The 72,089-nt window shown below is 47.6% G+C and overlaps 3 long non-coding RNA genes across 3 annotated transcripts; 1 reads left to right on the top strand and 2 right to left on the bottom strand.

Moving 5' to 3' along the window:
• Positions 1–18,884: 18,884 nt before the first annotated feature.
• LOC123160532 (uncharacterized) lies at positions 18,885–20,988 on the bottom strand. The gene is made up of 3 exons (XR_006480246.1): positions 20,964–20,988; positions 20,544–20,626; positions 18,885–19,652 (listed from the first exon to the last, which is right to left on the bottom strand). It is a non-coding gene; the product is annotated as an uncharacterized lncRNA (long non-coding RNA).
• A 29,203-nt stretch (positions 20,989–50,191) lies between these two features.
• Positions 50,192–53,405, bottom strand: LOC123160822 (uncharacterized). The gene is made up of 6 exons (XR_006480390.1): positions 52,697–53,405; positions 52,542–52,604; positions 52,084–52,229; positions 51,902–51,998; positions 51,523–51,755; positions 50,192–51,332 (listed from the first exon to the last, which is right to left on the bottom strand). It is a non-coding gene; the product is annotated as an uncharacterized lncRNA (long non-coding RNA).
• Positions 53,406–56,863: 3,458 nt separating this feature from the next.
• Positions 56,864–60,196, top strand: LOC123159792 (uncharacterized). Its single transcript, XR_006479870.1, has 5 exons — positions 56,864–57,334; positions 57,419–57,505; positions 57,932–58,086; positions 58,886–58,946; positions 59,814–60,196. It is a non-coding gene; the product is annotated as an uncharacterized lncRNA (long non-coding RNA).
• Positions 60,197–72,089: the final 11,893 nt, after the last annotated feature.

Below are 72,089 nucleotides of genomic sequence, written 5' to 3'. Positions count from 1 at the left end.
TTCGCCAGTGCGGATTGCCTACACAGTGAGGAACATGATAGCCCTGAGGAATTCAAACCTCAAAATATCCGACCGTTGCTGAGCCGCGCGCTAGCCATTCCAAAATATCAACCACCTAACGGTCATATCATTGAAGGGCATTTATGTCTTATCATGTCGGGCTGCTCCCTAGGCTATAAATAGTCGCCCCCTACAACCACTAGCTGGTTGGCTGCTTCGAGAGAAACTGACATTTGTCATTTGAGAGCATCCCATCCTCCGAGGACTTTGAGCAAAAATCATCAAGTGAGGAAAACCCAAATCCCAAATCCAAACCTACAAACCCCAAAGTGATTGAGCATCACTGAAGAGATTGTTCCTGTGTGGAACTGGCGCTTGTTACCTTTGAGGACTGTGTATCCTCCAGACGGTTAGGCGTCATGGTCTGAGCATCCAAGAGGAATTGTGAATTGCCGAGTGACCTAGTCTGTGAAGGTTTGGAAGTCAGCTGTGAAGACTTAACACTACTGTTGGGCGAGATTTGCGCGATCTTAGCTCAAGGGGAATACGGTGAGGATTGTGTGTCCGGGACTGTGTGTCCTCGAGTTTAAATACTCAGCCGCTCCAACCAGACGTACAACTGTCACATCAGTTGGAACTGGTCGAATAAATCATTGTCTTCACCAAGCCAACTGGTTCTATTTCATCAACCCTTTCATTTCCTCAGTTATGTGTTGATCTGCCTGATCATTACTGCTTGAAGACATTGACTGAAGACTTTCTCTAATTCCTCAATCCAAATTCTTCAGTCTGTTTGTCTTCATCCTGCTTATCATGTGTTTACGCTTTCTGTACTCATTGCTTGTCTTTCATTTCATCATGATGACTATGCTGTTACTCTGTTTTGCTTATACCTGAGTACTTATTCCGCTGCAAGTAGTTCTTTGCTTAGGAATTTCCTCACCTTGAAATTCCTGACTGAAGATTTCTTAAAAAATCGCCTATTCACCCCCCTCTAGTCGACGTAATGCACTTTCAATTGGTATCAGAGCAAGGTACTCCCTTGTTCTGTGTGATTTTGGTTTAACCGCCTCGAGTTTTAGTTATATCGATTGCAGGTATGATCAAGGTCTCGGCTGGGTGTCCTACCTTTGATGGGACGGACTACCCCTACGGGAAGAATAAGATGCATATGCATCTTGAGGCAATTGATAACGATCTATGGTACATTGTGGAAAATGGTGTTCCCTCAGTCTCTCCATCTCTGAACGCTACCGATGTGAAGAGATTCAAGCAACTCGATTCTCAAGCGAAGAATATCATATGTGGACATCTGAGCAAAGGCCAGTATGGCAGAGTGAGTGCATTGGAAACTGCTAAGCTGATTTGGGACAGGCTGTCCAAGGTCAACGAAGGAGTTTCAACTGAACGTGACTCCCGAGTTGATGTTCTTCACAATCTCTTCAACCACTTCAAAAGACTCGACAACGAAAATGTTCAGCAAACCTTCGATCGCCTCACTGACATCTCAAATGAGCTTCAAGCACTTGGTGCCACTGATATCACCGATCATGAGGTGGTGAAGAAATTGCCGAGATCACTTGATACCTCATTTGATACCTCGCACTAATGATTCAAGAACGAGCTGATTACAAGTCACTTGATCCCGCTGATATCCTCGAGAGGCTAAATACTCATGAGTTCTATCTTGCTGAAAAGAGAGATCTCTATGGATAGAGCTACGGAAGATCACGTGCACTGAAGGCCAAGGCAGTATCTGAGTCCGAAGCTGAGGATTCTGGTAGCAGCCTTGGTGATCCTGAAGAACTAAGCCAGGAGCTAGCAATGCTCATGAGGAAATTCCATAAGTTCTCTCGCCGTGGCCGTTTTGGAAGGTCTTCAAGAAATGATGATTCCTCATCCCGTGACTACAAGAAGAGAACTTGCCACAAATGCAGGAAACCTTGTCACTAAATGTCTAATTGTCCTTTGTGGGAAAAGGAATCAAAGAAGAAGAAGTACAAAGATGATGACTCTGATGATTCAAAGAAGAAGAAGAAATCCTCAAAGTCTTCATCATCAAAATCCTCAAAGTCTTCATCTCACAAGAAGAGCAGCTCCAAGAAGGCCCGGGCATTCATTGGCAAGGAAATGGACTCTGAAGCGGAATCTGAGGATAATGTGGAAGAGGAGGAATCTGAGGAATCTGACTCTGGTGTGGCTAGCCTAGCCCTCGCTAATACATACGTCAGCAAGTCCATCTTCAGCGCTGAAGAAAATGACTTCTCCGACTCTGCTGACAAGGGCAACAATGACTATGCTCCCACCTATTGCTTCATGGTAAAAGGTGCCAAGGTACTCAAGCATTCCCCCTCTGACTCTAGTGAGGATGAATCTGATGACAATCTTAAGCCCAGCTACTCAAAACTTGCTAAAATTGATGTTAAACAACAGAAGGCTTTAGAAAAGATTCAAAATCAACTAGACAGAAGCGATGACCTGTTGGGTGAGGAATTGAATTGAACTAAGACTCTGACAGATAATCTTCAGAGACTTCAAACTCGGTTTGACAACCTTCAAAATCATCATAACAATCTCTTAACTGATCATGAGACGCTTTCTTATGAATTTCTTTAGAGAAAACAAGATCTTGAGACGTTAAAAGTGAGTTATGGAGATCTTCAGAAGGAAAACGATTCATTGCTTGCTCAACAGACCAGTTCCACTCAGGAAGAATTTGTTCCACCATGTCTTAAATACATTGAGCGTGAATCTGCTAATTCATCACCTGAATGTTCAAATGCTTCTATTGCTGCAAATTCCTCAACCATCTCTGTGGTTACAAATTCCTCATCTGAGGATACCACATGTATCACTGACGATAATGCAGGGTTGAAGGAATTGTATGTGACAGGCATTTACAAAAGCCTCAAAGGGCATCATACTCTTTGTGATGTGCTCAAAAAGCAGATCTTGAACAAGAACCCTAGGAAAGAGGGTATTGCCTTTGAGAGGAAACTCAATGCTGATGGAACCTACTGGAAACCTGAGCAGTACCCCAAAACCTCATGGGCTGCTACAAAAGGACCTCCTGTAGATCCATGCAATTTATCTGGATTTACCTCTGATTCTTCATATTCCTCTGATGAGTCATTTGACTCCAATTATAAGATGTTCAAAAATCAGAACGGTGAAGTATTTGCTCGATATATTGGTACTAACTGTAGGAACGGTCCCCCTATGAAGAAAAACTGGCTTCCTAAAAGTTGCCTTGAAAATCTTCAGGTGAATGTCATCATGACACCACCCATGAAGAATAGGAACCCCAGATCAAATTCTTCATATGGATCCAAGTCCTCATATCAACCAAATTCTTCACGTGGATCAAATTCCTCACAAGGATCAAAACCCTCATATGAACATCATCGTGCTAACACTTATGTTTCACAGGGAAAGTCTAAGGGTTATGAATATGTGCATTATTCTTCAAACCATTATGTTCATAAGTCCTTGAAGAATTTTTCTGCTTATTCATATGATTATCCTAGCCACTCTTATGTGAAACAAAGTGCACTGGCTTCTATGCCATCATTTTCTTATGGAGCTTGCAAAATTTTGAACTCATTGCCACACCTCCAGATGTGGGTGGTGAAGAAAAAGAATTAATCTCTTATGCAGGGTCAGGTCTCCAGACGAACTTGATCGTCTGAAGAATTTGCTGGAGACCTGAATGTGCTTGAAAGGACGCAAGCTAATCATGAAGAAATGAATCATTCATTTCTCACATCCTCATATTGCTATACTTGTTACTACTGATGAAATTGATATCATATTCTTCACTGATGAAGTATATGGGTTCGTAAGTTGCACTAATTCATATGTACGATGAACAACCCAAAGCTACTGAGTGGGTCCTCGACAGTGGATGTACAAATCACATGACTGGTGACAGAAGCTTGCTGATGGACACTGATTTGTCACCATCTCATCTGAAGCATATCACCTACGCTGACAAAGGAAAAAGCAAGGTATTGGGTCTAGGTAAAGTTGCAATCTCAAAGGATAAAGACATGGACAAAGTCATGCTTGTTGAGTCCTTAGGATTCAATCTTATGTCAGTCTCAATGCTTTGTGATCCTGATATGGTTTTTGTCTTCTGCAAATTTTGATGCCTTGTGCTAATGGAATCTGACAACTCCAAAGTCTTCGAAGGCTTTAGGAAAGGAGACTTGTATATTGTTGATTTCTCTACAGGACCACAGCCTGCCACATGTCTACTCGCAAAAGCTTCAGAATGCTGGTTATGGCATCGACGACTTGGTCATGCTGGGGAGGAACTTGCATACACTCGCGAAGAAGAAGCATTTCATTGGCATTGAGTGTGTAAAATTCCTCAAAGGTCATCTTTGTGGGGCTTGTGAGGCTGGAAAGATCACCAGAGCCAAGCATCCCGTGAAGACTATCATGACCACTTCTCGTCCCTTTGAATTACTTCATATGGATCTATTTGGCCCTACTCATTATGCCATGGTCACTAGTTCTGCATCATTATATGGCTTTGTCATAGTTGATGACTATTCTCGTTACACATGGGTGCATATCACCACTTACAAAAATGAAGTGCAGGAAGTCTTCAGACGGTTTTCCTCAAGGGCTTCCACAAACCTCGGTGTGAAGATCAAGCATATCAGGAGTGATAATGGAACCGAGTTCAAGAACACTAGCCCCGATGAATATCTCAATATGCTTGGTATTACTCATGAATTATCTGCTCCTTATACCCTCAGTAGAATTGCGTCGTGGAGCGCAAAAATAGGACTCTTGTTGAGATGGCTCGCACTATGTTTGATGAATACAAGACAGCTGAGCGCTTCTGGCCTGAAGCAATTGATACTGCATGCCACATCATCAACATGGTATATCTTAACAAATTCTTCAAAAAGACCTCATACGAACTACTCACTAACAAGAAACCCAATGTAAGTTATTTCAAAGTCTTCGGTGCTAAATGCTGGATTATAGATCCTCACCATCACTCTAAATTTGCACTAAAAGCACATGAGGGTTTTATGCTTGGTTACAGAAAGGACTCGAACACCTACAGAGTCTTCAACACCGTTCACCACAAGGTTGTTGAAACCGTAGATGTGCGGTTCAATGAAACTAATGCCTCGCAAAGAGAGCACCTACCTCCTGTGCTAGATGAAATGTCACGTGAGGAATCCATCAAGTTCGAAGCTACTGAGGATGTCATCCCTACCGAAGAATTTCCTGAAGAAATCATTCCTGATCGTGAAGAAAATCATGCTGGTGCTGCTGAAGAAACTGGTCCGGAAGAAACTGCTGGGCCTAAGAAAAGTCGTCAATCCGCACATCCTCGTATTGCAAATGAAGTGCAAGTCGAGAAGGTCATCGATGGCATTCATGCACTAGGTCCCCTCACATGCTCAAAAGCTTCACATTTATCTAACTTTTGTGGGCATTTTGCTTTTGTCTCTATCATAGAGCCCACTAAACTAGATGAAGCATTCATGGAATCTGAGTAGATTCAAGCCATGCAAGATGAATTGCATCAATTCGAGCTCAACAATGTGTGGGAGCTTGTGAAGCAACCAGACCCACGCAAGCACAACATCATCAGTACCAAATGGATCTACTGCAACAAACAAGACAAAAATGGCCTCGTGGTGAGGAATAAGGCTCGTCTTGTAGCTCAAGGCTACACACGGGTTGAAGGAATTGATTTCGATGAAACTTTTGCACCTGTCGCTAGACTTGAGGCTATTCGCATATTGCTTGCTTATGCTAACCATCATAATATCATCTTACAACAAATGGATGTGAAAAGTGCATTCCTCAATGGTAAGCTTGAGGAAGAAGTATATGTTGCTCAACCACCAGATTTTGAGGATCCAAAATTTCCAGATCACGTCTACAGACTCAACAAGGCCCTTTATGGCCTCAAGCAAGCACCTCGGTCATGGTATGACACACTGAAGGAATTCCTCATGAAGAAAGGCTTCAAACCCGGTTCACTTGACCCAACTCTTTTCACCAAATCATATGATGATGAATTATTCGTGTGCCAAATATATGTTAATGATATTATCTTTGGCTGTACTAACCAACGTTACAATGATGAATTTGCCTATATGATGAGTGAAGAATATCAAATGCTATGATGGGAGAATTGAAATTCTTCTTAGGTCTTCAGATTCATCAACAATAAAATGGCATATTCATATCTCAGGAGAAATACCTCAAGGATGTGTTTAGGAAATTCGGCATGCAAGACTGCAAAGGCGTCAAAATTCCTAAGCCCACAAATGGCCATCTCTGCACTGATGAAAATGGTAAAGACTTCGATCAAAAGGTATACCACTCCATGATTGGTTCTTTATTGTACTTATGTGCATCTAGGCCGGATATTATGCTTAGTGTTTGCATGTGTGTCTGAGGGAGTCTTGGATTAGGGGGTCCTCGGACAGCCGGACTATGTACTTGTGCCAGACTGTTGGACTATGAAGATACAAGATTGAAGACTTCGTCCCGTGTCCGGGTGGGACTCTCCTTTGCGTGGAAGGCAAGCTTGGTGATTCGGATATGTAGATTTCCTTCTCTGTAACCGACTCTGTGTAACCCTAGCCCCCTTCTTGTCTATATAAACTGGAGGGTTTAGTCCGTAGGACAACAACACTCATAATCATAGGCTAGCTTCTAGGTTTAGCCTCTACGATCTTGTGGTAGATCAAATCTTGTAGTACTCATATCATCAAGATCAATCAAGCAGGAACTAGGGTATTACCTCCATCGAGAGGGCCCGAACCTGGGTAAATATTGTGTCCCCCGCCTCCTGTTACCATTAGCCTTAGACACACAGTTCGGGACCCCCTACCCGAGGTCCGCCGGTTTTGACACCGACATTGGTGCTTTCATTGAGAGTTCCATTGTGTCGTCATGGTAAGGCTTGATGGCTCGCCTTGTTATCAAGGACAACATCACCTCCGAGGGAGCCTTGGCTATAGGCCATACTCTCCGACTAGGCAGCTTCATCATGACTACCCGTTCGGCCGCCACGCCGATGATGACTTCTCGGGTCATCAAAAACAGCCTCCACGTCAGCTCGGAATTCACCGAGCAGATGGATCCAATGGAGCTCTCCTCCCTGAACAAGCTCTTGGATCGCATCGCCGCCTTGGGAGTCGCTATGGACTATGATCGGATCGGGCTTAAACCCAACCAAAGGGAGATTAACTCTCCGCCGGTCACCCATCAAATAGTGGTGGTGGAGGAGCAATGCAGTGATTCTTCCTCTATTTTGAGGACAAACTATGTCTGGATCCCCAAGCTCTCCGAGCCAGATACCTGTCTACGGGAGGACATGGCCCAAGCTCCAAACCTAGAATCTGACAACGGGCCAGAAAAATTGGGCAACATTCCAGAGCCAGAACTGCCAAGCTCGGAAGCTCCTCTGCCCCTGGGTCTCAGATCGGGTCAGGGTTTGGACTTAAATCTACCCACCCACCCATATACAAGCAATCTTTCCCACATTAGACAAGAGCCCCAAGAGACAGTACATCACTTCTGCGCAAAATTCCTCCTTGCAATGAGCAAGGTCAAGGACTATCGCGAGGAAGACGCAATCTCATTCTTTTGCAAAAATTGCACGGACAAGGAAATCCTCAACGCCATAAGTCACCGTGACATAACACACTTCGCTGACTTGGCGGCCATAGTACAGAAGTATTGTGCGATGGAAAGCGCCTCGAAAACCGAAACAAAATTCTGGGATCCTCCGGCTCTCACTAAACCCCTCGTCCGAACTAAAAGGGTGCACTCTCGCAAGTCACCCGATCCAATTACAAAGAAACCAAATCCCACTACAGGGCGTGGAACCGTATTGGAGGGATGGCTCAATGGGCCATGCAAAATTCACAACACACCAGATACCATACCAACACACAGGCTTAGAGCATGTTGGATACTCCGGCAGGTGGCCAAGACCGGCGAGGATCTCCTCATCAACAATACCGCAGATCATCATCCCGCGGAAAATAACAATACAGTATTGACAGTCTTTGAGACTTTCGCCTCAAATAACAGGCACAAGCGAGCACTCCCCAGCCTCGCCGAAATCTGCCACGTTGCAGCAATAAATCCATGGAATGACACGGCTATAACCTTCAATGCCAGTGACGAACGTCAATTCCGAACAGTCCGAGCACTAGCCGCTTTGGTCCTCAGTCCAATTGTGGATGGCTTCTGGCTCACTAATGTGCTCATGGACGGTAGCAGCGGATTAAACCTCATCTACCAGGAAATGCTCAACAAAATGGAAATAGACAAGAGCCGCATTGTGCAAAGCAGCACGACCTTCAGAGGAATCATCCCCAGTCGGGAGGCACGATGTGCGGGAAAAATCACACTAGATGTGGTATTCGGCATGCCGGAAAATTATAGGTCCGAAGAAATAACAATCCAAGTGGCCCAGTTCAGTACTGGATACCACGCCCTTTTAGGGCGGGATGCATTCACGAGCTTCCAAGCTATACCCCCATTATGGGTACATGAAGCTCAAGATGCCCGGGCTCAATGGAATCATCACTTTAGCTAGTGATCCGGACATAGCACTCCGCGCCGAAAATAAAACCACCGCACTGGCCCTTGAGGCATTATTCGAAGCCCGCGCGGCCGAAGAACTAACTACGTTGCGCTCCACAGTCGACAGGGACGATGTGGTACTCGACAAACGACCCAAGTCCACCTCTTTCAAACCAGCGGACGAAATAGTCAAATTCCATGTCCACCCAACGGACTCTTCAAAAATAGCATCCATCGGGGCACAGCTGAACCTCACAATAGACGCCGCACTGCTAGAGTTCTTACGCGAGAATTGGGACATCTTCGCCTGGCATTCTTCAGACATGCCAAGTATCCCACGCAGGCTGGCCGAGCATAGCCTAAACATAATGAAGGGATACAAGCCAGTCAAGCAGACTCTTCGGCATTTTTCAGAACCTAAGAGACAAGCCATGGGAGAGGAGCTAGCCAAGTTACTCTAGGCCAGATTCATCAGGGAAATAAAACATCCGGACTGGCTAGCAAACCTGGTGATGGTACCAAAGAAGGACAAATCCTGGCACCTACGTGTTGATTTCAAGGACCTCAATAAGGCTTGCCCCAAGGATCCCTTCCCCCTCCCCCGCATCGAACAAATCATCGACGCTACCGCAGGACACGACTCATTGTGCTTCCTCGATGCATACTCTGGATACCATCAAATCAAGATGGCGGAGTCTGATCAAGCCGCAACGGCATTCATAACTCCATACTGTCCCTTCTGCTTTAACACCATGCCTTTCGGGCTCAAAAATGCCGGTGCAACCTATCAACGCATGATTCAGACATGCCTGGAAACACAAATCGGCAAAATAGTTGAGGCATACGTGGACGACGTGGTCATCAAAACTAGACACGTCGAGTCTTTAATAGACGACCTGAGACTTACGTTCGACAATCTCCGATCATATGACATCAAGCTCAATCTGGAAAAATGCGTTTTCGGCGTTGCTGCCGGAAAGCTCCTCGGCTTCATCGTTTCCAATAGAGGAATTGAAGCAAATCCGGCCAAAATTCGAGCTCTGTCATAGTTGGCTACCCCGACAGACCTCAAGCAAATCCAGAAATTAACTGGATGCGCGGCTGCCCTAAGCCGCTTTATATCCCGATTGGGAGAAGAGGCACTACCTCTTTATCACCTTCTTCGATGCACCGAACACTTCGAGTGGACGGATGCGGCTACGACCGGACTGGAAGAAATAAAGGCCCTCTTGGACAGCAATCCAATCCTGGCTGCGCCAAATATCGGCGAACCCATGCTATTATATATAGCTGCAACACACCAGGTTGTAAGCACAGTGCTCGTCGTCGAACGAGAGACGGACGGACATAAGTTCCCGCTTCAAAAGCCGGTATACTACGTATCCACTGTCCTCACTCCATGCAAGTCACGGTACCCACATTATCAAAAGATAGCACACATGGTCTTCATGGCATCTCGGAAACTATGACACTACTTTCAAGAGTGTTCAATCATGGTGGCCTCTGAAGTACCACTCAACGATATAATAAATAACCGCGATGCCACGGGCTGGATTGCTGAGTGGGCTATCGAGCTAATCCCATTAGATATCATATACAAACCACGGCGAGCCATTAAGTTGCAAGTACTGGCTGACTTCATCGCCAAATGGACAAAAGCCGAACTCCCTAAACAGTACGGCGCATACTCCAATTGGATCATGCACTTTGACTGCTCTAAGATGCTGGCTGGTCTGGGAGCAGGCGTCGTCCTGACATCCCCCACCGGAGATACAGTCCAATACGTACTCCAAATATTATACACAGACTCCAACAATGCAGCCGAATACGAGGCTCTGTTGCAGGGTCTTCGGATGGCAGTCTCCATGGGCATTCAATGCCTAGAAGTGCGTGGGGACTCGAACCTCTCAATATCTCAAATAAATGGAGACTTTGACGCCAAGGACCCAAAATTGGTGGCTTACCGCAATGCCATCCTCAAAATGTCAGCTCAGTTCGAGGGGCTCGAATTCCACCATGTGGTTCGAGAAAACAATCAAGCGGCGGATATTCTCGCCCGCATCGGCGCTAAGCCCGACTCCGTCCCACCTAATATCTTCTTGGAAAGGATGTTCAAGCCATCCGTGGTGTGGGAAGGGGAGACATACAATACCAGTCCGGATCCGACCATAACCCCAGATCTCGAACACTCTGACGCAATCGAAGGCTTCGCCACCGAAATAACACCTTCGGCCCACGTGATTATGGCTGTCATCACCCCGTGGACAGAACCCTTCTTAGCCTACCTAAATAGGCAAGAACTCCCTGAGGACCAAAATGAGGCACGCTGCATTGTGCGGCGCTCTAAAGCCTACAAGGTTCACGAGGGAGAGCTTTATAAGAAAAGCACTACCAGAGTACTCCAAAGGTGCATCTCCGAAGAGGAAGGACGGCAGCTTTTGGCCGAAATTCATGCTGGACTCGGCGGCCACCATGCCGCAGCTCGGGCCCTTGTAAGCAAGGCCTTCCGTACAGGTTTCTACTGGCCGACAGCCCGAGCAGACGCACAGGACCTCGTCCAACATTGTGTCGGTTGCCAGCCTTTTGCATATCAAAGCCATATGCCACCTACCGCTCTCCAAACAATCCCCATAACTTGGCCCTTTGCAGTCTGGGGGCTGGACATGGTTGGACCCCTTAAAGGAGGAAGCCATAAGAAAAAAATACTTGTTGGTCATGCTGGATAAATTCACCAAATGGATAGAAGCCAAACCAGTTAAAACGACCGAATCCGGACGAGTGATAGATTTCATATCAGGGGTCATACACGGTTACATTGTCCCCCACAGCATCATTACCGATAATGGCTCCAACTTCACAGCCGACGAGGTGAAAACTTGGTGCAGCAACATGGGCATTAAGCTTGATTATGCCTCCGTCTATCACCCCCAAACAAACGGTCAAGTCGAATGAGCAAATTGTCTTATTATGAGTGGCATCAAACCCAGACTAGTGCGATCCTTGAGGGAATCAGATACGCACTGGGTCGAGGAGCTCGACTCCGTACTATGGGGGCTGCGGACCACACCGAATCGCACTACCGGATACACATCATTTTTATGGTGTACGACGCAGAGGCGGTATTACCCTGCGATATCATTCATGACTCACCTCGAGTGCGCATGTACAAAGAGAGAGAAGTCGAGCTTGATCGGCAGGACACTTTAGATGCCCTGGAGGAGGAGAGTGACGTCGCAAAGGCCCGTTCCGCATTCTATTAGCAATAGGCTCGAAGGTATCAAAGCAGAGAAGTACGGGCCAAAACTTACAATGTTGGAGAACTCGTTCTATGCCTACCGGAGAAGAAAAAGGACAAGCTCAAGCCTAAGTGGGAGGGTCCCTTCATCATCGACAAAGTTCTCACCGGAGGAGCGTACCATCTGCGTGATGCATCAAATAATCGACTCGAGCCGAACCCATGGAACGCGGCCAGACTCCAAGGATTTTACGCCTAGTGCCGAACTCTGTGTTCGTCTCCTTACCTCCGCCTTTGTTTCTTAAGTTATATCCTCTTTCTTTCTATCTTTCTTTCTTCCTTTATAGCCTTAAAAGCTTCAAGTGTGCCTCGACCACACACTCTTGCCACGTGTAACATCCCAAATTCTAAATTTTGGAATGTTATATTAAATAGATAGTTATGATTGATTGTTTGATTGATTGTGTGAAGTTGATTGAAATTTGAAACTTTTGAAAGTTAAATGAGAGGGAATAAAAGGACTTTCCCAAAACTTTCATCTTTGCTTTTCTGATCTCCTTGAATTCAAATTCCTTTCAAATACAAAACCCTAGAGAGATGATGACATGACTTCTTCCATTTAAATAAATGAAAAGGGTTTTGAAAATATTTAAATATCATTTGAAAATATTTCAAATTCAAAAAACTGTAAGCAACTCAATGATTTTCATGAGAGAAGATAAATGACTTCTTCGAAACGTATGAAATATGAGTCGGAAGTTTAAAGGGATCAAATTCAAAGTCCCTTTGAAATTATTTTCAAATTTGGAGTTATTTGGATTTTATTCAAATTATTTTTCTCCAAAAATAAAATATATGGAAAATAGGGTAACATGATTCCCTACATCAAAAAATTGGAGAGAAATAAATTTGAAATCATTTTCGTATTTTTTTAAATGATTTTTATGAGGTTTTATTGCAATAATAGCACTCTTGGCTTTATTTAAATTTGTGTAGAATTTATTTGATGTTATAAAAATGTCCATGTTGTAGAAAATAATTTTCTTAAAATTTTGATATATTATATGCCTAGGTTCTATTTTTATTTTATTTCATTTTTGTTTATTTCCGTGGTGTTTAAAAAAAGGTTCCCCCGCCGCCGAAGTGGGCCAGCCCAACAGGCCGCCAGCCCAGCCCAGCACCCGCGCCGCCTCGCCCGTCGTCCCCGATCGGAACTCCTCCCGAGTCCGGCCGGTGCACGCGATCCGCCGCCGTCGTGGCCGACCCGGCCACCTACGCGCCGCCTTGCCCCCTCCACCACGCCACCGCGCCTCCCCTCCTCCATAAATAGGCGCGCCTCGACCCCCTCTACTCCTCCTCCACCGCAACCGCCACCCTCGCCGGAGCTCCTGCCCTGACGAGATCTGCCGCCGCCGCCGCCGCGCTCCGTTCCGACGCCCTCAAGCGCCGCCGACCCCACCGCTGCATCCGCCTTGACGAACCGCCCCTTCCCCGCTACTCCGCCGTCGCCGGTGAGCCCCGGAGCAGCCGCCCCAATCAAGCCCGACGCCCTGCCGCCGTTGCTCTTCGCCACCGCCGCCACCGCCGCTGCAGTAAGTCGCCGTCGCCGCTTCCTCCGTCCGATCTCGAATCGACGGCCAAGATTAGATCTAGAAGTTTTTTTCTCCGAACCGGTATGCGCTAAGTAGCAGACGTTCGCTTGATTAGCCTCGCAGCGAATGGTCTTCAGCCTGTAGTTTTGTGCCACGTGGCAGGGACCTATCTGTGATTATTATCTTTGCAGATTAGCCCCTGGAATTTTCAGAACAGTCCCTGAACTTCAAAACCCTCCAACTTTTTATCCGTAACTCTGATTTAAGCGATTCTTTTTGCAAAATACTCCTTGTGACATATTTTCGAGATTGAGCAAATCAAATTTATTCAACTTCAAATCTAGTTCAAACCTTCATTCGATTGTAACTTTTGAACCGGAGTTCCGTTTTTGACGAAACCAACGCCCACTTCTTCGTTATGATCTCCTCTATCCAGATAATCAACTTGAACATGTTTTTGCAAATTTAATAGTTGATATTCAAATAGATTTTTATTCAAACTTCTTTTGTTCATAACTCGAGTTTTATAACTCCGATTTGAGTGATTCTTTTTGCAACTCGAAGCTCTTGATCTAAACTTTCTGATAAGGCAAAATTCACATAATTTTGGTACTGTTAGAAATTGTTTTATGTTGCAAGAGTTATTTTCTTGGTTTTGATGTTTTCCGAGTTGTTTTCTTCGTTCTTTTCGATCTTTTGAGTGATTGCTTATGTGTGTTTACCATTGCTTGCTCGCGATAGATCAATCGGAGTGTGACGAGTAGAACTATCAGGAGTTATGAGTGCGATTCATTTTCATCAATAGTACAAGGCAAGTTCATGCTTTGATCATATCTCTTTACTACCCAGTTTTATTGCATTAGATCAATCCTCAAGCAATTGCATGGTTAGGATATGTTTTAACATGTGGGGTTTGGGGAAGTAGTTGAGGTAGTACCTATTACCCGTTTATTATCAAACCCTCGGGAGTTACTTCTACGTTGCTTATATTGCTATGCTATGCTAGTAGACGTGGATTGGGTTTGAGTGACTTCATGACAGATGTGAGATTGTTAATTAATGGTTATCTTAAGGTGGCTACTTAAATACACATCTGGGTGGATTGAGGCACCTGGGGAATCTAGTGATTGCCTGTATTTTTTGGAAATCTCGGGGTACTATGTGATTCTCCTATGGACTGCCACCCAGGCTCAAAGGGATCATAAGATTATTCATGCTAGAAACTTCCGTGTGCAGCCACAAGCTACTATGGGATCTCGTAGGTGTAACTGTCTACCCATCGCAAGGTGCTAACGCTTCTGAAAGACTGCGTCTCGGTCATCCATTTCTCAAACACCATGTAGTGTGAGAACTTCAACGGAGGAGATCGAGTCTTGTGGGGAAAAGTGCGCAAACCTCTGCAGAGCATACAAACTAATCATGATTAGCCGTGTCGCCGATTATGAACGTTTTGAGTATCTGGTTCTTGAATTATCATGTTGATCTCATCACTCTATAATTAAATTGTTGGGTTGTTAATGATTGCTTTTAATTGGGATTGAGACGGGGTTTACCTTCTCAATGTTTTCAACAAACTTTGTAGTTAAATAAAATATATTCGTTTGCAGTAGGGAAAATTTGGCTTTTTGCAAAAACATTATAAACTTAGAGCTTTCCACCAGCCAAATATACATATAGTGTTAGCTATTATTCATCGTTGTCCTATGGTGTGAATTTGCCAGTACATTCAATGTACTGACCTACATGGCTGCCACGTCTCATGTTGCAGGATTTCTTACGACAAGTAAGTGATACGTTAGGGTTACGATTTCTACACTCAACTTTGCCGTTGGTGTTGATGGGAATCCACAACCTTGTTGTTTCTTCCCCTTTATGGATTGAGGTAATAGTATTTACGTTATTTTATACATGTGATTTACCTCTGTTATAAATCCTCGAGTACTGTGTTTGTCAGCATACTGATCCAGGGATGACACTTAAGCACAGAGACTTGACCATCTGAGGTCGGGTCGCTACACCGCGCTATGCGCGCTCAATATACCTGGGGGCTTCTTATACAGAAGCTTAATATAATTATCTTCCGGTCTTCATGCCCACTACATATGGGTCACTTTTCCACATGTACCTTTTATTCGCCATTATATGCATCGATATGACTTAAGTTTTGGCCAAGCTGGGTTGCCTAGCTCCTGTGTTTATGCCCTACGTTCCTGTTAGTTCGGCTAGGGCATAAGGGGAGCACCTCTATGATTGTTATTGCCGGGTCAGCCGGATGTGTACCTCAGACTGGGTGAAGCCGAAATCTAGAGTTCTTAAGGGAATACTAGTTGACCCGTTGCGCCAAATGGCGCAGAGACCTGCTATAGACATGTTGTCGATGAAAATAGTTTCATGCTGCAAGAACCTTCAACTAAAGCCATGTTCACGATGAAAATAGTTTCCTTTACTAAGGACAGGCCATGTATATACAGTCGGTTTAGTTGTGGTTTGCTAAATTCATATGCGCCTTGGACAAACATGGTTTAATTTGCAGAGCCTCACATGTTTCAAGTATGAATAAGAACTATGAATTCTTTTTGTGCGATTCAAATACATTTCCAGAGTTTTTATTTGTTAGTACATGTTGTCTAAAGTAACATTTTCCCAGAGAGAGAGAGAGAGAGAAGCATGCCTCTCTCTCATTATTATTATTATTATTATTAGAAGGTATTAAATTAGAAATAAAAAATTTCATTTACTACACAATGCTCATTTAACCTGTGAAACACAATGCTCATTTAACCTGTGAAGGACAAAAATATTCCACCATCTCTGAATGATGAACTAAACTAAATAAGAAATATATGTAGTAAATTCATTCAAAGTAGAAAAGGGATCTTACATGAAATAAGGCATTACAACAAACATGGTGTTATCTTAGTAAAAGAAATTACATCATTAGAAGAGAAAAGGGAAGAAAACCAAACATGAGATTGAGATTGAGATTAATACATCTAGGAGGAGGTCGTAGACATCACTGTGATCATTTTGCGGCCTGGGGAGCAAGGATCCATGGTTTTTATATGCCTTGTCCGGCGGTTGGAGTAGATGACATAGAAACGTCGTCTCTACCATCTCGATGGCTTAGACCCAGGGAGCCGGATGTTCATCTCGGCCCTCCCCAGCTTCCATCAATGGATTTTTATAGTCAGGGTTAAAGAATGAGAGGCCCTATGCATGTTCAAATATGTGATTAGCATATACAATACAAATCAAGAAAAAGAAAAGAGAAGACCACAAACATTACAAAAACACAATTTTGACAAATTATCTCTATTGTAAATTTGAGGGAGTAACTCATTATTCGAGAGAACTGGTCATACATGAAGCATCAAGAACACACGTTCAAGAATCCAATTCTAACTGGATTTAGCTTTCAGTTGGCATTTCCTCAAACAGTCAAGTGCACCTATTATTATTTGGCTGACAAAAATATGAACACCAAACATGCCATCATCGTTAAGCAATTCAAGGATGTCTATGAATCGGACATGAAATATTTGGAGCATGGAATAAAAAACAACACACTATCTTCTGGCGTAGATGCACAATAGATGCACTCCTTCAAATAGAGATCAATTTTCAGCTGAAACAATAGATGCACTCTTTCAAATATGCATCATAGTAGGTCCTACAAAAATCACGAGAAATTAGAGGATGCAACTTGACTGCCTTCTGTATCATTTGGAGGACAAAAGAAGCTAGAAAAATTGTGATGAACCACCAATCCCTGTTAAAAGTAACTATCATTCCCCTGTGATATATGGATATATCAATCAAGAGAGAGAGGGGGGGGGTTATCCCAGGAAACACTTTGTAAACATAAGCCTTTAAACTGGTAGTCAACTTACTGTCAACATGTAAGGTTGCCTCATTTTTGAAAAACACAAATCCACCCTAAATTTTCACATCAATAAAATGTAGATTTTCTCTTCTATCAAGATATTACATGTCTGGTATCTTCTTGTAGGAACTGCTACCATCATTTGCTTGTTCTCACAAAGAATTCAATCCATAATATGCCAAGAAGCTATGAAAAATTGTAATTTCTTCAAAGAATATAATACATTGCAGAAATAAAATACTCTGTCAGAGAGTTGGCAGGCGAGGTAGTAGGGACAAGAAGAGCATGAACTAACTTTGAGAGGAGATGGGCAGACTCCTGCTCGTGCCCTGGCTGACCCCTACGCTTACGCCATGCCTCCTGTATCCATTCCTCATTCCTCTGTGCTGTGATAGAAATTCAGAATGGCCAATAAAAGTATTCTTAGATTGCAGCCTTAATTTCTTATCCTTTAGTAGATGCACATTTGATTCTATTCTTAGATTGAAGCCTTAATTTCTTATCCTTTAGTAGACGCACATTTGATTCTGAAGGAAGAAGATGGAAAATATGCATATAGCAAGAAATAGTAAAAAGATGTTCTTTCAAACTTGCATGGCTATTTGTTTTTTCCTGTAAACATGCCAATCTACTGCCATCTCACTGGCCTTAATTTCTTACCTTTTCATAGATGCAAATTTGATTTTGAGCAAGTAGAGAAGCAATATATGACAGCATACATCAAGAAAGAGTAGAAGAAAGGAATAGTTATTCCTCACCCCAGCCATCTCCCACAGCCACACCTTTAAAATGTGAGAACACAAAAGCACTTGAGGTAAGATTACATCTAAAGAAGGAACCATTCTCCATTCCGTAAACCAAAAAGGAGCCACGTAATATTACCTTCTGCATGGCAATAATTTACATCATGCACGTGAGAAGCCCTATGGCACATCAAAAAAGCCCTATAAAACATAAATGTTCTTGCTATAATTTTACTATGAGTATGGAAGCGCACCTGACGTTTTTTGTACGATAAGACTACGTTGCTATAAATTGGTCTACGGTGTAATTCCTGTCTGCATTTTCTTCTAAAATGTTTTGCACTACAGTTATAAACGGGATGATCTCATTTTTCTGGCGAGGTCCAGATGACCTTGTTGCTTTAGAACACGCACACACACACACACACAAAATTATTCATGAGGCTTGTTAACTTTACTGTTAGATGAGCAAATTAAATGAATTTTTTTATGGTACGAAATAATCTTGAAAATGCCAGATCCAAAATCTTAAAATGTGTTCCAAAAGTGGGATTTGCCCTACAAAGATAATCACAAAATAATCTTAAATAAAAATAATCTTGAAAAGACCATCCGTTCTTATCTTTGTAGGGCAAAACAGGCACAAGTCCGAAAAAATGGAGGCAAAAGCTTTGTTTCTTCTTGGGAAGTATGTCAGCACAACAACGATGATCACAATCCAAAAGCCCATAACCGATGCTCAGTTCTGATTAAGATGACAACATTAATATCTGAAGAATGGAACATAAAAGGGACATACGTATCATCACGAATACGGTACAATCACCAGCCTCAAGGAACAGATGGTAGCCCGATGGCCGTAAAACAATGCTATGTAATGGAAAAACAATCAACATGTCCCTAGGAATAACAAAGCCGTATAATAAATTGATTCAATGTACAAGACTACTAATGGTTCTGGGAAATGTCTCAAGTAATGAAAACTATCCCTACAAGTACAAAAAAAATTGTTCGAAGATCACTATTTCAAAACTGATCTAATGGTCCGATTACATCAGGTGCAATAGAATCGCATGCCCAACTGCACTACCCTCACACATATTTGAACTTGGTTTTCAAGCAGCTTAACTTGAGGGTGCCCAGAGATTTCCAACAATTTCATATGTTCAACAATCTCTCAAGCGACTGAACTATTCTTATCCATAGCCTGGAAGCAACATAGTATCCTAACAATAGTGCTAAAGCCTTTAGGTTCACCTCTCTTCTCGGCAATCTTGAATTTTGCTACTGATTACTGGCAAGAGCTCTAAATTTGGATCTAGAATTACTTGTACCCACCTTATTTCACTAAAAAATATGCCTGGAGACTGATCCTCCGTTATGCTCAGTTTTTCGTTTTCGTTCGGCCTTGTGTGTTAGCCCTGTGTGGCTTGTATCGAACCCCTTTTTTATTCTCGTTTTGCTACTCTGGTTGTAAACGCTTTAAGGGCTTCATTTCGCTAAAGCCGGGAAAGCGCCTCCTCTCTAAAAAACCATACACTAAAATACGAAGACGTTTTCTAGAAAACTTATTCCTCTCTATCCATCATACATTTGTCATCATCCGCTTGAATGGAGACCTGAAAAAACAGAATGTGTTTAGTTCTCACAAGAACAAACATATAGAGACCACCAACAAACAAGAACATATCAATCACACTAATGAACACAACCAGCGACGCTACACGACTGCTCAGCCCTGTTGCGAATATGTGACAACCCACTGTCATGCAAAAATCAGTAGTAATTATTACACCATCTAGTTGGATAGCATCAGTCATGCACAAGCCTTTTTTTTGGGTGTTATAATAGAGGAAGCCATATTATCTAGCATATTCAGAATCCAGGCCAGCTTTTTCTAAAGTTATCGCTGATTCTAAAGGCTTTTTGTGTTTAGAGTGATAAACATGTGTACATATTTTTTTTGTTTAAGTTTATGTATGCCAGCACTTGAACAAGGAGTGAATCACTGGGAGACAACCTTGATATACAGAAACTGTATATTTGTGGAAACTTACCGCTGTCGAAACTTTACTGGTATTTCCATTCATCAAGTTATGGTGCATGATAGCCGATAAGATAAACAAATACAGAGAGATGCGTGCAGGATTTCAACTACAAATTAATGATTAAGCAGTTGTGGATACAACTATGACATTCTATCCAAACCTTTACAGCAAGTTCTCCAATTCTGTATTGCCCAAAGCCACAAACAATCTAGGGGCTAGAATTCACGTGAGCGAATGTACATCTGTCCTTGGGTTCCTTGCTGATTGCAAAGAAAATGCAAACAAAAAATTGAAGTGGCTGCTAATTTGCATTACTAATTGAGGAAATGATATATGCGCACTGAAAACAGACCGAGTTGGATATTTACTCGGCGACCTGATCATTTTCCCTCAAAATAAATTCAGAAAAACATATTAACTATATATTAACATCAATTAACTTCTTTAAGGTCTAGGCAGTACCTGCATACATTGAGGAGAGCTCTTAGTCATGGATCTCCAGCTGTGAGGACGTCAAGGCAAGCGCTTGGCTGGATATAAGTTATCTGCACATCACATTGGTATTAGGCCCGGGAAATAAATCAAAAAACTGTCTATAAGCAACTTGCCCAAAACAAAACTGTGTATCTAAATTCTAACATGACAAATGAAAGAAGTTACGTAGTGTTCACCGCAATGCATTTCATATTCGAATCAAAGTGTAAAATGCAACAGACTATGAACAAAAACACACGGTAGTCACACATATAAGCAGCACCACAAAAACAAACACACAAACACGACACCTGGAAAAATCAGGAACAGAGGAATTAACACGACAATAAGCAGTAAACAAATAGGGTAGAAAAGTGCAGTGGTTAGAAAAGAATGACAAGGACAGACCTTGACCAAAGGAACAGAGAAAGAGCAACCTTAGTGATTCTAAAGCCTGCAAAATAAAAGGAAAGGAAGGTTAGCCAAACAAGCCAGTCTGTTCAATACCTAACACACAACAAATCAAAGACAACCTAGCTTTACATGGCAGAAATTTCAAGTAAGAGAAAAAAAATATATAATATGATATCTAACTGTGCGAATACATTAGGAAATACCATTTCCAAATTAGAGCGCACCATTCCCCAAAACTCGAGGACTCAATATTCAGAAACTACACATCATGATAGTCATTGTACAGCAGCAAGCTAAATAACACCTAGGTTGTGTATTATCTCATCACACAAAGAATGTAAATCATCACTCCATAAGATCAAGATTTACTATTTATTCTACTTCTGCCCCCAATGCATGAAAATGCAGCTCCATTTGAAATCTGCTCTACAGTCAAGTATTTTCTTAAGCAAATAGGCACATAGCAAAAAAACCAAACCAGACTCCCGCCTCCATATATGCTTCACATATATTTGTTTACCAATTCTAGTTCTGCTTGAAACATCAAGCATAATTGGCAACTGATTCATTTCTAAAATAGAAGTGCACCAAAAAATAACTATTTGAAATTACAAATAAGGATAGGCCAATAGATGACCTCTTAATTCCATAGGAATCGAAAAATCCCAAAAAATCGGTACAATTATCATTTTATAAATGTTTGCACCTTAGCCTCGTACAAAATGTTTTCTAGTAGTGATGATATATGTTATACAACTTTGAAATAATACCATTTGATTCACCTCTTTTCGAATTTCGTTGTCTTGAAATCAAATATGAACTGTGCTGATTCATTTTTATGAAATAATATGGAAAGTGTCGGTGTACTAGAGTAGGGGTACCCTAGTATTCCGAACTTGTGCACGGGCAGTCGCAGCACCCCACGGCAAGGCTTGCCGGTTGACCGCCAAGGTCCTTCGTGTTTCCTTTGGAACCATTCAAGAACAAAGTATTCAAGCCAAGGAGACAAGGCCCCGGCAAGAGGAGCTTGCCGGGATGGCCAACCAAGGCATCTCAAGGAACTTGCCGCGACGCGCCACGCGTCCCGGCAAGGCCCGGCGAGCGACAAGCTTCCGGACGCGACAAGACAACGGCCGCGGCAAGGCGCTTGCCGCGGCAAGCTACCACTCTGTACCCGCGCTCCAGCACATCCACCAACGTGTCGCCCTGGGGCCTTTCCAGGCGCGCGTGGCAGGAGGCTGTGCAGCCAGCGGTGCGCGGTGGCAAGCGACGCTGACAAGACTGCCATCGTGGTGAGCGGTGGCGTCCCTGACGGTCCCTTTCTGCACTATTTGGGCGACGCAGACGGGCATTTAATGCCTTTGTCCCCTGCCATCAGGGTTAGGTAGGATACACTCTACAGGTGGTTGTACCAACCGCAATTCCTTTTCCATTTTTACCCTTATCTACGTTGCCACCTGTTGGTGACCCCTTCAGCATATAAAAGGAGGCCCATGCGCAACGTAGAGGGGGGTTCGGGAGGCAGAAAAACACTCACGTTCGGTCTCGTTAGCAGCTAGTGTGTACTGTAGCACTCAGCGCTCCCGAGCAAGAACTCAATACACTCAGACATGCAGCAGTAGGAGTGTTATCTCTCCGGAGAGCTCCGAAGCTGGGTAAACTGCTCGTGTGCTTCGCCTCGATCCGCTCTTCGTGCGATCTCCGCCCCCCGCCGAACCGAAAGGGGCTCGGTCTGCCGGTCCCATAGGTGTTCGTGGATCAGTTTCCCCGACATCTTTGGCGTGCCAGGTAGGGGGAGTCGAGGTTGTGTGAACCTGATCCGGCATTCACACGAGCTAGATCTTCATATTCTTCATCAACATGCCACCGAAGAAGAAGACTTCGGCGGCAGCTGTTCCGTCCACGTCGATCCCACCACCACCGGAGCAAACGAGTGGTGGGGTAGACGCCGGCGGAAGAACGGGCGTCGACGAGGGAGCTCACGGTGCTGTCAGGTCCAAGGACAAGGCTGCGCAGACCTCGGCGTCAGTACATGCACCGCGCCCGTCTCAGGAGGCGCAGGATCGACAGTGTCATGGTATTCGCAGTGCCATACGTTTGTTGGACCAAGATCGAGCTGGTGGATCTCGGGGTGCTCAAGACCAGCATGCATGCCAACGTGCTGGCACGAGCGAGACACGGTCGCCTAGACGGGATACTGCTCCTTCTAACATAGTTAGAAGTCCGAGCATATCCCGCTCCTCGTACCGTTCGCCACTGCCGCCCACCACTCTAGCAGAAGCTTTGGCGCGAGCTCAACTGCTCCTGGATTACCCTCCAACGGCAGACAAGATCGATGAATGGAGGTCCACCATTCAGAGTCTCATCGGCTTCGCCAACGGCGACACTCCGCGGCAGCCGAGTGCATCGCTGCCATGGCAGGACCGCCAGGCACGAGCCGATGGCGACGAAACCGGTGGGGGTGCGACCACCATGCACTCTCCACCCCGAAGACCAAGATCGCCGACTCGCCGGATCCACCTCGACAGCGACTCCACCGCATCATCAGATCCACGAGCTCGTCGCGATCAGCGCCAAGTTCTTCACGAACGACAGCAAGAAGACGCTCGTACTCGCATCGAGCGCCGAAGAGAAGCGCGGCGTTAATCAGACCAGCGCGCTGGGCCCTCTGTCGACATGCATGCGCCAGGGGAACCAGGCGACTTGCCGTACGCGGTAGGTTGCCCTGCGTTCACTCGTGAGCTGCGGCAAGTCCAGTGGCCCAGCACGAAGAATTTCAAGCCAGACGTGCCAGAGAAGTACGACGGCAAGTCGCATCCGTCGGAGTTCCTCAGCATCTACACCATCGCGGTGCAAGCTGCCGGGGGGCGGGACGACAAGATCCTGGCCAACTACTTCCCGCTGGTGCTCAAGCCCAATGTCAGATCTTGGCTCATGCACTTGCCGGACAACTCCATATCCTCCTAGGTAGACCTATGCCATCAGTTTGTCAGCGCCTTTACAGGCGGCCACAAGCCTCATGGCCAAGAGAGTGACCTTCATCTGCTCGCCCAGAAGGAAGGAGAGCCCCTGCGCAAGTATATTCAGAGATTCAGCCGTGTACAGCACAACATCCCAGATGTCCACCCTGCCGCGGTAATCAGCGCGTTCCATCAGAACGTGCGAAACCGCAGGATGCGGGAGGAGATGGCGATGTGCAAGATCAGAGACGTCAGTGAGCTATATGCCCTGGCCGACAAGTGTGCACGTGCTGAGGAAGGGAGGAAACTCCCCGGAGAGAATATAGGAGCAGGAGGATCTGATAGTGAGGAGACTGCCCCGGCAAAGAAAAACCGGCGGCGGAACAACAGGAAGAAGAAAGGCAAAGATGTGCTAGTCGTTGAGCAGTCCGGCAACGGAGGTGGCGCCAAGAAAGCCAAAGCTGGTAGCTCCGGCGAGGAGGCTGTGGCGGTCGCCGACAAGCAGGACGGCACCAACAAGCAGTACTGCAAGATCCACCGCACCAAGGGCCATGACCTCCAGAGCTGTAAGAAGGTCGAGCAGCTTGTCGAGCAGCAAAAGGCTGAATACGAGCGACGCGACAAGGAGAAGGCCCAGGAAGGTGCTGGAGGAGCCGGCAAGAAACGCCCCGGCCGAGGAGGACGCCGCGGCAAGGCCAAGCAGCGGCAAGGAGACAGACCTCCCCGCGGCCGCGACAAGGATGAAGATGACGACGACGATGAAGATATGGATGATGACGAGGCCGATGAGCAGGAGTTCCAGAAAGCCATAGAGGTCTTGTGCGTTGACGGCGGTGCTTCTCTGCATACTTCACACCGCCAGCTCAAGCAGTGGGTGCCGGAAGTCAATGCAGCAGAACCACCCGTCGAGTCACGCAAGCCTCTGAAATGGTCCAGCACGCCTATCATCTTTGATATTGAGGACCACCCTGATCGCATAACTGCGGTCGGGTGCTTGCCGATGTTGGTTTCACCAACTATCCGCAACCTCAAGGTCACTAAGATGCTAGTTGACGGCGGGGCCGGCTTGAACCTGATCTCCTCCGCGGTACTCCAGAAACTCCAGATCCCTGATGGCGAGCTCGAAGAGACCGGCACATTCCAAGGCATCAATCCGGGAAGGAGCAAGCCGAAGGGAAAGCTCACATTACCGGTGACATTTGGCAGCGAGTTGAACTTCAGGACTGAGAGGGTCACTTTCGACGTTGTTGACTTTCCATTGCCTTACAATGCGATACTCGGCCGTCCAGCACTCGCCAAGTTCATGGCAGCCTCTCACTATGCATACAACATGCTGAAGATGCCAGGCCCGATAAGTGTCATCTCTGTCCCTGGCGACAAAAAGGATGCTCTTATCTGCGCCGACAAGATCTACCGGGAAGCAGTAGCCGCAACAGATCGCAAGTCACTTGCCGTTGAAGCTCCCGGGGCGAAGAAGAAGACCAAGTCCGGCAAGAGTTCTGATGCCCACTCCGGCAAGCGCACCTCTTCGGAGTGCTGCGCTACCGTCGAGGACGCACCATCAAGCTCCACCGGCAAGTGTAAGAAAACAATGGTAGCTCCACCAGAGACCAAGAAGGTGTCCGCCAAGGAGGATGGCACTGGTGGTACCTTCACCATCAGTGCCACTCTCGACCCTAAATAGGAAAGCGCGCTCGTTGCTTTCCTGTGGGCGAATGTCGACGTATTTGCATGGCAACCGTCTGACATCCCCGGTGTTCCCAGGAAAGTAATCGAGCACCATCTTGCCATCTGTCCTCATGCGCGGCCCGTCAAGCAGAAAGTCAGGAAACAGGCAGTGGAGCGCCAAGAATTCATCGCAGAAGAAATCAAGAAATTGGAAGCAGCAGGCCTCGTTAGAGGAGTGCTCCATCCTACGTGGTTGGCCAACCCTGTAGTTGTGCGCAAGGCAAACGGGAAATGGAGGCTTTGTATCGACTTTACCGATGTCAATAAAGCTTGTCCCAAAGACCCATTTCCCTTGCCGCGCATCGACCAGATTGTTGACTCCACGGCCTGATGTGACTTGCTTTCATTTCTTGATGCATACTCAGGATACCATCAGATCTTCATGGCAGAAGAGGATGAAGAGAAGACCGCATTCATCACCCCATGTGGCACATACTGTTTCGTACGGATGCCTTTCGGTTTAAAAAATGCTGGTTCAACATTTGCAAGGGTAGTCCATGACGCTTTTGAACCACAAATACACAGAAATGTGGAAGCCTACATGGATGACATAGTGGTCAAGAGCAAGGACAAGGCGACTCTGATTCAAGACTTAGACGAAACCTTTGCAAATCTGCGCAAGATCAACCTCAAGCTTAACCCCGAGAAGTGTGTGTTTGGAGTCCCCTCCGGCAAACTTCTCTGGTTCTTCGTGTCTCAGCGGGGAATTGAAGCCTATCCTGACAAGATCAAGGCCATTGAGCAGATTGAAGCACCAAAGCGCGTCAAGGATGTACGAAGACTTGCCGGTTGCGTAGCTGCTCTCAGCAGGTTTATCTCTAGGTCTGCTGAGCGCGCCCTGCCATTTTTCAAAATATTGAAAAAGGCAGGACCAATGAGATGGACTCGGAAGCGGAGGCTGCGCTACAAGACTTAAAGAGATACCTGTCCTCCACTCCAACGCTTGTCGCACCTAAGCCACAAGAGAAGTTGCTACTGTATATAGCGGCAACCAATCAAGTGGTTAGTGCTGCGTTAGTAGCGGAGAGGGATGCGGATGATGAGCCAGCAACCACGGCAGATGCATCCAGCGACAAGCAAGGGACTTCACCGACAAGCTCTGGTCCCGACAAAGATGGATCCGCGCAGGTGCGTGAGAAGATGCAGAAAAGAATGGTGCAGCGCCCAGTTTACTTTGTCAGTTCCCTTCTGCAAGGGGCTAGGTCAAGGTACTCTGGTGTGCAGAAATTGCTTTTCGTCCTTCTCATGGCCTCAATAAAGCTGCGCCATTACTTCCAAGCACATGAGATCACAATCGTCACTCGTTTTCCGCTGAAGAGGATACTGCAAAATCCAAAAGCAACAGGCAGGATTGTCGAGTGGGCACTGGAACTGTCAAGCTTTGGCCTCAAGTTTGAGAGCACTTCAACTATCCAAAGCAGAGCATTGGCAGAGTTCATAGCAGAGTGGACGCCAACACAAGATGAAGAAATTCCAAAAACAAGCATCCCCGTTAAGGAAGCAAGCAAAGAGTGGCTGATGTACTTTGATGGTGCCTTCTCGCTGCAAGGCACCGCTGCGGGCGTGCTACTTGTTGCACCCACCGGAGAGCACCTCAAGTACGTAGTTCAGATGCACTTTCCCAAGGAGCAAGCAACGAACAATACCACAGAGTATGAAGGTTTGCTTGCCGGTCTCAGGATCGCAGCAGACCTTGGGATCAAAAAGCTCATTGTCAGGGGTGACTCACAGCTTGTCGTCCGCCAAGTGAACAAGAATTATCAGAGTCCGTTGATGGAAGCCTACGTTGATGAAGTGAGAAAGCTAGAAGAGCACTTTGACGGCCTACAGATGGAAAATGTTCCAAGAGCTCAGAACGACATTGTCGATGGCCTGTCAAAGTGCGCCGCACTTAAGTTACCTATGGAACCAGGGATCTTTGTGCTCAAGCTGACTCAACCGTCTGTAACACCATCAACTGGACAGAGCAAGAAGAGGAAGTTGATTTCTGGTGACTATTTTCCGGCAGAGCTCCCCGAAGCCGCCACCAAGAAGGTCCTCAAGATCAACACCGAAGGTGCTGAGGAGCAGTCTGCTCCGGCAAGCCTTAGGGTTTGTTCCGTTGAAGCAGACGCTCCCGAAAAGTTTTGCTCCGGCGAGCTTGCCGGGGAACGTCAAGCTCCAGTTGAGCCGCAGGTTCTCGCCGTATGTCAGGACCCGAACTCAATGCCAGATCGATCTAGCATGTAACACCTCATATCACTTTGCGGCCTCACGCACGATATTCCCACGGGTGTCGCCTTACCTTTCCCCGGGACCGTTTGTGCCTTTTGGCTCACGTATATGATGATGTCACTAGCATCCATATGATAAAGAGCCCGGGCTGACATGACTAGTCGTAAACCCAAAGTGGCACAAACTTACAGGGACAGGCATCGATGACCCAGCATCGAACGTGTCGGTCATCAACGAGTGAATCCAGGCTGTAGCACTGGGCTAGCAGGACTCCGGTGAACCGGGCTGTAGCGGGCTAACAGGACTCCGGTATTCATCGCGTGACATTTCCCCGAAGGGACAGACACATGAACGAAGAAGGACACATGCCGGCCAGCCTAAGTGTCCCGGAGCAGTAGCAAGCTACCATGGCTCAGTGGAAACACTAGGAGACATTTCCCGGTAAGAGAGGCTACTAAGGATAAACAACTAGATAGTCAGATCCCACACATACCAAGCATTTCAATAACATACACACAATATGCTCGATATGTGCAATACAACATGGCATCACAAAATGACTCTACGACTCAAGTAGTTTATTCAATAGGCTCCGAGGAGCGAGACATTACAATCATGGGTCTCATGACCCAACAATCAGAGCATACAAGTCAAAGCACATGCGAGAGCTTAACATGTCTGAGTACAGACAACTATAAATGAAAAAGAGGCTGAGAAGCCTGACTATCTACCAGATCCTGCCGAGGGCACAAGATCGTAGCTGAGGTATCAAGCTAAACGTCGAAGTCCACGCGGAACTACTAGCGAGACCGAAGTCTCTCTGCAAAAACATAAAATAGGCAAACGTGAGTACAAATGTACCCAGCAAGACTTACATCAGAACTAACTACATATGCATCATTATCAACAAAGGGGATGGTGGAGTTTAACTGCAGCAAGCCAGCTTTGACTCGGTGGCTATCCTAAACTACGACTGCAAGTAACTCTTTGAGGTGGCGCACACGAGTCCACATATTCACCATATCAATACACCACTATGGATCCGCTCCCGTCTCCCTACGAGAACGCCATCCATAGCACTCACGCTTATCTTGCGTATTTTAGAGTATCCACTTTCACTTGTCTATGAACTGATATAAGCAACCCAGAAGTCCTTTTCCGCGGACACGGCTATTCGAATAGATGATGTTAACCCTGCAGGGGTGTACTTCTTCACACACGCTCTCACCACTTACCGCCGTTTACACGACATGTACTCGGCAACCTTCAAGCGGAAGCCCAACGTGGGTGTCGGCCACGGCCTACCTAAACACTCAAGTCTCTAGTCCAGGTTTATCGCCTATTCGGGTTCCATCCATGAGGAGATCCGGTCGGAGTTTCGCTCACAGCCCCAAACGATGTGAACAGGGTTCCCGAGACACCAAACGGGCGCCCGGTTTACCCGGCCACGTGCCTACCGCATCACAGCCCACCCCTACGGTCAGCGCTGCGCACGGCCTCCAGCATACTACAAACACCAGAAACTACTTGCAACTCCTGGACAGAGGACAAGGGTGACCAAGAAGCCGAGAGGGTCCATTGGTTTCGGGCCCAATGCGTGGTAGTAGCTGAATCATGGATCACAAACACAGAACTCAGTTCCTGAGGACGGCTGCAATGAGACAACCCACCATGTACTCCTACATGGCCTCTCACTGCTACCTTTACCAAATCGTGTTCACACGCTTAGCTCACACACCGTAGGACATGTTCACACACCTCTGATTCATCCCGGATGAATCAGACCTGACTCAACTCTAAGCAGTAGCAGGCATGACAAACAAACATGAATGAGTAGGCACAACAAGGCTCAAACAACTCCTACTCATGCTAGTGGGTTTCATCTATTTACTGTGGCAATGACAGGTCATGCAAAGGATAAAGGGGTTCAGCTACCGCAGCAAGTAACAGATGAATCGATGTTGTCCTAATGCAGTAAAAGAGAGCAGGAGCAAGAGAGTAGGATTGTATCGGAATGAACAAGGGGGTTTTGCTTGCCTGGCACTTCTGAAGATAATATAGTTCTTCATCGGTGTCATCGATCACATCGCCGGTATCACGTCTATCGAGAGGGGACAAATACCGGCAACACAGAAGGGAACACAATCAATGCACTGCACAATATGATGCATGATCATGACATGGCAAAATGAATGTTTTTTGGGCTAATGCATCTAGCTATGATTTAAATGAAGTTGGTTTGAATACATGATTCAAATTCCAACTCCATATATGTTTATTTAAATGCCCTTAATATGATTTGTGCTAAACAGCATCTATAAGTTGTTCTAACATGCATGAAAATGGTACAGATGGATTCCTTGAATTTTTCTGATAATTTTTCATATATAAATTATTTGATTTGGAGTTACGGTTAATTTTCTATGATTTATTGAAGTTTTAGCTATTTCTGGAATTTCCTGAATAATAATAAATCTAGAAATGATTTATGGCGTCAGCACCACGTCACTGTGACGTCAGCAGAGTCAACTGGGCTGGTCCGGGTCAAACCTGACCAGTGGGGCCCACTGGTCAGTGACTACGGCTAATCCTAATATAACTTAAACCTAACCTAGTTTAATTAGTTGGGCCGGGCCCGCATGTCAGTGAGTCAGTGGCTTAATTAAACTTAGTTATTAACTTAACCAAAAGTTAGCAGGGGACGGGCCCACACGTCAGTGACCCAGGGGGGTCAAATCCCTGGTCAACCGGGCTAATCCACCGGCGTCTAGCCGCCGGCAACGACCAGACGCGGCGGTGGCTCGCCGGGATGGTTGCTCCGGCGCCCATTCGACGCGCGGAGGGGTTATACAGGAAGCTCGAGCTCATGCGCATCCAATGGAGCAAGCCAGAGGAGTTGGGGTTAGCTGTGGCGTCGGCAGCGGCGAGGGAGGCGGCGGCCGGAGTTCGGCCAACGGCGGGTTAGGCGATGCAGGGCGCTAGGGGAGGCGTTGGTGCGTGCTACGTGCTCCTGGTGAGGTGTGGAGCACGATGGTGTGCCCGGCTTCGAGCCACAGTGGCTCTGGCCACGACGGCAACGAGGCACGGCGGCGGCGAGCTTCGGCCGTGGTGGAAGATGGAGCTAGGGGACGGGAACAGAGGGAGCGAGCAAAGAGGAGGCAGCAGGAGCTCACAGGGAGAACGATGAGGTGGTCAGCGAGCTCGGGGGCGTCTTCGGTGCTGCGAATCGAACGGCGGCGATCGCCGGCCGTGGCGATGAAGATGGCGGTGATGGCGTGGCTACAGGGCACCCGGCGTCGCATGCGTCGTGGTAGATCTTCATGGGGTCGGGACGGAGCTCAGGGATGCGAGGAGGGAGCGAGGGGGTGGCTGTGGCCGCGGCGAACGGCGTCGGTGGCGACGAGCTCCACTCGGGCAGAGAGGGAGAGAGAGCAGAGGAGAGGATGAGGCGAGGGAGAGAGTGAGAGAGAGCCAGGGGCTGCGTGGCGCTCCGTGGCATGGATTAGGACGAAGGGCGGCCTCCAGCGCGAAGCAGGAGGTGGCCGGGGCTCTCGGGCGCGCGCCACGCCTCGCCTCTGCCTACTGGCAGAGGAAGACGACGAGCGGCGAGGTAGATGGGCTGGGCTGGGCCGCTGGAGGAGCTGGGCCAGGTAAGTGGGCGCCAGGTAAGTTCTGTTCTGTTTCATATTTTTCTTCTGTTTTGTTTTTCAATTTATTTTGCCACTGTTTTGAATTTAAAAAATAATTCAAACAATGCCAAAAGCTCCTCTGAATATTTTTATTTTGCTAGATGGACTTTTCCAAAAGCTCATAAAATATTTCAGGGGTATTTGAATTATATTCTAATTATATGAATATAATTCAAATTCAAATAGCTAATGATTTAAATTCAAAGTCCCAAAAATAAATCCTTAAAAATGTTCAATATTTTGGTTGGGACCAGAACCCTTGCCAAAAATTATCAAACATTTAAGAAGAGCATTTTGGAACAAATGAATGAGATTTTAGGGTTTTTGCCCTTCTTTTATTTAGGGTTTTGAGGCTTCCAATTTCCCTCAGTTCAAGTTTCAGAATTTAAACATGATGCAAACACCAGGCAGCACCAGAGGCTAGGGATGTGACAACTCACCCCCACTAAACAAGAATCTCGTCTCGAGATTCAAGCGTAGGGTAGGATGAAGGGGAAACGCAAACTAGTATAATCTTCACGATCCAGGTTGCACTTCAAATGAACGTTGATTCAATCACCATCTTTGTCTTGTCGTCTAGCTCTGAGAACTCCAGTTATTACGACAATGAGAGGAGAAGGAGACTCTAGGAGGATCGATCTTCTCGAAGATCGAACAACTCAGGATTAACTCACGGAATGAGACATAGCAACCTCTCTCGGGCTGAGAGACGAAGCACACATCCATAGGAATGGAGTGAAGCAGATGACAAAGGTTCACTAGGTAGACAACAATTCCAGACTTAAGAATGTGGTGATCGGTTGTCAACGTAGCGAGGAGTTGAATTGCCATGATACCATAACGATGCACCTTAGGGAAGGTGACTTGTAGATATATCCCCTTAAGTGGCAAAAAGAATTACCTTTGATATAGAGATCATTGAGACTCTCTATATCAGCCTAAGGCAAAACACAGCAATCGATTGGCGGGGGTCGATAGAATGGCATACTCGGACTTGGATGATGTGGATTACCTTGTTGAAGACAACGTAATGGATGAATTTCCTTATCACCGGAAATGGAAGAGACCCGTGGTAGAATGGCACATTGGTGGTGCAAGCTGGGAACAAAATGCAAATGCTGGGAATGATTCTGGTAACTAGGGAAGAACCCAACAACAGAGAGTGAATTCATTGTTTGAAAAGGTCATAGCATTGCCGAGGAAACTGAGAGCAAACCCAGTTAGTGCTGATGATAACACCTAGCGCTTGTACGTGCTCTCAAGAACTTGAGCATTTCCACAATCATCAAGGTTTTATCAACATCCGTGTCAAGGGTGCTGACAACACAACATACTACCATGATGGCTAATGATGGATGATGCAGATGCAAAGGAAGATAACACTTTCTCAGATTTCACCTTAGCGAGGCCAAGGAAGCAAAATCTGGATGATCGACCGAGAGACATTTAGCACTCCGCTTCTAATGTTCTCCTTGATGTGCTAGTGTATCCCATTCATAGATATGGTTTGATTACTAGAACATCAAGTAAAAGGTCGGACTTCGGAAGCTCAAGAATCCATAAGGAACAACTACTAGAATAAGTTCTACGAGATCCTTATGGGGATGTGGCCAACTGCTTCAATCAAGATACTACAATAATAGGTCTTCCGGCTGGGTGTGTTGGCCATGACATCCACTTTACCGGTTTTCGAGGGGCCGATATTATAGTTCTTGGGAAATGTTCCAAACCATCATATCTGCCTGAGATTCAGATTTGGTTGGTGTCAGGATATTCCAGGCTCATCGAGTCTAGGAAGAAAAATGAAAGTTTGCAACACAAATCGACAAAATGACGTTGCGAGATTCTCGGGAAATGAACTACGATAGCAAGCTCCAAAACATGAGCTGGTTCTGCTACACATGTGTGAACACGCTGTCTCAGACAAACATGATCACGTGGTAGTCTTACAATAAAACACTACCGAGTTCTGGTAGGGAACCACCATTAGGGATATAGGGATCTTGTGCACGAACTAGTATTTGCACAGCAACTCCTTTTCCTTGAACAAATCAGTCAGTGGCTTGGTGTGCTAGGATACACATATGGAATGAAGATGATCAGTCTATCAAACCACAGAATACTTCGCACGTGCATAACTGACTTGGGATGGTTCCAGAGGAGATAAAAACATGCTTTCTCGAATTCACGGCGGCAACTTACATCAAATGCACGTGAATCAAAGGAAGTCACTTCTTTCATCCAAACATATACTTCATGAACGGGGCATGAAGAAAATGCCTATAAAAGTTTCCAACACTAGGTTGATGTTCAACATGAATCATGGGGGGAGATAAGGATGTTGTCAATGGGCTCAACAACAACTCATCGGAATTTCCATATAACTGGACTTCCACCACCATGTGAACACGGTGATAGTATTGGTCATACCAAAGATGTAATGGTGTATGCTCGAGGGATCAACCACGAGTAAGACAACTTTACGAGCATCGTTGGTACTGATTTGATTTGACGATAGCCCACACTCAAATCAAGGGATTGATAAGACAATAGGTCCAGCAACTGATCACAGGGACCAATCGATGAAGATATCATCTTTCTTCAACACACACTACACAAGAATATCCCTTTGGAACGAACTAAGTCAGGCAAGCTTTTATCTTCCAACTCTCCAAGTTGTTGTCTAGCTTAACCAACTAGCTCAGGGATATCTAACACCGATCTTGGAGAGAGGGTGGTTCACAAGAAACCAACTTGATCACGAGCTCAACATAGCGGTCAGGTGACAACCTGGTGATACTTTCGAGAGGATATTCAGAAAATCACGAACCACCGGTATGTTACTAAGCTCGAGAACAATCTTGCTTTTCAGGGCAAGATGATATGATCAAATGAGCGAGGACTTGACAAAATCCTTACTCATCAATCAAAGAGTGCACCAGGAATAAGGACTAGGTAGCACGAACAGTCTTAGAATGATGATTCAAGAACCAACATGCTAAGAATGAAATTATTGTCCATTTAACTACCAAGCAACAGAGTTGCTAGCAGTATTGATTTCACACACCATGATTCACTTGTCGGCATTCCGGTTACAATAACACAGGAACCGAGGAATGAACAATGATGGCAAGAAGTATCACTGTACCAAGAATTCATAGGATGGTGTGCAATTCCCATGATAATCTTAATATAAAGATGGTAACACTTCAGGGTGGAACAGAACAAAAACTGGATTAGTATTTTGATCTGTGGAGTACAACTACTTTGACCCAATCCTGGAAATGGATAAGGTACTGGAGTTTGTTTCTCCTAGTCATTCCGGAATAGAATGGCTTGACAGACCACAAGAGTAATAGGCATCGATAAACGAATGCACACATAATCTTGACTATCAACTGATAGACGAGGGTCAGAAAACAGCTAAAGGGGAACAACTTGAGGAACATATAACTTTCTGAGTTGTGGATGCATAGATTAGTATGTCGAGCGAAGTTCAACATATTTCTTCCGGATAATCCATGCGAAAAGGTAGAACTGGCAGAGTCATAACATAGAATCGAGAACTCATCAAGAGCTCTGGTTGTGATCTTTTGGTTCAAGGAACTTCTGCCATAAACGGTTCATAGTATTTGGAAGAAGGAAAATACCATGGACCTCGAGGACTAATGCAAAAGTTACTAATATCCTAAAGGAACTAGCAAACACTATCGACATGAGGTAAGTAGAGTGAATCTCGGGTTCAAAACCCAGGGGTAGAATACCTATTACTAAGTAGCATCACGAGATGCTTTCGAGAATGATGGCCAGAATCTTCACACTGGGAACACAAAACGTTGCTAGATTTCTAGGTGACTCCCTAAAACACCTAGGGTCATAATAATAATTCCAACATAAATGTCAAGGCAATAGAATACCTCAACTCAACAATTAGTGTGATTGAGCTGGCATAAAGGAACATCGAAACCAGAGGGAAAGGATTTTGCAAATGCATCAGACTATTTAGAAACCTGGGATGACTCGGACAGCATAACGGCTGTAAATGCTCAGAAAAGATTTGAGACATTCACAAAAATGGTGGCATAACCACTCAGAAGCACAATATCAAGGTTTCGAGATCAACAGTTAACGTACGGAAGTAGTAGAAACTGGACAGAGGCTTGAGTCCAACAATCTTACAAGTCTACAGATTAGTAACACGAGATCCTGATAGAAAGAAGAGATAGCCTAGTTCTTAATCCCGTAGGAAAGATGAGATGACTCAGATCAGAAGGGCATGAGGTAAAGGAGTAAAAAGAACCTTACGTTCCCATCCCACAATCAATTCCCTTATATAACTAAAGAATTTCTAGACTCAACTTCGACCAGTTTGGCTTGGTAATCCTACAGGCAGTCAAGCTCTGATACCAACGCTGTCAGGACCCCGACTCAATGCCACATCGATCTAGCATGTAACACCTCATATCACTTTGCGGCCTCACGCACGGTATTCCCACGGGTGTCACCTTACCTTTCCCCGGGACCGTTTGCGCCTTTTGGCTCACGTATATGATGATGTCACTAGCATCCATATGATAAAGAGCCCGGGCTGACATGACTAGTCGTAAACCCAAAGTGGCACAAACTTACAGGGACGGGCATCCATGACCCAGCATCGAACGTGTCGGTCATCAACGAGTGAATCCAGGCTGTAGCACTGGGCTAGCAGGACTCCGGTGAACCGGGCTGTAGCGGGCTAACAGGACTCCGGTATTCATCGCGTGACATTTCCCCGAAGGGACAGACACATGAACGAAGAAGGACACATGCCGGCCAGCCTAAGTGTTCCGGAGCAGTAGCAAGCTACCATGGCTCAGTGGAAACACTAGGAGACATTTCCCGGTAAGAGAGGCTACTAAGGATAAACAACTAGATAGTCAGATCCCACACATACCAAGCATTTCAATAACATACACACAATATGCTCGATATGTGCAATACAACATGGCATCACAAAATGACTCTACGACTCAAGTAGTTTATTCAATAGGCTCCGAGGAGCGAGACATTACAATCATGGGTCTCATGACCCAACAATCAGAGCATACAAGTCAAAGCACATGCGAGAGCTTAACATGTCTGAGTACAGACAACTATAAATGAAAAAGAGGCTGAGAAGCCTGACTATCTACCAGATCCTGCCGAGGGCACAAGATCGTAGCTGAGGTATCAAGCTAAACGTCGAAGTCCACGCGGAACTACTAGCGAGACCGAAGTCTCTCTGCAAAAACATAAAATAGGCAAACGTGAGTACAAATGTACCCAGCAAGACTTACATCAGAACTAACTACATATGCATCATTATCAACAAAGGGGATGGTGGAGTTTAACTGCAGCAAGCCAGCTTTGACTCGGTGGCTATCCTAAACTACGACTGCAAGTAACTCTTTGAGGTGGCGCACACGAGTCCACATATTCACCATATCAATACACCACTATGGATCCGCTCCCGTCTCCCTACGAGAACGCCATCCATAGCACTCACGCTTATCTTGCGTATTTTAGAGTATCCACTTTCACTTGTCTATGAACTGATATAAGCAACCCAGAAGTCCTTTTCCGCGGACACGGCTATTCGAATAGATGATTTTAACCCTGCAGGGGTGTACTTCTTCATACATGTTTCCACCACTTAGCGTCTGCACACGACATGTGCTCGGCAGACTTCAAGCGAAAGCCGACGTGGGTGTAGACCACGACCTACCTAAACACTCAAGTCTCTAGTCCAGGTTTATCGCCTATTCGGGTTCCATCCATGAGGAGATCCGGCCGGAGTTTCGCTCACAGCCCCAAACGATGTGAACAGGGTTCCCGAGATACCAAACGGGCATCCGGTACACCATGCCACGTACCTACCGCATCACAGCCCACCCCTATGGTCAGCGCTGTCCACGGCCTCCAGTAAGCTACAAACACCAGAAACTACTTGCAACTCCTGGACAGAGGACTAGGGTGAATAAGAAGTCGAGCGGGGTCATATTTCAGGGCCCAATGTATGGTAGTAGCTGAATCATGGATCACAAACACAGAACTCAGTTCCTGAGGACGGCTTCAATGAGACAACCCACCATGTACTCCTACATGGCCTCTCACCGATACCTTTTACCAAATCGTGTTCACACACTTAGCTCACACATAGTAGGACATGTTCACACACCTCTGATTCATCCCTGATGAATCAGACCTGACTCAACTCTAAGCAGTAGCAGGCATGACAAACAAACATGAATGAGTAGGCACAACAGGGCTCAAACAACTCCTACTCATACTAGTGGGTTTCATCTATTTACTGTGGAATGACAGGTCATGCAAAGGATAAAGGGGTTCAGCTACCGCAGCAAGTAACAGATGAATCGTTGTTGTCCTAATGCAGTAAAAGAGAGCAGGAGTGAGAGAGTGGGATTGTATCGGAATGAACAAGGGGGTTTTGCTTGCCTGGCACTTCTGAAGATAATATAGTTCTTCATCGGTGTCATCGATCACATCGCCGGTACACGTCTATCGAGAGGGGACAATTACCGGCAAACAAGGAAGAACGCAATCAATGCAATGCGACAATATGATGCATGAATGTGACATGGCAATATGATGTGATTTGTGCTGATGCAACTAAACCAGATTAAATGAAGTTGGTTTGAATCCAGGATTCAAATTCAAACTCCATATGTGATTATTCAGATGCCATTTAATTGATTTGTCCTAAACAGTGGTGATAAGTTGTTCTAACATGCATGGAAATGGTACAGATGGATTCCTTGAATTTTTCTGATAATTTTTCATATATAAATTATTTAATTTGGAGTTACGGTTGAATTTCTATGATTTATTGAAGTTTAGGGCATATTCTGAAAATAAATAAATCATTTCTGACTTATTTAAAATCCCAGAAGCATATACTGCGTCAGCATGACGCCGGGGTGACGTCAGCAGGTCAAAGGCGTCGACCAGGTCAAACCTGACCAGTGGGACCCACTGGTCAGTGACCCAGTCAACTAACCAAGTTAGTTAGCCCTAACTAACTGGATTGGGCCCACTGGTCAGTGACTAACCTAAATATGATTAGCCCTAACTAACTTAGTTAGCCGGGCGGGGCCCGCATGTCAGTGGCTCACCTAATTAACTAAGTTAATTAACACTAACTAACCTAACACTAATTAGGCAGGCGCCTGGGCCCACACATCAAGGTCTCGAGATCAACAATTAACATACGGAAGTAATAGGATCTGAAACGAGGCTTAATTCCAACAATTCTATAAGTCTACGGATTAGTAACACGTGATCCTGATGGAAAGAAGAGATAACCTAGTTCTTAATCCCCATAGAAGAGAAGATGATGACTCAGATCAGAAGGCCATGAGGTATAAGGAGTAAAAAGAGCCTTACGTTCCATCCCACAATCAATTCCCTTATATAACCAAAGAATTTCTAGACTCAACTTCGACCAGTTTGGCTTGGTAATCCTACAGGTAGTCAAGCTCTGATACCAACGCTGTCAGGACCCCGACTCAATGCCACATCGATCTAGCATGTAACACCTCATATCACTTTGCGGCCTCACGCACGGTATTCCCACGGGTGTCGCCTTACCTTTGCCCGGGACCGTTTGCGCCTTTTGGCACACGTATATGACAGTGTCGCTAGCATCCATATGATAAGGAGCCCGGGCTGACATGGCTAGTCGTAAACCCAAAGTGGCACAGACTTACAGGGACAGGCATCCATGACCCAGCATCGAACGTGTCGGTCATCAGCGAGTGAATCCAGGCTGTAGCACTGGGCTAGCAGGACTCCGGTGAACCGGGCTGTAGCAGGCTAACAGGACTCTGGTATTCATCGCGTGACATTTCCCCGAAGGGACAGACACAGGAACGAAGAAGGACACATGCCGGCCAGCCTAAGTGTTCCGGAGCAGTAGCAAGCTACCATGGCTCGGTGGAAACACTAGGAGACATTTCCCGGTAAGAGAGGCTACTAAAGATAAACAACTAGATGGTCAGATCCCACACATACCAAGCATTTCAATAACATACACACAATATGCTCGATATGTGCAATACAACATGGCATCACAAAATGACTCTACGACTCAAGTAGTTTATTCAATAGGCTCCGAGGAGCGAGATATTACAAACATGGGTCTCATGACCCAACACTCAGAGCATACAAGTCAAAGCACAAGCGGAAGCTATCATGTCTGAGTACAGACATCTATAAATGAAAAAGGCTGAGAAGCCTGACTATCTATCAGATCCTGCCGAGGGCACAAGATCGTAGCTGAGGTATCAAGCTAAACGTCGAAGTCCACGTGGAACTACTAGTGAGACTGAAGTCTCTCTGCAAAAACATAAAATAGGCAAACGTGAGTACAAATGTACCCAGCAAGACTTACATCAGAACTAACTACATATGCATCATTATCAACAAAGGGGTGGTGGGGTTTAACTGCAGCAAGCCAGCTTTGACTCGGTGGCTATCCTAAACTACGACTGCAATGTAACTCTTTTGAGGTGGCGCACACGAGTCCACATATTCACCATATCAATACACCACTATGGATCCGCTCCCGTCTCCCTACGAGAACGCCATCCATAGCACTCACGCTTATCTTGCGTATTTTAGAGTATCCACTTTCAATTGTCTATGAACTGATATAAGCAACCCAGAAGTCCTTTTCCGCGGACACGGCTATTCGAATAGATGATGTTAACCCTGCAGGGGTGTACTTCTTCACACACGCTCTCACCACTTACCGCCGTTTACACGACATGTACTCGGCAACCTTCAAGCGGAAGCCCAACGTGGGTGTCGGCCACGGCCTACCTAAACACTCAAGTCTCTAGTCCAGGTTTATCGCCTATTCGGGTTCCATCCATGAGGAGATCCGGCCGGAGTTTCGCTCACAGCCCCAAACGATGTGAACAGGGTTCCCGAGACACCAAACGGGCGCCCGGTTTACCCGGCCACGTGCCTACCGCATCACAGCCCACCCCTACGGTCAGCGCTGCGCACGGCCTCCAGCATACTACAAACACCAGAAACTACTTGCAACTCCTGGACAGAGGACAAGGGTGACCAAGAAGCCGAGAGGGTCCATTGGTTTCGGGCCCAATGCGTGGTAGTAGTTGAATCATGGATCACAAACACAGAACTCAGTTCCTGAGGATGGCTGCAATGAGACAACCCACCATGTACTCCTACATGGCCTCTCACCGCTACCTTTACCAAATCGTGTTCACACGCTTAGCTCACACACCGTAGGACATGTTCACACACCTCTGATTCATCCCGGATGAATCAGACCTGACTCAACTCTAAGCAGTAGCAGGCATGACAAACAAACATGAATGAGTAGGCACAACAGGGCTCAAACAACTCCTACTCATGCTAGTGGGTTTCATCTATTTACTGTGGCAATGACAGGTCATGCAAAGGATAAAGGGGTTCAGCTACCGCAGCAAGTAACAGATGAATCGATGTTGTCCTAATGCAGTAAAAGAGAGCAGGAGCGAGAGAGTAGGATTGTATCGGAATGAACAAGGGGGTTTTGCTTGCCTGGCACTTCTGAAGATAATATAGTTCTTCATCGGTGTCATCGATCACATCGCCGGTATCACGTCTATCAAGAGGGGACAAATACCGGCAACACAGAAGGGAACACAATCAATGCACTGCACAATATGATGCATGATCATGACATGGCAAAATGAATGTGTTTTGGGCTAATGCATCTAGCTATGATTTAAATGAAGTTGGTTTGAATACATGATTCAAATTCCAACTCCATATATGTTTATTTAAATGCCCTTAATATGATTTGTGCTAAACAGCATCTATAAGTTGTTCTAACATGCATGAAAATGGTACAGATGGATTCCTTGAATTTTTCTGATAATTTTTCATATATAAATTATTTGATTTGGAGTTACGGTTAATTTTCTATGATTTATTGAAGTTTTAGCTATTTCTGGAATTTCCTGAATAATAATAAATCTAGAAATGATTTATGGCGTCAGCACCACGTCACTGTGACGTCAGCAGAGTCAACTGGGCTGGTCCGGGTCAAACCTGACCAGTGGGGCCCACTGGTCAGTGACTACGGCTAATCCTAATATAACTTAAACCTAACCTAGTTTAACTAGTCGGGCCGGGCCCGCATGTCAGTGAGTCAGTGGCTTAATTAAACTTAGTTATTAACTTAACCAAAAGTTAGCAGGGGACGGGCCCACACGTCAGTGACCCAGGGGGGTCAAATCCCTGGTCAACCGGGCTAATCCACCGGCGTCTAGCCGCCGGCAACGACCAGACGCGGCGGTGGCTCGCCGGGATGGCTGCTCGGGCGCCCATTCGATGCACGGAGGGGTTATACAGGGAGCTCGAGCTCGTGCGCATCCAATGGAGCAAGCCAGAGGAGTTGGGGTTAGCTGTGGCGTCGGCAGCGGCGAGGGAGGCGGCGGCCGGAGTTCGGCCAACGGCGGGTTAGGCGATGCAGGGCGCTAGGGGAGGCGTTGGTGCGTGCTACGTGCTCCTGGTGAGGTGTGGAGCACGGTGGTGTGCCCGGCTTCGAGCCACAGTGGCTCTGGCCACGACGGCGACGAGGCACGGCGGCGGCGAGCTTCGGCCGTGGTGGAAGATGGAGCTAGGGGACGGGAACAGAGGGAGCGAGCAAAGAGGAGGCAGCAGGAGCTCACAGGGAGCACGATGAGGTGGTCAGCGAGCTCGGGGGCGTCTTCGGTGCTGCGAATCGAATGGCGGCGATCGCCGGCCATGGCGATGAAGATGGCGGTGATGGCGTGGCTACAGGGCACCCGGCTTCGCATGCGTCGTGGTAGAGCTTCATGGGGTCGGGACGGAGCTCAGGGATGCGAGGAGGGAGCGAGGGGGTGGCTGTGGCGCGGCGAACGGCATCGGTGGCGACGAGCTCCGCTCGGGCAGAGAGGGAGAGAGAGCAGAGGAGAGGATGAGGCGAGGGAGAGAGTGAGAGAGAGCCAGGGGCTGCGTGGCGCTCCGTGGCGTGGATTAGGACGAAGGGCGGCCTCCAGCGCGAAGCAGGAGGTGGCCGGGGCTCTCGGGCGCGCGCCACGCCTCGCCTCTGCCTACTGGCAGAGGAAGACGACGAGCGGCGAGGTAGATGGGCTGGGCTGGGCCGCTGGAGGAGCTGGGCCAGGTAAGTGGGCGCCAGGTAAGTGGGCGCCAGGTAAGTTCTGTTCTGTTTCATATTTTTCTTCTGTTTTGTTTTTCAATTTATTTTGCCACTGTTTTGAATTTAAAAAATAATTCAAACAATGCCAAAAGCTCCTCTAAATATTTTTATTTTGCTAGATGGACTTTTCCAAAAGCTCATAAAATATTTCAGGGTTATTTGAATTATATTCTAATTATATGAATATAATTCAAATTCAAATAGCTAATGATTTAAATTCAAAGTCCCAAAAATAAATCCTTAAAAATGTTCAATATTTTGGTTGGGACCAGAACCCTTGCCAAAAATTATCAAACATTTAAGAAGAGCATTTTGGAACAAATGAATGAGATTTTAGGGTTTTTGCCCTTCTTTTATTTAGGGTTTTGAGGCTTCCAATTTCCCTCAGTTCAAGTTTCAGAATTTAAACATGATGCAAACACCAGGCAGCACCAGAGGCTAGGGATGTGACACCGTAGAAGCAGATGTTCCCGCAGCAGCAGATGTGCCTTTAGTCTTTGTTGTCGAGCCGCAAGCTCCAGCATGGGCACAACAGATTGTCCGTTTCCTTCAGATAGGAGAACTTCCCGAAGAGCAAGAAGAAGCAGAAAGAGTAGCCCGGCAGTCAAGTATGTACCAGTTTGTCGACGACACACTATACAGAAGAAGGCTCAACATCGTGAAATTGAAGTGTATTCACCGGGAGGACGGACAAAAGCTGTTGGCAGAGATACATGGAGGCATATGTGGTCACCACATTGGCGCAAGAGCACTTGCCGGTAAAGCGTTCCGGCAAAGTTTTCTTTTGGCCGACAGCCCTCCAGGATGCAACTGCACAAGTTACCAAGTGTGAAGCGTGCCAGTTCCATTCCAAACAGATACACCAGCCAGCTCAAGCTCTCCAGACGATCCCTTTATCCTGGCCATTTTCGGTCTGGGGGCTCGATATCCTCGGCCCTTTTCCCCGAGCTGTCGGGGGCTTTGAGTACTTGTACGTTGCAATCGACAAGTTCACAAAGTGGCCGGAAGTGGAACCAGTGAGGAAGGTGACAGCATAGTCAGCAGTCAAGTTCTTCAGGTCGATTGTTTGCCGTTTCGGGATCCCTAATAGGATCATCACTGACAACAGCACACAATTCACGAGCCGCACCTTCATGCAGTACGCCCAAGATCTTGGCGCCAAGGTCTGCTTCGCTTCTGTTGCTCATCCGAGAAGCAATGGTCAAACGGAGATGGCAAATGCTAAAGTGCTGCGCGGGCTCAAGACCAGGACTTTCGACAGGCTGCGCAAGTGCGGAAGGAACTGGATTGAGGAGCTGCCGGTGGTTCTTTGGTCGATCAGGACGACGCCAAATCGAGCCACTGGCCAAACACCTTTCGCTCTAGTCTATGGAGCAGAGGCAGTTCTCCCCACGGAACTCGTATACGGATCACCTCGAGTGCTCGCTTATGATGAGCTTGAGCAAGAGCAGCTGCGACAAGATGACGCGCTGCTCCTTGAGGAGGACCGTCTTCAGGCTGCTGTACGAGCTGCTCAATACCAGCAAGCTTTGCGCCGCTACCATAGCCGCAAAGTTAATGCCAGAAGTTTCGAGGAAGGCGACCTTGTTCTTCGGCGCGTTCAGTCCGCCAAGAATTCCAACAAGTTGACGCCGAAGTGGGAAGGCCCTTACCGGGTGAAACGAGTCACTAGGCCTGGCGCTGTCCGCCTTGAGACCGAAGATGGCATTCCGGTGAGCAACTCCTGGAACATTGAGCATCTTCGTAAGTTTTACCCGTAGGGCGTGGTTGCCGGAACCATTTCCGGCAACCACCTTTTGTACAAGTCTTGCCGATGTTGCATGTAATCCTTTGTACAAAGCTGGGTGCAGACCCCGTGCATAAGTAAAGCTCACGTGCTTCGCACATCTTGTCAATTTCATGCTTTATACTATTTTTTGGCATGCGTTATCTCACACTTTGTGCAGCGCCTACCCCCGGTAAGAAATAACGAGCCGTAAGGCTCCATATCTTTATTTTCTCTTCTTTCTTTTTCTCAAAAAGGAAAGGAAGGTTCCCTCGCCCACAAGTTTGCCGGGGGGAAAGGACGAGATAATGGTGTGGACCAGGCATCGTTCAAGGAAGTTTCACCTTACCGGAAAGCAAACGACAGAAAAGCTAAGTTGCCAAAGTTTGAGCAATCAGTTTTAATTTTTAAGTTATCTTCCTCGAACGACCGTGCTTTGTATGGAAAACCTGTGCGCGGAGGAACCAACTCGTAGCTAGTTGCGCCCTTACTTTGTTTCGAGTCCGCTCAACAACTTAAGTGAGCTGCGACTAGTTGCGACAAGGTTTCTTGTCGGAAGCGGCACCGCCAGCAGGCTGCTGATGTCGCGCACTCAGCGCTCGCGGCTAAGGTGCCTGCGCCGACAAGTTCCCTAAAAGTGTAGGGCAAAAACATACAAAGGAAGGAATCAAGTAAAGGAAATAACACAGCAATCTCTACCTAAAATAGAGTTATATTACAAGATAGCTTGTCGCAGCTCTAACAGATTGTTCTCATGACATGACCAGTAGCGACAAAGAAAAAGAGAAAACGGGCGGCCTAATCTACGCGATCGCCCTCAACCCTCTTGATCTCGCTCACCTTGTCCACAATGGGTGCGACAAGGGCCTTGAGCGCTTCCAGATCAGCATCTGGCGGCAGGGACCTAAGGACGTTGGTGAGGTTGAGGCCTGGGTTGCGGAAGGCCACCTTCACCAGCACCTTTTGAAGAACTCCCGCGCAGATCTTGCGCGACTCGTCGGCCAGCTGCTTTGGGATCTTCTCCCGGAGTCGCTGGAGGGCCGTCGCCACGCCTTTGAAGAACAAGCTGAGCTTGGCGCTGGGTTGGAGGTGCTCGTCGGAAGAATACCCGAGGTCCTCCATCCCCAGCTGCGCGAGCTCCCCGTCGATGGCGGCGGCAACATTCATGAGACCCTCGGTCCAGTGCTCCACAGTCTCCCTAAAAGCATTCTGGGTGGCAGCAGCACTCGCCAGCAGCGCCTCGTCGGCCTTGATCTTCTCCTTCAAGGCCACTTCCTGCTCCCTGGCACCGTCCAGCGTCTTGGTCAAAGTGGCCAGCTTTAACTCAAGATCTGCGTTGGAGTCCTTGGCGGCGCTAAGCTCTTTGCTCCTCTCAGCGAGACGACCCTGCAGCTCGCCATGAGCGGCGGCGTCCTTCTCGCGCTCACACTTGAGCGCGGCAAGCTCCTCGCCGCTCGCCTTGAGATCGGCCTCCAGCTGCGCCATCTTCGTCTCCAGCTCCTTCTTGGCGGCCTCGGCAGCCGCGGCAGCATCCTTTGCTTCCTTGAGAGCCCCGCCAATTGCTTGCTCGCGCGCTGCAAGCTCCTCCTCGTGGCTATCAAGGTTGACCTTGCGCTGCACCAACTCGCCTTCTTGCGCAGATAGCTTTTCGGCAACAAGCCGCTGTTGCTCTTCAACTTCAGCCTTCTCGAGGAGGAAGGCTTTCCGCTCCTCGGCGACTTGCTCCCGCTCCTCTGCCAGGGACCGGAGAGCTTCCTGCCTGAGACCCCGGAGCTCCTCCGCGCGCTTCTCGATGTCCACTCCCGCCTTCGCGACAAGCGCTTCTCGGGATTCCAGCTTGGCTTGTCGGGCGCGGTAAAGCAACAACAACTTCCGCAGCAGCCGCTCCTCCTCAGGCTCGTCGCTGCTGCTGCTTGGCGCGTCGACCAGCATCAGCCCAGCGGAGGCGAGCACCTCTCCATCCAAGACCTCTCCTTCGACCGGCGCCCTGGAGCTTGACGCCCAGGGGAGCTTGATGAAGATGCCGTCGCCGGCCTTCAAATAGGCGTCGGGCTGGGGCTCTTCGGAGCCTGGTGCTGCAGCAGCGGCGGAGGAATCGGCGGTCGGCGTAGCGCCGGACGCTCCTGCGGCCTCGGGGCCGTCAGTGCGATCGCCGGATCCCTCGCCAGCTTCTGCGGCAGCAGCTTTGGCAGCCTCTTCGCAGGCGGGATCATCAGCGTCGGCTTCTCCTTCGGTGGCGACGGCGTCGTCGGTATTGCTGCGCACGTTCTCCTCGCCGGCGACCTCGGTTTCCATCGGCTCCGTGGCAGATGGGTCTGATGAACGGAAAAAGGAGAAAAGTCAAGCATATATTCAAAAAGAAAATCAGAAGAAAAAGAACCAAAGGGAAGTTTTCAAGCAAATGGATTACCTGTACTAGGATCCGCAGTCATGGTCTCAACCACCGGAGGATCGCTGGTGCCGTCCCTTGCCGGAGAACTATCCCTTGCCGGAGAATTCTCCCTTGCCGGAGAACGCTCCCTTGCCGGGGAATCCTCCCTTGGCGGTGTAGTCGAAGCAGATGGCATTTCGGGAGCGGCTTCCGGGCACTCCTGGTGAGGCTGCTCTGCTCCTACACAAACCAACAGTCAGATATCAGCAAAGAAAGAGCACCCATGCGCGCCTGGTAGCAGGAAGTAAACCATATACTTACGCTGGAGACTGCGTTGGGGGCTGCTTTGGGGAAAAGTTGCCGGGTCCGGCAAGGTGATCTCGGACACGCCCCCTGTTGTCGCGGTGGGTTCGTCCTCGATGACAATCACCGGGACCTTGGCTCTCTTCGCCGCTCTCTGGGCCAGAGTCCTGAAAAGGAATGGGTTCGGGGTAAAGCAAATCAGACACAAGACAAAACAACAAGAATTGAAGAACTACAAGTACAGCGAAGAATCTTACTCTTCTTCTTCCTTGTCGGAGCTGAGCGCGAAGTGATCGAAGTCCGGCTCGCCTCCGGTGCGACGAGGCGGAGGAGTAGGTTCCCTTGTCCGCTTGGCAGGAGCAGTAGCGGTGGACCGGGAAGACCCCGCTCCAGTTGCCGCAGCAGCGTGAGGCGCTCCCGCGGCAACAGTGCTTGCCGCGATAGAGCGTGTCGTGCGGCACGGCGGCTGTTGACTTGCCTGCCGCCCCGCTACGTCCCCAGCCTTGCGGAAACGCCTTCTTGGTGGATCTGGGGGCTCCGCTTGCGGCGAGCTGGTTGAAGGTGGGGAGGAGGAGGAGCCGATCTTCAACGAGTCGCTCGTGCCCTCGGCAGGCTCGCTCGACTCAGCTTCAGGCCCGACAAACTCTTCCTCGCCGGCAAACTCCTCTCGCTCGACAAGGCTTGCCGCCTCTGCTGCCTCTGCCTCTTCCACGATGAATCCAAACTCACCCGCGGCAGCGGCTGCTGCCGCCTCTTCCAGCCTAGTGGCGATGCGCTGCATCTCCGCATCAATGGTGTCGCGGGTGAGGCTTTTCTGTTCATCGGGGCGGACCGGCACTTCTACCAGACCATCAAAGAAATCCTGCACGACGACGTCTGCAGGCTCTTGCCAAGTTGGGACAATTCCATGCGAGTCGCACAGCGGCATCATTGCACGGATGCGGTCGAGCGAGGAGTTGTTGCACAGCGGGACGACACCCCGCGGCAACATGAACGCTTCAGGATGCTGAGGATCGCGCTTGAACAGTTCCAGGATCATCGCATCCAGTTCCAGGATAGTGAAGTTGAAGTTGAGGCCCGGGCGCAGCCTCATGATATCCGCCGCGTTCTGGAACTCCCAGGCGGGTCTCCTCCTCTCCTGCAGGGGGGCGATGCGGCGGCGAATAAAATCTGCGCCAACGGCGCCTACGTGAGCCCGGCAAGCCTGAGGCGTAAGATCCGAGTGATGGCAAACTACAGCCTATCGTCTTCCGGGGCCATGTTGCTCCAATCGTTGCCGCACGCTATTGGGACTTGGCGCTGGGCGGTGAATGGCTGCGGGTTCTCCTCGACAATCCAGCACCATTCTGCTCTCCATTCCTCCCACTTGCTACGGAGCTCTCCCTCCAGATAAGCCTCCTTCTTGCCAGCTCTTGAGATCCAGGCAATTCCGCCGGATAAAGGTTCTCCTCTCTCAACTCGGGGCATAAAGAAGTGGCGAAAAAGAGCGACATTTGGATGGACTCCGACAATTTTTTTGCAGAGATGTGCGAAAACTGCCATGGTCAGAACGGCATTGGGGGTGAAGTCAAGGAGGCGGAACCCGTAGGTGTTCATGATATCGCAGAAAAATTCAGAGAAAGGCGGGCAGAGCCCGCAGTAGAAGAACAGCGCGAAGAAAGGGTATCCATTCGGAGCTAGTTCCGAAGCGGCAGCTGGAAGTACCTTCGTGCGCGGATGCGCTCGCGTCTCCGTCCACCAGAAGAGGTAGTAGTACTCCCTCAGCTCCTTTGCGGCGAGCTGGGGGGGAAGATGGCCCGTTCCTTTCGCAGCGCCGCGAGCCGCTACGCCTCGGCCGACTTCACGACCTTCCCCTTGTCGGCTTTCGGAGCCATGGCAGAGGTGGTGGGGGAGATCGACGGTGTTGGTGATGCTGGTGGCGATGGGGAGCGGAGCGCTGCTCTCTTTCAGCTTTGGGAAGAAGGAGGGAGCGGCGGAGATTTCTGAGATTGGAGTAGCAACTGGCGAGATGGGTGAACTGCCCCTGTTTCCCCTGCTTATAAAGAGGGAGGGGGCGGGCGTTCCGTCTTTCCGAATAAAGAAACCACCCACGATCTCTCCCACGATGCCGCATTCGATGCGTGTAGTTCGGGGAAGGCGCGGTGGATACGGAGTAAGATACAGCGTAACCCAGGCCGCGCGTGCCCGTGCCCTGTTTTGGGCCTGGCCGAACAGCGCTCGGCGCCATGTGTGGCCCAGGCCCGGGGGCTCCTGTCGGTGTACTAGAGTAGGGGTACCCTAGTATCCCGAACTTGTGCACGGGCAGTCGCAGCACCCCGCGGCAAGGCTTGCCGGGTGACCGCCAAGGTCCTCCGTGTTTCCTTTGGAACCATTCAAGAACAAAGTATTCAAGCCAAGGAGACAAGGCCCCGGCAAGAGGAGCTTGCCGGGAAGGCCAACCAAGGCATCTCAAGGAACTTGCCGCGACGCGCCACGCGTCCCGGCAAGGCCCGGCGAGCGACAAGCTTTCGGACGCGACAAGACAACGGCCGCGGCAAGGCACTTGCCGCGGCAAGCTACCACTCTGTACCCGCGCTCCAGCACATCCACCAACGTGTCGCCCTGGGGCCTTTCCAGGCGCGCGTGGAAGGAGGCTGTGCAGCCAGCGGTGCGCGGTGGCAAGCGACGCTGACAAGACTGCCATCGTGGCGAGCGGTGGCGTCCCTGACGGTCCCTTTCTGCACTATTTGGGCGACGCAGACGGGCATTTAATGCCTTTGTCCCCTGCCGTCAGGGTTAGGTAGGATACACTGTACAGGTGGTTCTACCAACTGCAATTCCTTTTCCATTTTTACCCTTATCTACGTTGCCACCTGTCGGTGACCCCTTCAGCATATAAAAGGAGGCCCATGCGCAACGTAGAGTGGGGTTCGGGAGGCAGAAAAACACTCACGTTTGGTCTCGTTAGCAGCTAGTGTGTACTGTAGCACTCAGCGCTCCCAAGCAAGAACTCAATACACTCAGACATGCAGCAGTAGGAGTGTTATCTCTCCGGAGAGCTCCGAAGCTGGGTAAACTGCTTGTGTGCTTCGCCTCGATCTGCTCTTCGTGCGATCTCCGCCCCCCGCCGAACCGAAAGGGACTCGGTCCGCCGGTCCCATAGGTGTTCGTGGATCAGTTTCCCCAACAGAAAGACATACAGAGGTTAGAGGAAACGGGAGATTATTTATGAATCATTAACTTGTTGTGAGAATTAGTATTCATGCAAATATTGGTCGTGATTTTTTTCTCTGTATATTGACTGCTCATCTCTTCTTCTTCTAGGACGATGGCAATTGATAGACTTCATTGTGATATTTAGCTGTGAAGAGCAGCAAGCAGCAATTAATTCTCGTGGTAGTTTTCGTGTTTTTTATAGAGGAGAAACAGGGCAAAGGAGAGCCGAGTAGAGGAGGGGCCAAGTGAGGACCCCTAAATAGGGGGGAAGATGCTAGACCAATCTGGCATCCTTAGTGAGGAGGGGAAGATGGCGGAGGATCTCGTAATCTAGTTGGCCAGAAAAATATGTCGTGCACACATTTACCAACATATATGTGGGAAAGACACGTGCCTAAAAGAGGGCAGATTCATAAGTGGCAACCTGTATGACATAATAAGCAGTAAACACATAAACAAAGCACGCATTTAAGCACACTTATTCACACCTTGCCTGATTCAGTGCTATACCGGTTGTCATGAAAGCATTCAAACTGACACGATGACCCTATGCACTGCATCTATCATTAAGTAGAGGAGAATATCATAAAGAAACAAAATAAAGGCATTCACCTGCATCATATTCCACCTTGTATTGATATGAATATGAAAGCCTCCAATAATTAAAGAATTCATAGTTGAGGGCATCTGGTATTAAGTTTGCTAGTTCTTGTGTGTCCCCATATCCATCACCATCTATACACATTGAAGGTTCCTCTGGTAGTCATCATGGTAAAGGGATTGAGAAAGCATTGGAATAAATTTCTCATGTAGTAAGACATTGAACCTTAGCAAAGCAGCAGTAATCAATGGCTCAAGCAAGCACCAGATCAACTTGACAACTTTACCTGCAGCCACACCTTGCAACAAAGAGAATACAAACATTAAAAACAGGAGAAGAAGTTATGAAGAAAACCTCACAAGGCTGCCAATAACGCACTCCTAATATGATCAGTCAGTTACTATCATCTTATATATGAAAATGAGATATTATGACACAGTGGCAAGAGCAAGTGATAGTGGATCAAGCCTCCGAGTTCAGGGACTTACATTGCAATAATTTGGCTTCCTTCTTTTAATTGTGATTAAACATACTTAAGGGAGCGTCTGTCCTAAAACCAATGAACAAGGCTAACATGAATGGTTCCAGTAGACTTGATAACCCATTCAAGCTTAAGTGACCTTGAAGCACTGCTCTCTGGAGACATGATCGCGACACCAAGAACTCGCATGAGGCATGGAGGAGCACGTCACCACAACGCCCTCACACCAATGCCTCCAACCTGCATATGAGGCTTTTCTGATTAGGAACTATATGGTAAAGAAGCAACATTTATCTGTTCTAACTGAGTCTCAGAAGTGATCAAAATGGACCATATTCAAAATCCATAAATAACCAAACTGGAACATGTCCAAAATAAATGTTTACCAATCTGGAGAGCTACATCCACAAACAGAGGTCCAAGGAAGCTACCACCAACTCCAACTGAGACCACATTTGTCAATGGTTTCCCAGTTGCTCCAACCTGCATTTCAGGAAGTAGCGGTGATTAAATCTTAATTATTTCTGCTACATTTGACAATTTAAGAAATTTGTGTTTCAAAATTTACCCATGAGCCACAACTAAAAGTTTCTGAAAACTGCTTGATTTTATCCTTAACGTCCCAAACTTCAGGGACCAGTCACTATCTATGACTGCATCTCTTGGAGCCCTTAGACACAGATAGAGCACTGATATGTTTTCTGTGCTATTTATCTGACAAACAAATCAATCAAGTTAACTGACACATGTATTCCATCCGTTCCAAATGATATGTTATGAACTGTACAACTTAAAATACAAAAGCCGTCAGGACTAATAATTGTTTTGCGGAATTATTCTTCGGGATTATCTGTCAAGCCTCATAAAATAATTACATACAAACTTTAGATAAGCACCCAAGGATATATGGAATCAAATACATATATACAGAAAACAAGTAGATGTCAAATAGACACGCATTTCATCAAGCAGCACACATGCTTTCATCAAACATTATATAGGCAACCACAAGAGGAGTGGACTAACCTCAACGCGAAGGACAGACAAGACCCAAGGCTCGACGCAGCCGACAACAGGAACCGTACCAAACTGCGCATGAATGAAACGAAGGCAAACATGCGAAATTAGTACAATGAATCCAAAGCAAAGGCGAAGAACATGCGGACTACAGAAGGACGAACCTCAACCAGTGCAACCATCGAGCAGAGGAGGCCCATCGGAACAGAGCATGGGGCAGCCTCATCTCACCACCAAGCGGCACCGCGAGCATGTCTCCTGGCGCGGCTGCCCATCGCCCAAAACTCCTTCCTGATACTACTCCTCTTTCTCCATTCCCCTCATCCTCCAAGAAACGGGTGGTGGTCGCCGGCGGCCGACAGCGACGACGGGCTGAGCAGCTCCCAGCCGCCGTTCCCCAGGTCACCCGCATCCCCTACCCCAATTCGCCGGCCTCCCCTTCCTTCCCAAGGTCACCGGCGTCCCATTCCTTCCATAGGTCGCCACCGTCCTCGCCTCAGGTCGCTTGACTCACCCCAGGTCGCCCGCATCCCCTTCCCCAAGTAGCCGGCATCATCATCACCTTTCTCCTTCCCCTTGATCCCCACGAGCGGCTACACCCCTCTCCCCCCTTTCGTCCGTGTGCTCGGCCAAGGACGCCGTCATCGCCCTCGGATGCTCCTCCACCACCTCGGAGAACAGGACAGTGCGGGCCTCTTCCTCCTTTTCCTTCCATCGGATCTAAGGCGTGCGGCCGCGGAGGCAAGCCTCTCCGGTGGCGGCGGCAAAGGGAGAGCACATGGATCGAGGAGGAGGCGGCGGTTGTAGTAGGTCGATGGAGATTGGATAGAGAAAGGGAAACTAAAGGCGCCCAGGGCTCGCGAGATATTTTGCCACTCCATCTCCTCTCTCCAACCCGCAGACGAAGGTGAGGCACGCACGCCGCACACATGATGCATTGGTCAGCCAGGGGCCCACGCGCACATGCGCCAGCCAACCCGACGCAGTCCTTGCAACTAACCACCGCGATGCACCACCGTGCAGCCGACAAGCGGACCACCAACAGGACCGGCCCACCTGTCATCGCAATAGGAAAGACCCGGGTGCATAAGCCAGGTACACATGCACCAGGCGAGCCCTGCGCAGCTGGTCCCCATAACGCATGACGCGTGAAGATTGGGAGGAGCGCCCCGCGGCACGTTTGACCCGAGAAAAACACCGTGGGATCGGCAGCCAGTTCAACTGATGAGCGGGACCTGAAGCAACACCGGCCCACTTGTCATCGGGCCAGCACAATCGTGGTGGAAAAACAAGGTATATATGCGTTGCCCAAACGTCCACATCGAGCCCACGACGCGCGCACGCGGCTTGGCAGGAGAGGCTGCGCGCGCACCCCAAAACTGGCTACCCAGCCAATCAGAGTCTGCCCGAGCCCACAAGTCATTGCCCACTCAAAATTGACTGCACGGTGGAAACGGCAAGCCTTATTTCCACCAACGATCCAATGGCCAGCAGCGAAAAAAGGACAACGTTGACCAGAATCGAACGGCTAATGAAGGTTTGCATCGGGGGAGCGCCCTAGGAGCGAGTTGGCTAGCTTCTGTCTTGTTTTAAATTTGGTTGGTGAACAAAATATGTTTCTTACCTACTTAGAATATAAACCCCCAGATGTCTCATATCCTGCGTTTCTGTTCGCAGTTCGAACATGCACATTAATGCATGCGTACCCAGGGAAAGGAACCCTTAACGGAACTATTCTCCCTGGAAGATGTTTCTTACTATCCATGTAATATAACATAGCTAGTTGGGTACTTGTATGTTCAAGCACTTATGACCCCTACGTCTGGTTTCCACGCGTACCCCGGTTTACATAACTGAGCGGGTATTCGGATACACTCCGGACTATCGGGTCCGGAGGCTGAAGCGAAAAGGTCCGCCATGAAAAATGATTTACAATCTGGCTAGGGACAAAATATGTCATTTGAAGTACACAGTCACTTAGACTAACTAAATTCTTCTTCTATACCATCCAACAGGCTGTCTAGCCTACAGTCTAGTTGGGAATACTTTGCGGCTAATCCTACCTGGTCATATACTAGACTAAATGGGATCTCTTTCCCATCTGACCCTACAGGTCCGACCACGGCCATGTGATTCAGGTCAACCTTGGTGTACCACATCTTCACCATGGCCCAGGCTTCCCTTGCACCTTGTCGACAGGCTGATATCTTCCATAATCGGAACCACCGCCGCACTCCCTTGAGCATCTCTACAAGCTCCCCCATGCCTCCGGGCAGGGAGGCGGAGGGCCACAAGGCCTGGGCAATACCCTGCATCACCTGCCGAACTTGTTCGTGAAGTTGTGAGAGCTCTTGTAGAAGATCGCTTGCGGATCCGGAGATCTCCTCTTCGGGACGACCTGTCAGCATACCTACAGACATAACTCTGTTAGCACGCTTCTCCGCCGAACTGTATAAAGGTTCGTTCGAGCACTTAATAAAAATGTCGCGTCGAAACCTCTTATTCTCCTTCACAGAGTTAGCAAGCTGGGCCCGAACATCTTTTAGTTCAATGCCCAGCCGGGTATGGGCATCATGGAGATCATTTTTCTCTCGAATAATCCATGTAAGCACGCGCTCGCCAGCCTCTAACTGTCATTGAGCATGTTTCTCATCCCCCGGTATGATCTCCGGATTACCTCCGGGATTGTCTGCAGAATCTATTGTTAGATTTGCACGCATGCCGAATACTAACTGGTACATGCCATTACATTCTTTTCGATCAAGACAAGTATTACCAGATGAGGCCTTCTTGGACTCCACCATTCCGGCAACTGCGGCCCATAGCTGGGCTTTGCACTCCTCCAGCTCTTGAGACAACGGGGTATTCTTCTCCGTAAGAACCTATGCATACAATGATCCTTAAATCAGTTGTGCCAACTGTTTCAAGTCTCAGGGGCTACTGATATACATAATTATCAGATTTTCTTATCCATATATCCTTTACATACTGGTCCGTGGCTCTAGCAAGACCATCTTGAGCAGCTCGGATGTACGCGTCTCCTGAGCTGAAGGCATTGAACGCCTCTTCGGAGAAATTAGGGTCGCGGAGTATGGCCCATCGACGCCTGTGATTCATGGAGCTCTCCACTTCAGAATTTGTAGCGGACATTCTATCCGCATCCTCTGTAGGAGGACCGTCCGGTGTTGTCCCCGCGTTAACCTCCGTCCCTGAGTCCGGCTGGTGGAGGCGTGGCCAGCAGGCTCTCTAGACACAGTCTGGCAAGCATTTTTTCTACCAGGAACCACGGACATTATTATATTTTAAAGACGATAATCACGGGGCAGGTTTTTAATCATACCTCTGCGACGGCGTCTCGATCCTGACCGCCTTCCTTTTAAGCCTACCCGGCTTCGGTGCCCCTTGTTGGCGAGTCACCGCGGGTTCGGCACAGCGCCCCGATGGCCTTCCCTGTAAGACACAATACAAGTGCGGTGGCTAAAGCGCAAAGAAGGTATCCTTCTCAGAAGTTGGGACTCCTATTTTACTTACATGTGATGCAGGGAGTAGGCCAGGGTAATCAGCTATGATGGCCACCAAGGCACCATCACAGCTTAGCTGATAGAATGTCATGTCGACGAGCTCCACAAATACGTCCGGATCTTCTTCGAGTCCGGGGTTGAGGGCCTGGTCGGGGTCCTCTGGCTGTGGAGATGGCCTGTGGACCTCCCTCACAGCTTTTCGCAGTTCCTGCTAAGAATTAGGAAGGTAAATATTTGTGATGAAGAATGCGGGAATGACTGGAGTAAAAGATAGCAGCTCACCCAGCTTGAGGGGTTGTACATGGAAAATCCATCCCGTGGCTTAATACGGATAAACTCCTCTTCTTCTCCTTTGTACAAATCGGACAGTATTTTCGCCAGAGCGGTGGCGGAGTCCGGACCTTTACGACCGCAGTGGGTGGCATCGTCTTATCCATTGAAGTGCCACATGCGTTTCCACCGATACTGAAGTGGCTGCACCCCCCGCATTATACATATTGACATAACCTCGATTATTGTTAGTCCTGATTTGGCCAGCGTTTTTATCCTGCCCATCAGGTAAAGGACCTCTCTGTTATCTTCCTCCTGGGGGCTCCGGGGGTGCCAGTTGTGGCGTTTCTTCAACGGGGCATTAGCAAACTCAGGAAGGCCCGTCCGAATAGGGTCCGGAAGGGGGACGTCCTCCATATAAAACCACTCCGAAGGCCTGTCTTCGGATGTTTCTTCGGAGTACCGGACATGCACTACAAGAGAAACCCCCTACACCAACACATATTTAGCAACGGAGATGACATATGCGTTGGCAGGCCGTGTACTCAACGTCCCCCACCTCCCCACGAATGGTTAACCTCTTCCCTCTATCCACTTATTCCTTGATTATCTACACTTCTCCACATCACACAGCCAAACTTGTGGAAAAGGGGGGCAACACAACTTTATCTCCTTGCAGACCTCCCTAAAAAAAAATCTCACTGCGGGCCGCCACCACAAATCCTCAATCGATCTCACCTGATCCACCGCCGCCGCCACAAATCCTCCATCGTTCTCACCTGATTTCCCTGCACCGCCGTTGGCTTGGCGCACATCTAGGTTTCCCCACTTGATCCTTGGGTATGACGGTTCCCTCCCCCGGCATGTAGACCACGGCTGGACAAGAAATTGTCACGGTGCTGCTGGCCATGTCCACCGCCGGCACCATCGCGCTCTCCCTGGAAGCCCCGCTCCCCGCGCTCCATTTTGATAGTCACCGCAGGGAACGACTACAAGAGAAAGACGCACAAGGTTTCTTCTCCCCTTCTTCTGGGTTTTCTATTTGACTTTGTTGCCTTGGGCGTTCTTAATTCCTTCTATGGTGTGTGCGCGAAGGTGTCCGAGATGCGCCGGGGATGGGGAAGGTCATGCGTCGCTGCGCCGGGAGGCAGCATCTACTCCGCTAGAAGAATGCTAAGCAAAGTAAGTGGCTCTGCAAGATGGTATATGCTTCTTCAGTTTACGCACATTTTTTCCTTCCTTTTTCAGCTAATCATAGTTCAGTTATGAGAAGTCAATAAGAATTCAGTACTGCCAGAACTGTCCACGGTCATGTAGTTTGGTTGGTGTCATGTTCGGAATGCCTGGTGAGATTTCCAGGACTTCATTTGAGTTGTGCCTTTCTTTGCACCATCTAGGTTCAGCCAAAATATAGCTTCTCCTTTGTACTCCTATGATCCTCACTAGATCTCATTGTGTAGGTTGGTATTACTTTGGCTGAACCTGGATGGTGCAAAGTCAGGCTTGCTTCTCTCAGTTTCCTATCTAGATCTCCATGTGCTGGTTGTTACTAGTTGTCTTGATTAATTTAGATAAATACCACTGTGTTAACCTCTTGTTGTTTGATAGGAATTTGGATCAGATGTCAATAGCGCAGGGGCAGGGGGGCTACTCGATGGGCCAAAAAAGCCGAGGTTTGGTTGCAGTTCCCAGATGCACAGCAGTGGTGCGGCGACTCCCATATGCACAACGGTGGCGCGATGACTGCGAGATGTACAGAAGTGGTATGGCCGCTCCATAGTGATGGTTTGTAGTGCAGTACGGTCAGCTAAGCCATCTGCCCCATCCCATCCAATCCAATACCATAGCTCAGTCACCTAGGCTGATATGTCCGTTCATATTTCTAATGCCACATTAACGCATCAATGATTAGTGGTTGGCATTTACTGTAGTTTTTGGCGAATCTCTATGGGTTTGTGTTTCTCGTATCTCTATTGATTTATACTTCTTGATAGGGTCTTAGTCATATTCATACAATACAATGCAATATGCAGCAGCTATAAGTTATACGGATATTACTAGTTGTAGTTGAAGCTATTAATTTTGTACTAGTATAGCTGTTCAGCCAAGTAGGAAAACTTAGATGCATGTACATATATGGAACTGACTATGCAGTATTCAAGTTTCCAGCAATTTTTCGTTGAAAAAACTAATCACTGTTGAAAAAGTAGCTTCCAATTTTGATAGTGATCTTTTACTGCAAACACTGAACCATCTCACTTGACAAAGTTTATCTATTAATTAAATATATTGGCAATACCAAAATGCATTAATTTCTCAGTATTTTAGATTATCTTGAGAGAGTTCAAATTCAGAGTAACATTTGGTCTAGAGACTTTGTGTGAGTAACGATTTTCTGTTGACTTCTCCATTCTAACCATGGAATTGGCTTATGGAGATCATAGTTTGTCTATGGAGAAAATTTAATGTCTGTATACATGCATTCAAAATATTGTTTTGTGGTCTTCTAAATTACCAATACATATGTTGTATCTTCAAGTTACAGAAACTGGATTGTTTCAGGTAGTGATGACATTACGCGGTGACTGTGGACTGTGACGTCAAAGGACAAAACATGGTTCAGGTTTGCCGCTTGTATTTTACTACATTTAAGTGTAGTACATGAATGTATAATTGGAATATATAGATTTGAATTCACAGCCTGTAAATCCTAGCACCACCACTGGTTCCATGTCAATATTCTTGGCACTTACACATGGAAGATCACTAGTGCCAAATAGGAATTTTTATGATGTAATTTGTAACTGTAGTTCTACCACCACAAAGGGAAATTGGACTACTAATTGCCATCCTGAATATTATTTCTTATCTACCATATACCTATATTTTTTCCCACCTAATTTGTACAAAAAGAAAACTTTTCTTGCATGTGAAATTCTCATACTGCTTCTGCGAGATATGAGTCGTTACAACTAGATTAGGTAAAACAATTCATCAAATACTGTGTGTGTAAATTACATTCCCTCGCTTCCTATAAAACAATATTTGTATCGACATGATGAAAATTAATTATGGAATGAGGTGAGTTAGTTTAGTACCCTAATATCTACTTTGTGCTACAGATGTGTGATACTTTCCAAATCTAACTAGTCTAGGTTTTGCGAATATATCACACCATATTCACTCATGCTATCGCGGACTAGTCACATAAGTTTATTCGATATCAATTAGATATGTAGTATTTTTTTTGGTTAAAAAACTAATGAATTGTAGTTTTTCTTCCGTAGAGATGTACATGTAGAGTTGGTGCTACATTAGCAAAATCTGACCAGTTGATACGACCACTAAAAATGTTAAAAATTATTGGCCATGCAGCCGGATTAATTATTGCATGGCCTTCAACCTTTGTTTGTTGCTCTTCTAAATTTTGCTGCTCTATTAACCTTGTTTTCTACCATAAGTTACTGATCTCATTTCTTTATTTTTGTAGATTCATAAGATATTTTGACGATGCATGGCTTAGACGTTGATTGCATGGTCCAGAATGGTGCTGCATGATAGTCTTATCATCTGATTGCAAGGTCGAGAATGGTGTTGTTGCTGGATAGTTTTATCATCTGATTGCAAGGTCGAGAATGGTGTTGCTGCTATATAGTCTTATCATCTGATTGCAAGGTCGAGAATGGTGTTGCTGTTGGATAATCTTATGTTATGTTTTAGGATATCATTTCCAGTGTCAATGTTTCAAAACTTCTAATTTCGAATAGTTGAGAAAATGATTGAAAGGTCCAGAATTGGGCTAGTATTGTAATCTTTGGATCATGTTCTTTGTAATGCAACAGAGGAAATTAAATATATTAGACCTTTCTCATATATTGTGCCTCCTATGTACTATCCCTGTCGATCTTATTATTATCAATGGCTATATATAAAATACATGTTATATCCATTTGAATATCCTTTTGTGCAGCGGGCCCGCGACACATATGAACTATTGTTAAGCTCTTACTAAATACGTTGCCATGTTCCAACGCTTATTCACATCGTTTACCAACGCATGTGTATATGTTGTTGTAGACCTTTGCAACGCCACCAACGGCAATGGATATTAATCCGTTGGTATAGACTCTAACAACGGTTATATAGCCATACCAACAACGCATCGATGCGTTGCTGAAGGGGAGTTCTTGTTGTAGTGAGGTATCCGGTTTCGGCGATACGCCATATTTCGGCTCCGCCCACTAGATATATTGACCCCTCCTGAGTGCGGGGTACGAGGCAGAATAGCCTCTTTCATAGCTCGAAATGAGCTTCGCGGCTCAGAAATAGCTCGCAAAGGGCGACGTAGCCTGTGATGTGTAGTATGGAGGCAGGAGTGAAGTTATGCAGCTGGAGGCCGTAGTACTCCAGGAGCCCGCGGAGAAATGGACGGATTGGAAATCTGAGGCCCCTCAGCAAGTAAGGGACAAGGCATACCCGCTCCCCCTGGATGGGTTGGGAAAACTCTTCGCTTGCTCCCCGCCATTGTAAGTGGCTAGTCCGGCTCGGACGGGGACCATATATGCAGGCGGGAGAAACCCCTGGGTCTGCAACTCTACCAATCGGTCGTGGGGGACAGAACACTTCTCCCAGTCACCTGGCTTAGCACTACGGGAGTGAGACGAGGAGCTGTGGCGGCCGGCCATGATGGGATGGCTTTTTCCGGGCGCGCTCTGATGGATACTTGCTAGGGGAAGATGGTATGATTTGGATCTGAGGATCCCCATCTCTTTAATAGAAGATTTACTAACATGGTTAGATGGCAGATGTAAAAATGCCCCGATTTCTCGCATTCGCTCGACACGTGGATACTGCCATTATTAGGGTACAAAAGCCGAGGAGTGAAACAGTAATGGGAAGCCGGGCACTGCTTGTTACAACATGTACTCCAGAATTTTGGAGAAGAACCCGCCTTGCAATGCCGAAGACAATCTGCGCGCCGGACTCATCGTCATTGAAGACTGGTTCAGAGGCTACTAAGGGAGTCCTGGATTAGGGGGTCCTCGGACAGCCGGACTATGTACTTGTGCCGAACTGTTGGACTATGAAGATACAAGATCGAAGACTTCGTCCCGTGTAGGGGTGGGACTCTCCTTTGCGTGGAAGGCAATCTTGGCGATTCAGATATGTAGATTTCCTTCTCTGTAATCGACTCTGTGTAACCCTAGGCCCCTCCGGTGTCTATATAAACTAGAGGGTTTAGTCCGTAGGACAACAACAATCATAATCATAGGCTAGTTTCTAGGGTTTAGCATCTACGATCTCGTGGTAGATCAACTCTTGTAATACTCATATCATCAAGATCAATCAAGCAGGAAATAGGGTATTACCTCCATTGAGAGGGCCCGAACTTGGGTAAACATTGTGTCCCACGCCTCCTGTTACCATTAGTCTTAGACGCACAGTTCGGGACCCCCTACCCGAGATCCGCCGGTTTTGACACCGACAGTGCCTGATTTCAAGCTACACCAAAGGAATCACACCATAAGGTTGTGAAGCATGTTCTTCGATATCTAGCTCACACACCAACACTTGGATTATGGGTATCCCAAGGGCTCTTCCTTTGATCTCATTGGATATTCAGACTCTAACTATGCTGGCAATCGGGTGGACCGCAAGTCAACATCAGGCACATGTCATTTCCTCGGACGATCCTTGGTATGTTGGTCCTCGAAGAAGCAGAACTGTGTATCACTCTCCACTGCAGAAGCTGAGTACATTGCTGCTGCATCGTGCTGTGGTCAACTACTATGGATGAAGCAAACACGAAAGGACTATGGCATCAACATGAAGAATGTGCCTCTCTACTGCGACAATGAGAGCGCTATCAAGATTGCTCATAACCCAGTTCAGCACTCGAAGACAAAGCACATCCAGAGTCGTCATCATTTTCTTCGTGATCATGTGTTGAAGGGCGGCATCTCCATCGATCATGAAAGCACTGAAGACCAGCTAGCCGATATCTTCACTAAGCCCTTGGAGGAGAAGAGATTTATCAAGTTGTGGTGTGAGCTAAATATCCTAGAATCTTCGAATGTTCTTTGAAAAGGACACACATCCTAACACTTATGCTGACTTGATGACTTAGATGTGCAACACACGAAGTAACGTTTTTCTTCAATCAATGAAGACTAACCCTCTAAGTGTGAAGAAATTAATGAAGAAATTGATTCTCAGAACCCTACGAGAATTGTACGCGGTGTCTGAAATCAGCTTTCTTATACGGTGGGTTACGCCACCAACCAAAGTTGAAAATCTTCAAAAAAATTGAAATTCCTTAGTTTTTCAAATTCTTCAACTTTGCATTATCCTCACTCTTTCCTTCGTTATTCTTCATTGGACTATATATATATATATATATATATATATATGAGTTTATGTCCTCTACAACATTCACTTATAGCTAATTCTTCAAGTTAACTTTTCTGCTAAGTGAATGTGATCGGACCCTTCCCCCTCTATGCTAAACTCAACCCAATCTATTCACAAATTCTTCATGTGCGTTCTATTTGAAACTCGTTCAAATTCTTCACTGTGTCCTTGTCAGCTGAAGAAATTGTGAACGAAAACTTTAAAATACTCTTATCTGAAATTTTCGGCTTTTGCGCTCAACCGTTACGCATTCCACGGTATAATTTTTTATTCACCCACGACCTCGCACGATCTCCATTTCACGGTACGTGGGTGACCCATCTCGCGCGAATGAGAAGGGTCAGGGGCATGTTCGTCCAAATTCTTCGGGCAAACAGTTATTCATCTCCGCTATAAATACCCCCTCCCCTTCCTCACTTCACTTTTACTCCGCTCGACCTCACTCCCTCGCTCGAGCTTCTCAAACCCTAGCACCGCCGCTAACTCCATCGTCGCCGGTGAGGAAGAGCTTCACTGCCTCGACCTCGTCGCCTTCGTACTCGCGCCGGCCGCGGAAATCTTCCCTCCGCCGCCGCCGTAGACGTCTTCCTCCGTCAAGTTACGGCATGGAAGATCCGAGCCGACGAACTTCCAAAATCTACACTTCTAGTTTGTCGTGTTCTTCATCAAGGGTAATTAAAAGTTACTTTTACTGCATTTATTCTACTGATGATTTTCATCAAATCCTCAAAAGGTGTTTATTCTTCTATCTCCACACTCTAAACACCTAGCACAAATCTTCAGTTTTTGATCTGTTTCTCTAAGTGACGTTTTTCTGCATGATTCCTCAATTGTGTGAATCTCACGATCCGCACAACTCTGGAACCTAAGACAAAGAATGCTTAGTGAAATTCTTCAAGACACATCGGGTCAATTTCCTCAAACTTCATCAAATTTTACAAAACCTTCTAAGAACGCATATGACCACTCCAAATTCTTCGCACCTATACTCTGTTCACAGGTACTCATGTCAGCTGCTGAATCAATAGGTTCTCATCAACTTAACTCATTTGCAGCATTCCTCGAAGAAAAGCTGCATACTTCTTCAGAGAACTCAATTGTGCAAATTCCTCAGCTGAAGAAAATGGCTGACGGTAAACATCCTTAGAAAGGAGGAAAGAGGCTTGAAGTAAATACTGCCTTTGAGATTCCTGCGGACATCTACGCAGGGTACTGCATGCCTGATGAGGCAAAATATGGCAAGGAAACGAAGAATGAGTGCAAAGTGCGCATTCAGAGGATCGAAAGGAGATGGGCTAGAGAGTGGAGGGAGTACAGATATGTTACTCCCAAATACATGAAGAAATTCGCTCTCAATCATCCGTGCTCAAGACCTCCTCTGGCACCTGGCCAGCTAGCTGATCCAACAAGCCTTAAATGTGGTGAGGATTATGCTGATGAAGGGGCCAGGCGGCAAGCAAAGTGGCCAAGCAGGCCAAAGAAGCAGTGAAGAAATTCAATGAAGATTCTGCTGCTGCCGCTGCCACTGCTGAAGCTTCTTCAAGTAAGAAGTCCATGCCTAAGAAGCCAACAAAGAAACCACCAAGTTCTTCTACAATGCCCTCACGACCAATTTCCTCAGTGCCACCGAGGCAAATTCCTCAAGCTGCCCCAGTTCCTCAAGCTGCACAAATTTCTCGGGCTTCAAAACTCTCAGCTCATCTGGCAAAGTCCTCAACACCCGTGCATCTCGCCACGTGCCAACGGACCACAGGCATATCTATTGCCTCAGGAGCTTCAGCGAGTTCTTCAGCTCACCCTTCACCAACCGGTCCCACTCTACTGAAGACCAAGGCCACTACTGGACGAGGCACTAGACCAAGTCCTCACAAGAAGGATGTAGTCTTTCAAACTCCAGCTGATGATGATGAGGCTGATGATGATGAACTTGCCAATATCATCAAGGACAGACAGCAGTGGGCCGCTAGAGCCAAAGGGAGTGTTGTGCCCCTACTAATCGATCTGAAGAAAATGCTCGATTTCATCGACCTATGGCACAAGGATCCGAATGCTCCAATGCCAGATTTGGGCCTCACTCCTGGACAAAGTTACGTTTTGACTGCGTTCATCACTGAAGAAAAATGGAAGTTTGACCAAGCCAGGTCAATCAGGAAAGCGCAGTATAAGAAGCAGCGCTAGTTAAAGGACAATGTCCTCAATCTTTCGCGTGAGAAGCTCATTGCACTACAAGCTGAAATCAAGAAGCTCATCAAAGATTTTGAAGCCTACAAGGCTGACTGGAAGGGCGCCAAGGTCCGATTCGTCAAGCTGACGAAGACATTCACTTCAAGTGATGCTGCTCCTGTGCGCATCGAAGTCACTCTGGCTGAAGCATCTGCCCAAGCCACTGAAGGAATTGCCAGCAACGCTGATGAATTTGAGGCTGCTGATGAAACTGCAAACACCAGGGCTGCTGAAGAAATTCCAGCCTCTGAAGAACTGCCAGGGTAACCACTAGTGTTGCGCCTGAAGAAATTGCCAAGCCAGCTGAAGACTCTATCGCCGCGCCTGAAGAAACTACTCAAGACAGGCCAACTGCATCAGTTGTGCCTGAAGAAATTGATCCCACTGCCACTGCTCTGCCTGCACCAACACCGAGTCCAATTCTTCCTTCTGCTTTGGAAGTGAAGAAAACCAAAGCCGCGGAGCGTTCTGCTTTGAAGAAAAGGAAGGCATCAGCTGCATCAGAATCTTCGATCCCCAAGAAGGTGAAGATTTTGACAAGTTCACTGGAGAATCCCATTGACGTTGTTCCTCTCGCAAGCATGCCACCCAAGGAACTTGTTCCTCATGGCGAAGAATATTAGATTTCCGAAGAATCTGCTGAAGATGATCCCTTTGCTGCTTCCACAGAGCAGATGGATGAAGAAATTGAGGTTGAAGCTTTCACCTCAACCCCTCAGGTATCATCGTCAACGCCTCAGTTCACTGCTGAAGAGGCCGTCGTTGAAGAAATGGAAGTGGATGAGGATGTGGACATTGGTTGCACCACTCCCGTGATGAATGATGAATTTTGGGAGAGTCAGCACCCCAACTCGCCTTTGTTCACACCGCTCCAGCAAATTCCTCAGTCCCCAGCCCCAACTGAAGTTCTCATGGGTTCTAAAGAAATTCATGCCACCCCTTCCATTCCTGAAGAGATTCAGCCACTAGTGCTGATGAACATGTTGCCGAAGAAATGGAGGCCCAGGCTACTACTAAAGCAGAAGCTGAAATTCCTCACCCCGCGGCTCCTGAAATTAAAGTCCCAAAAGTTATTCTTCAAATCACCAACACTACTCAGCCACAGTCGAAGAATCCATTCTCCAAGACTCCAAAGTTCAAGGCTGATGCATTCTTCAACGAGCATGTATTCTTCACTGAATATAATCCATATGATTCAGCTCGTTTGAGGAGAAAGCGATTCTGGACTGGCAGCCAGGCAAACTTCTATTCTTCAGTGCTATTCAACAAAGACAAGGTCTTCGATCATGAGCATATTCCTCACTTGGATATGGAATCACTGCCTTGCTTTGCGCCAGTCCTCGATGCCATTCATGATGCTGGCCTGCTCAATTTCTGCACTGACATATGCGATTGGAATGAAGAACTCATTCTTCAATTCTACGCGATGTTGCACTTCACCGGAAATGCTGAAGATGTGAATTCATGAGTGTTGGACTGGATGACTGAAAACACTCACTACAAGGCACCAACAACTGAATTGCTTCGTGCTATGCCAGTCAGTCCTCCCCCAGAAGGTGCGTGTCTGATATATTCTAAAACTGAGCTGTCCGATCATTTTATGCAAGTACTGATGAAGCCGCTGAACCCTGGACGAGCATCAAGGACAAAATTCCTCGTGAAGGAATTGCAGTATGTGCCGAGGACAGTCTATCGTATTCTGACGAAGACTTTGAGTCCAATCAAGGGCCACGACTCAAATGATGAGGAAGTCATTGGCATCATGAAGAATCTATTATTCAACATCATGCACGGTATTCCTGTAAATTATCATGATTTCTTCATGAGGACTCCGACAAATGTCGCTACGTCCCTGTTTGAGCTGAAGCCTTATGCTCCATGGATCATGAGATTCCTCAGAACAAGGTCTTCACTCAACTAAAAAGCTGATACGCTCAACCATGACAGCTTCTTGCCTCCGATTGAAGTCCTCAAACGGACATTTTCCTCAGCTGATGAGAAGGGCAAGGCCATTTGTTGGGGATATTACTACTAGGTGTGAACCGGCCTACCTGGGCCGGGTTAGCTTCATTAGTAGTATCAGGGTGATTAAGCAGATGAAGGCCCAAGGCCTGTAGTCGATTTAGAACCTGTAGCCGTAAACCGGCTTGATATGTAAACTTGCATTGTAAGTTAGGAATAGATAGAGACCAACCGGGATACGAGTATGAACCGGTTGGGACTCTATGGACCGACGGGCATCACCCGTGTATATAAGGGGACGGCCCGGCGGCGGTTCAAGGACAGACAACAACAACTCGAGCCTAGGCGAAGCTTGTTTGCTCCCTAGCCATTGAAACCACATCAATTCCATCACAACTAGACGTAGGCTTTTACCTTCATCGAAGGGGCCGAACTAGTATAAACCCTTGTGTCTTTGTGTCCGCTTTAACCCCTTCAAGTTAACCCGTAGCGATGGCTCCACGACTAAGTCCTTTCACGAGGACATCTGCCGTGACAAATCCACGACAGCTGGCGCCCACCGTGGGGCTATCGCACGACGGTTTGATGATCTTGGAGGGCAAGCTCAAAGGACTCGAAGGCTATGCTGTGGGCCGGATGACCAAGAGTCGTCGCGGCAAGCTCTACATCGACGATGCAGGATGGGGTCCTGAAGCCGGCTCGATCGAGTACGGGTACCGGGTCCCCTTTGGTGGCATACACGTTTTTATCGGCAAGATTGGTGAGCCTGGGCCTGAGCCGAACATCCGCACCGACCTCGTCGAGACGGCTCAGCGTGCGAGATCTACCCAGGTTAAACCGGCCGTGAAGCGTGCCTTCGTGGGGGTCATCCACGGAGGAGAGTATGGGGACGAGTCAGAATACGGTAGCGAGACCGTCGTCTATTCCGGCGACGAATCCTCAACCGGAGAAACCGAATCATTATACTAGTTGCAAGACGACCAGATTAGGGGCTATTCCGATGGCAACAGTATTTTGGACCCCCCTGAGCAGATCAACCGGGTTGGAATATTCATGGCCGGTACACAGGCGGCGAATCACTCCTCGACCGCAGCAGCAATGCTCTCCGGATCAGCAGCGGCAGCGGCAGCAGGGGCAGGAGGCCTTGTGCGCCCACCGGTTCAAGTTCTGTCTGACCTGTTTGATGCACTAGCTGTACTTATGGCAGAGGCCAATCCGGCGGATCAGGAGGCCCATGATGCAGAGATTGCAAAAGTGAGAGAGAAGATCGCACAAGCCAAAGCTGACTTGGCAGCAGAGAAGGACAGGATGGCCGCAGAGCGGGCCGCTTTGGACGCCCAGGCCTATAATCTTATGCTCGACCAGAACGCATCACAGGAAGTCTTGAAGCGGAAGCACAGATCACGCCTGCCGTTAGGGTTCAACCCTCGAAATCTCTTTCACACTCCGGGAGCGGGAACCAGTAATCCGCCGGGGCACCTGGAGGTAAACCGGGTCGAGGCACCAGGGCCAGGAGCGACGGTCCAACCCCGCCTGATGGAACCTCCTCGGCAGAACATTGTGATTCCTCCGCCGGTCCAGACACCTCCGGGTCATTATTCTAATCCTATGGACAATCTTGTCGCAGCTGCTGCGCGATTAGAAGCTATCCCGGTCGAAGAAGACTCTCCGCAAGTAATAGAGACGCGCCGGGTTAAGGAACTCCTCCAGACCGCTTTGATACAATAGGAGGCATATTCATACAGCCGCGATCGGATTCATTCCACACCTCGTCCAAGCCGGAGCTATAGTAGGTGCCTGGATGAATCGGCCATATCAAGCAATGCGTGGGGCCGTGAAGCGGCCCGTGGCAATAACCCGGCCGGTGATGTTCACGATGCTCAGGATGTCGTGGACCGGGCCTGGGCACGAAGGGAGGCCGAGTTAGCAGCACAGAACGCGGCGGATCAGCTTACACCGGTTCGTCCTACCACCTCTGCCGGGCCAGGGGTCGCATCTAGCTTGGGAGTACCCTGTTTAGTCCCCGCTTTACGCAATGTACGCCTACCCAAGGACTTCAAGGGCCCGCGCAAGGTGCCGAATTACACCGCTGATTTATCTCCAGAAGCGTGGGTAGATAGTTACGAGATGGCAATGGAGATGCTGGATGTGGATGAGACCGCGTGTGCAAAGTACTTCACCATGATGCTTGAAGGCACAGCCCGTACTTGGTTGAAGGGCCTGCCGCCTAATTCTATCAGTCCATGGGCCCAATTGCGGACCCGGTTTATCTAGAATTTTAAAGATATGTGTAAGCAGCCTAAATCCATAGTAGACTTGGCGGCTTGTGTTCAGGAGGATGGAGAGTCAACAACCCATTGGGTACGCCGCGTTTTTGAAGTCTTGCACTTGTCTGACAGGATCAATGCTGACTCTGCGATCTTAACCCTGGAGGACAACTACCGGTTTAAGCCTCTAAAGCAAAAGTTAGGGCGTATGAAGCGGTTCTGTAATGACATGGGGACTCTCATGGCCGCTTTAGTGAAGTATGCTGATTCTTATAGTACCAAGGATCCTGAGACTGATGGTGACGAAGCAGGGAAGGGAAAAAAGAATAGAAACTCTAGGGGGCATCAATACAAACCGGCGGGCCATGGAATCGGAGGCAAGCGTAAGGCGGACGACAGCATGGACTTTGTGGCTAACACTAATGCGCAGGACAAGGGTCAGCGGCGCAGAGGTAAAGCGGTGAATCGTAATGAGGCTCCAAATCCTAACCCGGATCGCTTAAACTATTTGCTGAATCAGCCTTGCCCAAAACACGGGACGAAGGAGGCACCGGCTAACCACCTTTGGAAGGATTATTTCATTATGCAGGAATTTAAAAACTCTAATGCCTTCCGGTATGACCGTGGTTCAGGTGGTGGCTCAGGATCCGGTTTCCATGGGCCGGGTCACGATGGAGCTTCCGGTTCAGGTTTCAATCAGGGTGGTAATAATAGCCAGGATAATCAAAACGGCCAAGGGGGTTACAACCAACAGCAGCAGCAGCAGCGGTCAGGTTATCAGAGCCAGCCAAAACAGTTGAACAATGGGCAGTATCACGTTTTCACAACTAGCATGGATAAGCGCAACCGGAAACTTCATAAGCGAGCAGTGAACTCTGTTGAACCGGCCGTACCGCGTTATTTACGCTGGTCGGAGCAGCCTATTGTGTGGAGGAGGATCACCCCCCGGGTTGACAATCCAGGCCAGTTGGCATTAGTGGTAGACCCTCAGGTGGGAGGTTATAAATTCACCAAGGTACTCATGGATGGAGGGAGCAGTATTAACATCCTGTACTATGAGACATTCCGTCGCATGGGACTAACAGACAAGGATCTCAGACCGTCTAATACGGTGTTCCATGGTGTGGTGCCTGGCAAATCAGCATATCCTGTTGGTAAGATAGCCCTGGAGGTGGCTTTTGGGGACGAGCATGATTCCCGATCCGAGACGTTAACCTTTGAGGTGGTGAAGATCCGGATCCCGTATCACGCCTTGTTTGGGCGGCCGGCTTATGCTAAATTCATGGCACGGCCTTGTTATATCTATTTGCAGCTCAAGATGCCGGGTCACAAAGGGACAATAACGGTTCATGGGAGCCACAAGATTGCTTTGGAATGTGAGGAAGGTGATGCGGCCTGTGCAGAGTCGGTTTGTGCCACGGAGGAGTTAAAATATTATAGGGACAATGTTGATCCGGCGGACATGACCCCTTTGAAGAAACCAACTACGGAGCATGATTCAGATCTGAAGTTCAAATCAGCGGCTGAGACCAAGCTTGTTGACTTCGTGCCCGGCGATTCGTCCAAGCAGTTCACTATCAGTGCCAACTTGGACCCTAAATAGGAAAGCGCGCTCATCGAGTTCATCCGTGAGAATCGGGACATTTTTGCATGGAAGCCTTCTGACATGCCAGGTGTACCGAGGGAACTCGCTGAGCACACTCTTAATGTTGATCCCAAGTATAAACCGGTAAAGCAATTTCTCTGCCGGTTTAATGAAGAGAGGTGCAAAGCCATTGAGGAGGAGGTAGCCAGGCTCTTAGCAGCTGGTTTTATCGTTGAAGTGTTTCATCCAGAGTGGCTTGCTAATCCGGTGCTGGTTCTTAAGAAAAATGGCACTTGGCGTATGTGTGTGGATTATACGGATCTTAACAAGGCTTGTCCAGCGGATCCTTTTGCCCTCCCCCGCATTGACCAGATTATTGATGCCACGACGGGTTGTGAGCGTTTGAGTTTTTTGGATGCGTATTCTGGGTATCATCAGATCAAAATGGCGGTTAAGGACCAGGAGAAGACGGCGTTTATTACTCCCTTTGGAGCCTTCTGCTATGTATCTATGCCTTTTGGGCTCAAGAGTGCCCAAGCCACTTATCAAAGGTGTGTACAGAATTGCCTGCATAAACAGATCGGCCGCAATGTGCACGCCTATGTGGATGATATTGTGGTCAAGTCAAGGCAGAAGGAGACGCTGGTTGATGATTTAAAGGAAACCTTTGACAACTTGCGGGTTTACAAGATGATGCTTAACCCTGCCAAATGTGTCTTTGGTGTTCCGGCAGGCAAGTTACTGGGCTTTCTTGTGTCCAACAGAGGAATTGAGGCTAATCCGGAGAAGATTACGGCTATCACCTCCCTGGCTAAACCGAAGTGTATCAACGATGTTCAGCGGTTGGCGGGTCGGATCGCCGCACTGAGCCGGTTTATCAGCCGCCTCGGAGAGAAGGCCATCCCTTTATACCAGATGTTGAGAAAGACAGATCAATTCATCTGGAGTCCAGCTGCTGATGAAGCGTTGGAGGACTTGAATCGGCAATTAGCCAATCCGCCCATTCTTGCAGCTCCGGTCGACAAGGAGCCGTTATTGTTATATGTAGCGGCCAATGCTCGTGCAGTTAGCGTGGCTATTGTGGTAGAACGCAAGGAGGTAGGCAAGGAGTATCCGGTTCAGCGGCCGGTTTACTATATCAGCGAGGTGCTTATTGAATCCAAGCAAAGGTATCCGCATTGGCAGAAGCTGGTATATAGAGTTTTCATGGCAAGCCGGAAGTTGAAGCAGTATTTCCAAGGGCACCCTATCACAGTGGTCAGTTCAGCTCCCTTGGGCGATATCATATAGAACCGGGAGGCGACCGGCCGGATTGCCA

Source organism: Triticum aestivum, chromosome 7B (genome assembly GCF_018294505.1).
Source record: "Triticum aestivum cultivar Chinese Spring chromosome 7B, IWGSC CS RefSeq v2.1, whole genome shotgun sequence".
Classification (NCBI taxonomy): domain Eukaryota; kingdom Viridiplantae; phylum Streptophyta; class Magnoliopsida; order Poales; family Poaceae; genus Triticum; species Triticum aestivum.
Note: the sequence above shows the minus strand (reverse complement) of the source record. Positions and strands in the feature narration are given on the sequence as shown.